This window comes from Zea mays, chromosome 9 (assembly GCF_902167145.1).
Source record: "Zea mays cultivar B73 chromosome 9, Zm-B73-REFERENCE-NAM-5.0, whole genome shotgun sequence".
NCBI classification, from domain to species: domain Eukaryota; kingdom Viridiplantae; phylum Streptophyta; class Magnoliopsida; order Poales; family Poaceae; genus Zea; species Zea mays.
Genome location: NC_050104.1, coordinates 34,541,148 through 34,612,189, shown reverse-complemented (window position 1 = coordinate 34,612,189; position 71,042 = coordinate 34,541,148). Strand labels below are relative to the sequence as shown.

The window sequence follows — 71,042 nt, the reverse complement described above, 5'->3', positions numbered from 1 at the left end:
ATAGGGATCGGGAAAGGGGATACCCCGAAAGGGATCCTTCCCCGTGAAGGAAACGGGCCCCAAGCCCCCCTACTAATCAGAGGTTCGAAGGCTGGCCCCTCGGAAGGGTTCAACGGCCGCCTCAGGCCACTCGGGCTACGTGCCCACTACTGATCAGGGGTTCGTAGGCTGGCCCTCGAAGGGTTCACAGCCGCCTCAGACGCAGAGCGAGGGATGACCCTGGGTACATTCGATACATAACCAAGGCTCGGGCTACGCTCCCGAGGTACCCTAGGACATTTCCGAGATCAGCGGGAACGATCTTGTAACGGAATCCCATCAGAGGGAGGCATCGAGCCCTCGGACCCCGTCAAAAGGGGACCGGGTCCGGCAGATCACCCGCAGGTACTTTTGGAGCGCGCCTCCAGGCCTCTAGCCGACCCCTAACAAATGGGGCACGGGCGTCCACTCGGATTACCCATCAGCAGCTCACTGGAGACACCATGTTCGGCGCCCTCCAAGGGCAACATGGCGCTTTCCCCCCCTCCTCCTTGCGGAAAGGCGACGCAGGGGCATATGTAAAAAAGTCGAGTTTGTCCTTGACTGTCCTCTCGCTCTGTGCGGAGGCTCGGGGGCTGCTCTCGCAAACCCGGCTCCGGCCAAACCGTTGACAGCGTCAACATACCATCCCGAGAACGTGGGACCCGACCGTGCACCTAGGCTACGGCCAGCTCGCATGAGGGAACAACCAGACCAGCCGAAGCATCGCGAAACGCATTAAGACCTTGAAGGAGTCAAACCACTCCTCCGAGGCCTCGGGGGCTACACCCGACGGGTGCGCTCGCGCGCACCCACCGAAACAAAATGCAACCGAGAAAGGTCGGTCCCCTTGCAAAAAAGTGCGACAAAAGCCTCCAAGCGAGTATTAACACTCCCTTTGAGGCTCGGGGGCTACTGTCGGGGACCATAATTAGGGGTACCCTCAAGGCTCCTAATCTCATCTGGTAACCCCCATCAGCACAAAGCTGCAAAGGCCTGATGGGTACAATTAAGTCAGGGCTCGGTCCACTCAAGGAACACGACCTCGCCTCGCCCGAGGCTAGCCTCGGGCAAGGGCAGCCGACCCCGGAGGATTCATGTCTCGCCCGAGGGCCCCCTCAAGCAACGGACACACCTTCGGCTCGCCCGAGGCCCAGTCTTCGCCAAGAAGCAACCTTGGCCTGATCGCCACGCCGACCGACCGTATCGCAGGAGCATTTAATGCAAAGGTGGCCTGACACCTTTATCCTGACGCGTGCCCTTTAGTCAACAGAGCCGAAGTGACCGCAGTCACTTCGCCGCTCCACTGACCGGCCTGACAAAAGGACAGCGCCGCCTGCGCCGCTCCGACTGCTGCGCCACTCGGCAGAGTGAGGCTGACAGCAGCCAAGTTCGGCCTCGAGCGCCATAGGAAACTCCGCCTCGCCTGACCCCAGGGCTCGGACTCGGGCTCAGCCCCGGAAGACGACGAACTCCACCTCGCCCGACCCCAGGGCTCGGACTCAGGCTCAGCCCCGGAAGACGACGAACTCCGCCTCGCCCGACCCCAGGGCTCGGACTCTGGCTCAGCCCCGGAAGACGACGAACTCCGCCTCGCCCGACCCCAGGGCTCAGACTCAGCCCTGGCCTCAGCCGACGGTCTCCGCCTCGCCCGACCCAGGGGCTCAGACTCGACCTCGGCCTCGGAAGACAGATTCGACCTCGACCTCGGAGGAGCCTCCGCCTCGCCTAACCCAGGGCTCGGACCGACCACGTCACAGGAGGGGCCATCATTACCCTACCCCTAGCTAGCTCTGGCTACGGGGAACAAGACCGGCGTCCCATCTGGCTCGCCCCGGTAAACAAGTAATGATGGCGCCCCGCACGCTCCATGACGACGATGGCTCTCAGCCCTCTTACGGAAGCAAGGAGACGTCAGCAAGGACTCAACAGCCCCGACAGCTGTCCTTCCGCTAGGCTCCAGCGCTCCTCCGACGGCCACGACATCACACGAACAGGGTGCCAAAACCTCTCCGGCTGCCACGACGGCATGTACTTAGGGCACTAGCTCCTCTCTGCTAGACACGTTAGCACACTGCTACATCTCCCAGTTGTACACCTGGACCCCCTCCTTACGCCTATAAAAGGAAGGTCCAGGGCCCTCTTACAAGGGGTTGGCCGCGCGGGGAAGGACGGGACGGCGCTCGCATAAGCCTCTCGCTCCCTCCCGCGTGGACGCTTGTAACCCCCTACTGCAAGTGCACCCGACCTGGGCGCGGGACAAACACGAAGGCCGCGGGTTTCCCCTTTTACGCCTGTCTCCCTCCGGCTTCTCTCCCCCCTTCGCGCTCCGTCTCGCGCCGACCCATCTGGGCTGGGGCACGCGGCGACAATTTACTCGTCGGTCCAGGGACCCCCCGGGTTCGAAACGCCGACAGCACCGGACATGTCCGGTGAATTATAGCGGAGCGGGAATCCGAAGCTGGCGAGTTTAGAGTCGCTCTCCTCTGGAGCACCGGACATGTCTGGTGAATTATAGCGAAGCGCCTATGAAGATTCCCGAAGGTGCGAAGTTTGGCGTCGAGTTCCCTGGTGCACCGGACACTGTCCGGTGCGCCAGACCAGGGCTTCCTTCGGTTATCCCTTGCTCTTTTTGTTGAACCCATTTCTTGGTCTTTTTATTGGCCAAATGTGAACCTTTGGCACCTGTATAACTTATACACTAGAGCAAACTAGTTAGTCCAATTATTTGTGTTGGGCAATTCAACCACCAAAATCATTTAGGAAAATAGGTGTAAGCCTAATTCCCTTTCAATCTCCCCCTTTTTGGTGATTGATGCCAACACAAACCAAAGCAAATATAGAGGTGCATAATTGAACTAGTTTACATAATGTAAGTGCAAAGGTTACTTGGAATTGAGCCAATGTAAATACTTATAAGATATGCATGGATTGTTTCTTTATTTTTAACATTTTGGACCACGATTGCACCACATGTTTTGTTTTTGCAAATTCTTTTGTAAATCCTTTTCAAAGTTCTTTTGCAAATAGTCAAAGGTAAATGAATAAGATTTTGCGAAGCATTTTCAAGATTTGAAATTTCCTCCCCCTGTTTCAAATGCTTTTCTTTTGACTAAACAAAACTCCCCTAAATTAAATCCTCCTCTTAGTGTTCAAGAGGGTTTTAAGATATCGATTTTGAAAATACTACTTTCTCCCCCTTTTGAACACAATGAGATACCAAATTGGAAATCATACCATTTGAAAAACTCTTTCTAAAATTAGTACCAATTGAAAAACCAATTTTTTTTAAATTCGGTGGTGGTGCGGTCCTTTTGCTTTGGGCTCATGCTCTCTCCCCCTTTGGCATAAATCGCCAAAAACGAAATCATTAGAGCCCTTTCCTAACTACTTTCTCCCCTTTGGCAAATAAAACATGAGTGAAGATTATACCAAAGCCGGAGATGCTCGGAGCGACGACGAAGGATGAGTTACGGAGTGGAAGCCTTTGTCTTCGCCGAAGACCCCAATTCCCTTTCAATATACCTATGACTTGGTTTGAAATATACTTGAAAACACATTGGTCATAGCATATGAAAGAGACATGATCAAAGGTATATGAATGAGCAATGTGTGCAAATCAACAAAAGAAGTTCCTAGAATCAAGAATATTTAGCTCATGCCTAAGTTTGTTAAAAGTTTGTTCATCAAGAGGCTTGGTAAAGATATCGACTAATTGATCTTTAGTATTAATGTATGAAATCTCGATATCTCCCTTTTGTTGGTGATCCCTTAAAAAGTGATACCGAATGGCTATGTGTTTAGTGCGGCTATGCTCAACGGGATTATCCGCCATGCGGATTGCACTCTCATTATCACATAGAAGAGGAACTTTGGTTAATTTGTAACCGTAGTCCCTAAGGGTTTGCCTCATCCAAAGTAGTTGCGCGCAACAATGGCCTGCGGCAATATACTCGGCTTCGGTGGTAGAAAGAGCTACAGAATTTTGCTTCTTTGAAGCCCAAGACACCAAGGATCTTCCCAAGAACTGGCAAGTCCCCGATGTGCTCTTCCTATTAATTTTACACTCCGCCCAATCGGCATCCGAATAACCAATTAAATCAAATGTGGATCCCCTAGGGTACCAAAGCCCAAACTTAGGAGTATAAACTAAATATCTCAAGATTCGTTTTACGGCCGTAAGGTGAGCTTCCTTAGGGTCGGCTTGTAATCTTGCACACATGCATACGGAAAGCATAATATCCGGTCGAGATGCACATAAATAGAGTAAAGAGCCTATCATCGACCGGTATACCTTTTGATCTACGGACTTACCTTCCGTGTCGAGGTCGAGATGCCTATTGGTTCCCATGGGTGTCTTGATGGGTTTGGCATCCATCATCCCAAACTTGCTTAGAATATCTTGAGTATACTTTGTTTGGCTAATGAAGGTGCCCTCTTGGAGTTGCTGTTGGGGCGAAGGCAAAGACGCCACCCTTCGCTCGAGGCCTTCGCTGCAGTCGTTGGTCCAACAGAGACAAGACAACGGGCAGGGACACCCTTCGCCCCATACGACATCAGACGAAGACCTGCGACGAGGTCATCCCACCGTGCGGCCTCGTCCAGCACGGAGGCCCACGTGTGATCCGGCCCATTGTAACGGGACCTGCGTGGCCGCCTCGTGTTACGGGCCTAATTTATAAAGGCATCCCTGTAATTACAGTCTGTAACCCTGCTTTATGGGAATATTCTGGGGATAACCTAGGTGTCTGAGGGCACATGCGTCCTTAACACAGGACGCTGGGCACTTAGATACCTATAAATACCCCCGCACAGTGCCCGTGAGAGGCTAGATTAACGGAGCTATTGCCATCTTGCGCGAGAACCCTGTTAACGTCATTGTTCACCCTTGTTGGATCCACTTGCAACTGAGAGCAAGTTTCAACATTTGGCGCCCACCGTTCGTGCTACGAGAAAACCACCCGCGATGGCACCCAAGAGAGCTAACTCGAAGGCTGACGAGGCTGCGAAGGCAGCACTGCTTGCCGCAAGAAAGGGCAAGGCCCTCGCCCTCACCCAATCCACCCACCAAGAGGCCACTGAAGACGACGTTCCCCGCACCTGTGAAGACGACACTCTCCGCACCTGCGGCCCTGAAGGACAATCGCAGCCACCCCCAGGCTTCGCCCCACTGGAGGGCGCGGACCTCACCGAGGACGGTGAAGTCCTCGGCGTCTCAGCGGAAGAACAGCTACAGCTGTGCGCCCTGCGCCTCAAGAACCGCAATCTCCAGAGGCAAAAAGAGATACTGGAGGCCAAGCGCCAGCGCGTGTCCGCACTAGCCAAAGTGCGACAAATGATACGCGACGAAGAGTAGAAGGCCCAGGACCTCGAGCGAGAGATCGCGCTGATGCAGCGCGAAGGCCACCTTGGCCTGCAGCACGGGCCACCCCTCCAGCAGCGCGCACAACTGGAAGACACGCGCGAAGGCCACCTCGGCCTGCAGCATGGGCCACCCCTGCAACAGCGTGCACAACCAGAAGACCCGCGTTTCCCCCAGCGAGACCACACCTTCCCCCACGCCGCGCCATTCCAAGGGGTCAACTACCTCGACGAGCGAAGTCCCCTGGCGCCACACCTGCAAGTGACGCCTTGGCCAGCTAACTTCCGGGCAGGGTCCTATCCCAAGTACAACAGCAGCACCGACCCAGCACAATACATAATGAGTTATCAGGTCGCCGTTGCATCTTCCGGAGGGAACGACGCCACAATGGCGAAGTCTTTCATCATCGCCCTAGAGGGCCCAGCTCTCACCTGGTTCACCAGGTTGCCTCCGCTGTCCATTGATTCCTGGAGAAGCCTCCGGGACAAGTTCCTGCTCAACTTCCAAGGGTACCGCCCAGACACCGACGCCTTGGCCGAACTCTCGCTCTGCAAGCAGCTGGAAAAGGAGACTCTGCGGGAGTATTACCGCAAATTTTTAACACTCAAGTCACAGCTGCCCTCAGTCGATGACCAGATCGCTATCCACTACGCTATCAGTGGCCTTCGCGCCGGCGTCCTTTATAGCCACTGCATCAGAGATCTGCCCAAGAACCTCCAGGAATTATATTAGCTGTTTGAAAAATACGCCAAATCCGAAGAGCTCCACCAGCGCAAGGTTGAGTCCCAAAGGAAGCCAAAAGATGCTCCACAGTCCAGTCGCACGTGGACGAGGACTCCGCAGCCAGACTCCGGTCGAGACGGTCGCAATCAATAGCAAGTGCACAACATCGCCAACCAGCACCCCGCTGCTGACGCCCCTCGTCGCCAGGAGTATCCCCCCAGGGCCGCGGAAATGGAACTCGCGGTAGGGGTCGGGGGCGTGCGCAGCCGCCGCGCCGATTCTACTGCCTCTTCCATGGCGAAGACTGCACCCACCAAACCAAAGACTGCCCAGAAACGAAGGCCACCAGAGACAGGATGGCACGGGCGCAACCAGCCGACAACCCTAGAGTTGTCGCACACACTTACCAGCAACCCCCTCCACCATATATCCACGCCCCTGCCCCGCATCCACCGTACCACGCTTACCAACACCATCAGGAAGTACAAATCGTACCTCCCCCACCCCCACCACCACACCAGCAACATCAAAACATCCCCCATGCTCCAAAGCAGGAAGACTTCGCCGACCAGCCATATCGCGGAGTCATTCATATGATAACTGGGGGGTCCAGCACTGACTTCGACACAAAGCGGCAGAAGCGGGACCACTACTGCAGCATCAACCACGTCGCCGTCACCGACCCAGTCATGCAGACAAAGTGGTCCCACATACCGCTAACCTTCGACGCACGAGACGTCGACCTGCGCAGCGCCCCCCACTGCGACGCCATGGTTATCAATTGCAGCGTGGCAGGCTGGGACCTGCACAAAGTCCTAGTTGACAATGGCAGTCAGGCGGACATCATCTTCCTCCACGCCTTCGATCGCATGGGCATAAGCCACAGCCTGCTCAAGCCTTCGGACAACCCGTTGTATGGCTTCGGCGGCAAGGGCTCCTTTCCTGTCGGCAAAATAGAGTTGCCTCTCTCCTTCGGTGTAGCACCCAATGCCCGAAGTGAGCAAGTAACCTTTGATATCGTGGATATGGTATATCCATACAATGCCATCATGGGTCGGGGCTCCATCAATAAGTTCGAAGCAGCCATTCACAGACTGTACCTATGTATGAAGATACCAGGTCCGTTAGGCGTTATTACGGTCTACGGCAATCAACAGACTGCGCGTAGAGCGGGACTTCGTGCCCGGTCAGAGAAACGTGCACTGCCTCACGGCCTAGCGTGAGGTCCCCGCGCCCGCCAGCCCAACCAATAAGCAGCACGACAAGGCACAGCTGCAGAGCAACGACGGGACCAAGACTGTCCCCCTCGACCAGGCCACGCCCAAGCAGACAGTCACTATCAGCGAAGACCTCACTTCACATGAAGAGGAGAAGCTCCTCTGCTGCCTATCCAAGAACAAAGATGTCTTCGCCTGGTCAGCCCTCGATCTGGTCGGGGTCAGCCGTTCCATAATTGAGCACAGCTTGGGAATCGACCCTTCGGTAAGGCCGAAAAAACAGCGGCTTCGCAAGATGTCCGACGAGAAGACAGAGGCCGCCAAGGCAGAAATGCACCGCCTCCTGGAAGCCAAATTCATCGAGCCGGTGGCTTACCCCACGTGGCTCTCCAATGTTGTGATGGTGCAGAAAAAGAGCGGGAAGTGGCGAATGTGCATCGACTTCACCAGTCTCAATAAGGCCTGCCCAAAGGACAATTTCCCATTACCGCGGATCGACAAAATAGTCGATAGCGCGGCCGGATGCGAAGTCATGTCACTCCTCGACTGCTTCTCCGGTTACCACCAGATATACATGAAGGAGGAAGACAAGGCTAGCACCAGCTTTATAACACCCTTCGGCACATATTGCTTCATCAGAATGCCGGAGGGACTCAAGAACGCCGAGTCCACCTTCTCCAGGCTTACCAAGACAGTGCTCAACGGGCAGGTTGGCAGAAATATATTCACATATGTGGACGACATCGTCGTCGCCGGCAAGAGCAAGGCGGACCATCTCGCTGACCTCGCCGAGACATTCGCGAACATGCGAGACGCACGACTCCGCCTAAACCCGGAAAAGTGCGTCTTCGGCGTTCGCCAAGGCAAAATATTGGGCTACCTGGTATCACACCGCGGCATCGAGGCCAACCCAACCAAAATTCAAGCCATCATAAACATGAGGCCTCCGCAGTCCGCCAGAGACGTCCAGCGCTTGACGGGGAGATTGGCCGCCCTCAACAGATTCATCTCTAGATCCGCTGAGCGAAGTCTCCCTTTCCTCAAAACTCTCCGTGGCGCAAGAGACTTCGCTTGGGGACCAGAGCAGGCAGCGGCCTTCGCCTCGTTAAAACAGTACCTGTCGGAGTTGGCAGTCCTTACAAGCCCCGACTCTTCACTACCTCTGTTGCTCTATGTTGCGGCTTCGCCGCATGCGGTCAGCGCGGCACTGGTACAGGAGCATACAGTTGAGGGCGCGATCAGGCAGTGCCCAATTTATTACGTCTCCGAAGTGCTGACACCGTCCAAATGCAACATGACAGAGCTAGAGAAGATTGCCTACGCAGTCGTTATGTCTTCGCGCAAATTGCGCCATTATTTTGAAGCATTCAAGGTCTGGGTCACCTCAGACAGGGGACTCGGCGAATTGTTCAGAAACCCGGAAGCATCGGTGAGGATTGCCAAGTGGGCGGCCGAACTCTCTGGCTACCACATCAATTTTGAGCCCAGGACAGCCATCAAGTCACAAGTCCTGGCAGACTTCGTCGTCGACTGGACTGGGCCAATAACACAGCCGAACCCGTCCGCGGAAAAGGTTTGGACGATCCACTGCGATGGCGCATGGTGCCATGCGGGGGCAGGCGCTGCGGCAGTCATCACCTCGCCAACCGGAGTCAAGCACAGATATGCGGCTCGCCTCAGCTTCGCTCTGGAATCCGACAGATGCACAAATAACATAGCAGAATACGAAGCAGTCATCCTCGGTCTCCGCAAGCTGAGGGCCCTTGGGGTCACCACCTGCATCATCAGAACAGACTCCAAGGTAGTTGCTGGCCAGGTCGAGAAAGACTATGCAGCAAAGGACCCCGCACTCATGCAATACCTCGCGGCCATCCGAAGTCTCGAGAGACAGTTCAAGGGATTCACTTTGCAGCATGTGGACCGGGCCAAGAATGAAGAGGCCGACGCATTGGCCAAGGCTGCCGCCAGAGGCGAGCCCCTGCCCTCCGACGTGTTCTACCACGTCATCGGCACACCAGCCGTCCGGAGCCCCGAAGGGCTCCAAATAACCAATGACAACGAGGGCCACCGAATAGTCAACCTTATCATGACCGAAGACTGGCGGGCACCAATAACTCTGTTCCTACAGGGGTATTATCACCCAACCGACATCAACGAGGCCAAGCGCCTCAAACATCGAAGCTGGGACTTCGCACTGATTGAGGGCCAACTCTACAAGAAGGGGGTCAGTCAGCCAATGCTCAAATGCGTCACCGAAACCGAAGGTGTCCAGATCCTACGCGAAGTCCACAGTGGTACCTACGGCTCTCACGCAGGGCCAAGGGCCCTAGCTGCTAAGGTGATCCGCCAAGGTTTCTACTGGCCCGCAATGATCTGCGCCGCAAATCGGGTCACAAGGTCCTGCGAAGCCTGCCAGAAGTTTTCCCCTCGATCAGGCAGCCCTTCGCAATTTACAAAGCTGATCGCCCACACATGGCCTCTCCAGCGCTGGGGCCTAGACATCGTCGGGCCCCTACCCACGGCTCAGGGGAATCTTAAGTTCGCCTTCGTCGCTGTCGAATACTTCACCAAATGGATCGAGGCAAGGGTTGTCTCCACAATAACATCAAAGACTGCCCAAAAATTCTTTTGGCAAAACATTGTTTGCCGCTTCGGAGTACCGTCCGAACTAACAGTCGACAACGGCAAGCAGTTTGACAGCCAAGACTTCAAGGATTTTTGCTTCTCCATCGGCACCAAGCTTGCCTTCGCCTCAGTCTATCACCCGCAGTCCAACGGAGTTGTGGAACGCGCCAATGGAAAAATCTTCACAGCCGTCAAAAAGATGCTCCTCGACGAAAAAAGGGCAAGTGGGCCGATTTGTTACCCGAGGCGGTCTGGGCACTAAACACAACTGAGTGCAGGGCGACTGGGTTCACTCCTTTCCGCCTTCTATACGGATCGGAGGCTATGACCCCACAAGAAATAAAACATGGGTCCCCGCGAACAGTTCCTTCAGCCGTCCCCGACGTGGACGAGGCCACTTCAAAGGATCTCATCGATGGAGACCGAGTCTTCGCCCTACAAGCACTAAACAAATACCAAGCCCAGACAAAAGCATGGCGCGACCATGCAGTCATCCCAAGGGAATTCAACGAAGGGGACCTCGTACTCGTCCGAACAGCTCGGACAGAGTCCAGGGGCAAGCTGGAGCCCAGGTGGGAGGGCCCCTTCATAGTCAAGACGAAAGCTTCCCCAGCGCTTACAGGCCCACAACGCCAAGCGGCGAAGACCTGGAGCACTCCTGGAACATTGACAACCTCCGCAAATTTTTTGTTTGACTCATCAGGGCTGATTCGCCCTTGTAATTCGCAAAAACAATTTTATTCTGGCCCGCACTCTTTTCCTCCCGGGGGTGAGGTTTTTAACGAGGCGGAGCCATGTAATATACAAGTGAAAAATCCCCCGCAAAAACATGCGTCAAAAAAAGACCGCGACGACGGTCTTCGACATTCGACCAATACGAGGTCACCGCGAGGCTCAGCGCTAGCCACCCTCGTGTGCGACAAATCCGCGCAGAAGTCGCCTAAGGGTGCAGCCGGACTAGCACAACAAGTGCGAAAAATCGAAGTCTACCGCGAAGACTTACCGTGCAGAAGTCGCCTAAGGGTGCAGCCGGATTAGCACAAGAAGTGCGAAAAATCGAAGTCTAACGCGAAGACTTACCGTGCAGAAGTCGCCTAAGGGTGCAGCCGGATTAGCACAACAAGTGCGAAAAATCGAAGTCTACCGCGAAGACTTACCGTGCAGAAGTCGCCTAAGGGTGCAGCCGGATTAGCACAACAAGTGCAAAAAATCGAAGTCTACCGCAACTTACCGTGCAGAACTCGCCTAAGGGTGCAGCCGGATTAGCACAACAAGTGCGAAAAATCGAAGTCTACCGCGAAGACTTACCGTGCAGAAGTCGCCTAAGGGTGCAGCCGGACTAGCTCAGCAAGTGCGAAAAACCGAAGTCCACTGCAGAGACCATCCGTGCCTAAGTTGCCCGAGGGCACAGCCGGACGAAGCGTAACAAAAGCAAAACGACCACACCAAACTATCCGCGCCAAGACCTACTATATACGCACCAGTTCAGCATAACAAATACACCTGACCAAGCACGTAACGCCTTCGCGAGCATAGCCAAATGTGCGAGGGCACACAACTTCATCATACAAGCCTTTACACATGTACAAGCGAGGGCATCACACTCTACATCGGCTCAACCTTCGGAATAATTCCCATCTCCCTATAGTTAAATAACATTATCCTAAGCTCCTCACCCGCAAAAAGACTTCGCAATTCCCCTTCACCTGTACTCGCGGCGGCAGGCAAGGACAACAGTTCCTCCCGGCCAGCCCTACTCACACGAAGCTGACCGCCCTCCGCCCCGCTCACCCTACACTTCGCAACCGCCCTTCGCCGCCTGCGCCCAGTACTTGGACCAGGCACATCTTCTGTGTCCGCAGCGTGCGGTGAAGCCTCCGCCGCTGCCACATCCAAGGCCGCAAAGTAGTCCAAGTCCTCCTCCGACGACTCCTCAGTCCACTCAACCGAGCTCCTAGACTCAGCAAAATCAGAAAACTCAGATGCAGACCCATCATATTTATTACCACCATCCACGGTCGAAGCCGCCAAAAAATTAGTAGTGGCGGTTGCGTGCGCAGGCCCAAAATCTTGAACCTGCGCAGCAACCAAAATTCAGCAACATATCCAAAATTCCCTAACTATCCACACCCACTACGCCACCTGCGAAGACCCAGCCGTCGCGGGAGCCTCCACCGTTGCCTCCGCTGTCGCCTCCGCCGCCACCGTCGCAGGATCTTCAGCCCTCGGCGCAGCGGCTGCGGGGGCATCAGGAGCGCCTTCCGCAGTCTCTGGGGGCGGGTCTCCGTCGGCCGCAGCGGTTGCGGGGGCATCCGGAGCGCCTTCCGCAGTCTCCGGGGGCGGCTCCAGGGCGGCCCTGGACACGGCCTCCGCCGGAATCGGCTCCGGGTTAGGCAGCGCGCTGTTCAACGCCCCGAAGTCATCCACCCTCTCGCCACGCGCCGCCTAAGACACAGCACACAAATTCAGCAAACCCACACATAGCCCACATCCAGCAAACATCAAACAAAAACCAAACGTTACCTGAGCCCTCGCCGTCTCGGCCCGCTCCCTGACCACCTCGCGACCGTGCGGACCCCACATCCGGTCGTAGATGGCTCCGGCGGATTCCTTCACTATGGGGTCCTCAACCTTATAGATATCTCGCTCAAAATCTTCATCAGCTTGGTCGAAGACCTCAAAGTGCTGGCACCCTTCGCGAGAGAGCGCGTTCATCGCCCCCTCGCAGGTGACCAGGGAGGCATACGACATAAACCCCTCCACAATAGTGGGGAGTGCCTGCAACTCCTTCTGCACCCACTCCAGGCAGCGAAGTCCGGGCTCTCGGTCCGGCACTTCGAAGTCACCGGTCCGTGCGCCCAGCTCATGGTATGATTCCATAAGCTGTTTGCGCGTCCGCTCAGCCTCCGCGCGCGCCGCGGCCTCGGTCCTCTCCACACGGCTCTGTAGGGCGTTGAGCCGCTCCTCCAGCTGCGCGGCGTGCTCCCTGGCAAGACTGCCCTCCGCCCGCGCCAAATTGGCCTCCGCCAGCGCAGCCTGCGCCTTGGCGAGGGCCTCATTGGCCTCCCTCCTCTCCTCCACCAATTGGCGCCGGAGGTCAGTCTTTTCCCCCTCCAGCGCGGCCACCTTGTCCGCCAGCTTGTGGCACTTACTGTCGGCGGCCGATTTTTCCCGGACGACGTCAGCATGTTGCGTCCGAAGTCTCTCGACTTCGGCAGACACAACTGCCGTGAGGGCCCCCGACGCCGCGCGGTCTGCGAAGTCAGTCGCCTGCAAAACACACGTAAGACCGCGGCCCCAACAAAGCCGGCAAAAAAAACCAAGTCTAGCTCAACGGACCTGACTTAGCGCCTCCTTCATCTCCTTCAGCCGGCGGGACACAGCGCCCGCCTCGTCCCTGACAGCCGCGAGTGCCGGCATCTCGCCTCCAGCACTAAGAGCACCGCCCTTCGCCTTCGGCACTACGGCAGCCGCCGTGGACGCCGCGGAAGGCGCAACAATAACAAGTTGGCCTTCGTCTGACCCTGCGACGTATCAACGAATTAAAAAAAATTGTACCAATGGCTTACCACCAAGATAGTCGTCCACACTAATATCAGTGGCGAAGTCGGCGACGGTCTTGCCCGGCGACGGCAACCCTCGGGCCGCCTTCGCGGCCTCCGGCACCCTGCTGGACGCCGGCAAAGCCTTCGCGGGCCTGGAACCACCGGCGCCAGCCGCAGCCTCCGGCGCCTTGCTGGATGCAGGAACGGCCGACTTCGCCGCCAGCGGCGGCTTGCCTCCACCGGGGGCAGCAGCCTTCGCAGCCCCTCGCTGCCTCTTCGGCCTGGCTTCGTGAAGCCTGACAACCGCCTGGCGCTTCTGAGCAACTCCCTGGCGATCCTTATCCATCACTGCCGACACAACAGCAGCAATATTCCGCCCGTAAGGAAACACTTTCCACTCACGAACCATGCGAGATGTAAAAAAGTCTTCGCCGGCCACGCGGGGGATAGGAACATTCCTAGGCCACCAACCCCCGGTAACCCTCAGCATCCGCGCCGAAGACTCCCGGAGCTCGGGCGAAGACATCCTTCCCCCCGGGGTCGCGCATGTCCTCATCAACTCTCTAGCGAAACCATCGGAAACCCCAAGTCCTCCCATAGCAGTACCTAGTTTCCTCTTCTTAGAGGATGGGGCGGCTGCCGGGGCAGGGTCGTCTCCAGACTCTACCACCGGCTTCTTCCCGTGGCGGTCCACATCGTCTTGACCGGGATAGCCGTTATACGGCAGTCGATTCAATTCAAAAACCCTGTTCAAACGGTCATTCGACCCGCGGATATCCCAGCTACGCTGGCCCTCTGTCCTTGGCACGTACCGGCCAACGAGCCACACCGCCCCATCCTCCGCCTCACGCACAAAGGCGGCCGGATCGCGGCTTCGCAGATCCAGCGCGAAGGCAGGACTTCGCACCATCTTCCCACCATGGGAAGGCATCTAGCGAGGGCACACTTCGCCCAACACCCAGCCATGCGCCAAGGGCCATACCCCGTACGCCACAAATTCTTCAACCAAGTCGCGCCCACTGCTCAGGCCGGCGGCGCACCGAAGGGCCCCTTCGTCCGCATCCTCCTCCGCCACCTCAAAGGGCGGATATGTCGAGTAAAAATGCGAACACATCTCGGACACGGGGAGCCCCTCATGGTCTTCGACGGTACCCTCCGCAATGTAAAACCAAAACTCATTCCAGTTGCCCCACTTGTTGCGGGCGCAAGGAACCAACTCGACTACCTGCATCGTGGTCTTGCCGGTCTTCGGTGTAAATGTACAGGACCCAAACTGGGCAACTTCATCTCCAATCATCCTCTTCTGCCAGTGCAGGCAATAGTACTTTGCAAAGACTTCGACTGATGGCTGTCCGCCGTACGAAGTCGTCGCCCAGACAAACTTCGACAGAGCCACCACGGCATTCGGAGTCAACTGGTGTATCTGAACGTTAAACCTGCGCAGGACTTCTCCAACAAACCGGTGCGCAGGCAGGCGGAGACCGGCGGCGAAGAACGCCTCGAACACAACCAACTCGCCCTCCAGCTCGGGGACTTCCTCCGTCCCCGGGACACGCGCAACTCCGCCGCCAAAGTAACACAGCCGCTGCATATCTTGCACGTGGACCGATGACATCCGCGACACGCCGAAATCCACCGAATCACCGGCGCGTAACTCCTCCGCCACCAAAGTACTCGGCGTCTCCTCAGACGAGGCGTCGGTCGGCGGTGAGGCGTCGGCCGGCGGCGTAGCGGCAGCAGAAGAAGAGGAGGTCGGCATCGCTACGTACCGTCGGCGGCGGCGGGCGGTCTGCTTCACTCGAGCCAGATCTCCGGTGAACAAGAGCAAGGCGGGCAGACGAGCAACAAGACGGTGGAAAAGGCGGCTAGGGTTTTCACGGAGCGCGGAAAGTGAAGTTCAAAAAGCGCTGACCCCCGCCCCCTTTTATACATAGGGCGCGGCGCTTCGGGAAACCCGCAGTCCAACAGTACGGGGTCAATCAACGGTCATGTCAAAAAACCCCGCGGAACCACTTCGAGCAAGGGCAGCGTCTCCGCCATCTAGCGACGTCTTCGGCACCAGATGACTTAGTCGAACTGGTCCCTCGGAGGGCAAATGTTGGGGCGAAGGCAAAGACGCCACCCTTCGCTCGAGGCCTTCGCTGCAGTCGTTGGTCCAACAGAGACAAGACAACGGGCAGGGACACCCTTCGCCCCATACGACATCAGACGAAGACCTGCGACGAGGTCATCCCACCGTGCGGCCTCGTCCAGCACAGAGGCCCACGTGTGATCCGGCCCATTGTAACAGGCCCTGCGTGGCCGCCGCGTGTTACGGGCCTAATTTGTAAAGGCATCCCTGTAATTACAGTCTGTAACCCTGCTTTATGGGAATATTCTGGGGATAACCTAGGTGTCTGAGGGCACATGCGTCCTTAACACAGGACGCTGGGCACTCAGATACCTATAAATACCCCCGCACAGTGCCCGTGAGAGGCTAGATTAACGGAGCTATTGCCATCTTGCGCGAGAACCCTGTTAATGTCATTGTTCACCCTTGTTGGATCCACTTGCAACTGAGAGCAAGTTCCAACAGTTGCTTTACTTGAAATCCTAAGAAATACTTCAACTCCCCCATCATAGACATCTCGAATTTTTGTGTCATGATCCTACTAAATTCCTCACAAGTAGATTCGTTAGTAGACCCAAATATAATATCATCAACATAAATTTGGCATATGAACAAATCATTGTCAAGAGTTTTAGTAAATAAAGTAGGATCGGCCTTTCCGACTTTGAAGCCATTAGTGATAAGGAAATCTCTAAGGCATTCATACCATGCTCTTGGGGCTTGCTTGAGCCCATAAAGCGCCTTAGAGAGTTTATAAACATGGTTAGGGTACTCACTATCTTCAAAGCCGGGAGGTTGCTCAACATAGGCCTCTTCCTTGATTGGTCCATTGAGGAAGGCACTCTTCACGTCTATTTGATAAAGCTTGAAGCCATGGTAAGTAGCATAGGCCAATAATATACGAATTGACTCAAGCCTAGCTACGGGTGCATAGGTTTCACCGAAATCCAAACCTTCGACTTGGGAGTATCCCTTGGCCACAAGTCGAGCTTTGTTCCTTGTCACCACACCATGCTCATCTTGCTTGTTGCGGAAGACCCACTTGGTTCCTACAACATTTTGATTAGGGCGTGGAACTAAATGCCATACCTCGTTCCTAATGAAGTTGTTGAGCTCCTCTTGCATCGCCACCACCCAATCCGAATCTTGAAGTGCTTCCTCTACCCTGTGTGGCTCAATAGAGGAAACAAAAGAGTAATGCTCACAAAAATGTGCAACACGAGATCTAGTGGCTACCCCCTTATGAATGTCGCCGAGGATGGTGTTGACGGGGTGATCTCGTTGGATTGCTTGGTGGACTCTTGGGTGTGGCGGCCTTGGTTCTTCATCCTCCTTGTCTTGATCATTTACATCTCCCCCTTGATCATTGCCGTCATATTGAGGAGGCTCATTTGCTTGATCAACTTGAGCCTCATCCTCATTTTGAGTTGGTGGAGATACTTGCGTGGAGGAGGATGGTTGATCTTGTTCATTTGGAGGCTCTTCGGATTCCTTAGGACACACATCCCCAATGGACATGTTCCTTAGTGCGATGCATGGAGCCTCTTCAACACCTATCTCATCAAGATCAGCTTGCTCTACTTGAGAGCCGTTAGTCTCATCAAACACAACGTCACAAGAAACTTCAACTTGTCCAGTGGACTTGTTAAAGACTCTATATGCCCTTGTGTTTGAATCATATCCTAGTAAAAAGCCTTCTACAGTCTTAGGAGCAAATTTAGATTTTCTACCTCTTTTAACAAGAATAAAGCATTTGCTACCAAAGACTCTAAAATATGAAATATTTGGCTTTTTACCGGTTAGGAGTTCGTATGATGTCTTCTTGAGGATTCGGTGTAGATATAATCTGTTGATGGCGTAGCAGGCGGTGTTGACCGCCTCGGCCCAAAACCGATCCGAAGTCTTGTACTCATCAAGCATGGTTCTTGCCATGTCCAATAGAGTTCTATTTTTCCTCTCCACTACACCATTTTGTTGTGGCGTGTAGGGAGAAGAGAACTCATGCTTGATGCCCTCCTCCTCAAGGAAACCTTCAATTTGAGAGTTCTTGAACTCCGTCTCGTTATCGCTTCTAATCTTCTTGATCCTTAAGCCGAACTCGTTTTGAGCCCGTCTCAAGAATCCCTTTAAGGTCTCTTGGGTATGAGATTTTTCCTGCAAAAAGAATACCCAAGTGAAGCGAGAATAATCATCCACAATAACTAGACAGTACTTACTCCCGCCGATGCTTATGTAAGCAATCGGGCCGAATAGGTCCATGTGTAGGAGCTCCAGTGGCCTTTCAGTCGTCATGATGTTCTTGTGTGGATGATGGGCACCAACTTGCTTCCCTGCTTGGCATGCGCTGCAAATCCTGTCTTTCTCAAAATGAACATTTGTTAATCCTAAAATGTGTTCTCCCTTTAGAAGCTTATGAAGATTCTTCATCCCAACATGGGCTAGTCGGCGGTGCCAGAGCCAACCCATGTTAGTCTTAGCAATTAAGCATGTGTCGAGTTCTGCTCTATCAAAATCTACCAAGTATAGCTGACCCTCTAACACACCCTTAAATGCTATTGAATCATCACTTCTTCTAAAGACAGTGACACCTACATCAGTAAAAAGACAGTTGTAGCCCATTTGACATAATTGAGATACGGAAAGCAAATTGTAATCTAATGAATCAACAAGAAAAACATTGGAAATGGAATGATCAGGTGATATAGCAATTTTACCCAATCCTTTGACCAAACCTTGGTTTCCATCCCCGAATGTGATAGCTCGTTGGGGATCTTGGTTTTTCTCGTAGGAGGAGAACATCTTCTTCTCCCCTGTCATGTGGTTTGTGCACCCGCTATCGATGATCCAACTTGAGCCCCTGGATGCATAAACCTACAAAACAATTTTAGTTCTTGACTTTAGGTACCCAAATGGTTTTGGGTCCTTTGGCATTAGACACAAGAACTTTGGGTACCCAAACACAAGTCTTTGACCCCTTGTGCTTGCCCCCGACATACTTGGCAACTACCTTGCCGAATTTGTTAGTTAAAACATATGATTCATCAAGAGTTTTAAATGAAATGCTATGGTCATTTGATGCACTAGGAGTTTTCTTCTTAGGCAACTTAGCACGGGTTGGTTGCCTAGAACTAGATGTCTCACCCTTATACATAAAAGCATGATTAGGGCCAGAGTGAGACTTCCTAGAATGAATTCTCCTAATTTTGCTCTCAGGATAACCGGCAGGGTACAAAATGTAACCCTCGTTATCTTGAGGCATGGGAGCTTTGCCCTTAACAAAATTGGACAATTTCTTAGGAGGAGCATTAAGTTTGACATTGTCCCCCTTTTGGAAGCCAATGCCATCCTTGATGCCAGGGCGTCTCCCACTATAAAGCATACTACGAGCAAATTTAAATTTTTCATTTTCAAGTTCATGCTCGGCAATTTTAGCATCTAATTTTGCTATATGATCATTTTGTTGTTTAATTAAAGCCATGTGATCATGAATAGCATTAATATCAACATCTCTACATCTAGTGCAAATAGAAATATGTTCAACGGTAGATGTAGAGGGTTTGCAAGATTTTAACTCTACAACCTTAGCATGCAAGATATTATTTTTACTTCTAAGGTCGGAAATAGTGGCATTGCAAACATCAAAATTTTTAGCCTTAGCAATTAATTTTTCATTTTCATTCCTAAGGCTAGCAAGAGATAAGTTCAATTCTTCAATCTTAGCAAGCAAATCATCATTATTATTTCTAAGATTGGGTATTGAAACATTACAAGTAGTAGAATCAACCTTAGCTAACAAATTAGCATTCTCATTTCTAAGGTTGTCTATAGTCTCATGGCAAGTGCTTAGCTCACTAGATAATTTTTCACATTTTTCAACTTCTAGAGCATAAGCATTTTTAACCTTAACATGCTTTTTGTTTTCCTTGATTAGAAAGTCCTCTTGGGTGTCCAAGAGGTCATCCTTCTCATGGATGACACTAATTAATTCATTTAACTTTTCTTTTTGTTGCATGTTTAGGTTGGCAAAAAGGGTACACAAATTATCTTCCTCATCACTAGCATTATCATCACTAGAGGACTCATATCTAGTGGAGGATTTAGATTTAACCTTCTTCTTTTTGCCGTCCTTTGCCATGAGGCACTTGTGGCCGACGTTGGGGAAGAGAAGGCCCTTGTTGATGGCGATGTTGGCGGCGTCCTCGTCGAAGGAGGAGTCGGAGGAGCTCTCGTCCGAGTCCCACTCGCGGCATACATGGGCGTCGCCACCCTTCTAGCTCATTGATTTTGTTTGAGCCCTTGATCATGTACTCAAAGCTCACAAAATTCCCAATTGAAAGGGAATTAGGCTTACACCTATTTCCTAAATGATTTTGGTGGTTGAATTGCCCAACACAAATAATTGGACTAACTAGTTTGCTCTAGTGTATAAGTTATACAGGTGCCAAAGGTTCACACTTAGCCAATAAAAAGACCAAGAATTGGGTTCAACAAAGAGAGCAAGGGATAACCGAAGTGTGCCCTGGTCTGGCGCACCGGACTGTCCGGTGTGCCACCGGACAATGTCCGGTGCACCAGGGGACTTCACGCTGAACTCTCCACCTTCGGGAAAATCCAGAGGCGCTCCGCTATAATTCACCGGACTGTCCGGTGTACACCGGACAGTGTCTGGTGCTCCAAGGAAGAGCGCCTCAGGAACTCGCCAGCTTCGGGAATTCGCTTCGCTATAATTCACCGGACATGTCCGGTGTGCACCGGACTGTCCGGTGAGCCAGCGGAGCAACGGCTACTTCGCGCCAACGGTCACCTGCATGCGCATTTAATGCGCGCCAGAAGCGCGCAGAAGTTAGGCACGCACGGAACGGTGCACCGGACAATCTACAGTACTTGTCCGGTGTACACCGGATAGCCAGGCGGGCCCAGAAGTCAGAAGCTCCAACGGTCGAATCCCAACGGCCTGGTGACGTGGCTGGCGCACCGGACATGTCCGATGTGCACCAGACTGTCCGGTGCACCATACGACAGTCAGCCTCCACCAAATGGCTAGTTTGGTGGTTGGGGCTATAAATACCCCAACCACCCCACATTGAAGGAATCCAAGTTTTCCCACTTCAACTACTTACAAGAGCTCTAGCATTCAATTCTAGACACACTCAAGTGATCAAATCCTCTCCAAACTCCACACAACACCCTAGTGATTAGAGAGAGAGATTTGCTTGTGTTCTTTCGAGCTCTTGCGCTTGGATTGCTTTCTTCTTTCTTTGATTCTTCATTGCGATCAAACTCACTTGTAATTGAGGCAAGAGACACCAATCTTGTGGTGGTCCTTGTGGGAGCTTTGTGCTCCAAGTGATTGAGAAAAAAAGCTCACTCGGTCCGAGGGACCGATTGAGAGAGGGAAAGGGTTGAAAGAGACCCGGTCTTTGTGACCACCTCAACGGGGAGTAGGTTTACAAGAACCGAACCTCGGTAAAACAATTCCGCGTGTCACACCTCTTATTTGCTTGCGATTTGTTTTGCACCCTCTCTCGCGGACTCAATTATATTTCTAACGCTAACCCGGCTTGTAGTTGTGATTATTTTTGAGAATTTCAGTTTCGCCCTATTCATCCCCCCTCTAGGCGACTTTCAATTGGTATCAGAGCCCGGTGCTTCATTAGAGCCTAACCGCTCGAAGTGATGTCAGGAGAACTCGCCAAGAAGGAGATGGAGACCGGCGACAAGCCCGCTACAAGCCACGGGAAGGCTTCATCGGAAGAGTCCCGCAACAAGGATAAGAAGAAGGAAAAGAAGAAGGAAAAGAAGACTTCTTCTCACAAGTCGCAACGGAGTGGCGACAAAATAAAGAAGATGAGGAAGGTGGTCTACTACGAGACCGACACTTCATCACCTTCTACCTCCGGCTCCGACGCGTCCTCCATAACTTCTAAGCGCCATGAGCGCAAGAAGTTTAGTAAGATCCCCTTACATTATCCTCGTACTTCTAGACATACTCCATTACTTTCCGTTCCATTAGGCAAACCGCCAACCTTTGACGGTGAAGATTATGCTAGGTGGAGTGATTTAATGAAATTTCATCTAACCTCACTCCACAAAAGTATATGGAATGTTGTTGAGTTTGGAGCACATGTACCATCCATAGGGGATGAGGATTATGATGAGGACGAGGTTGCCCAAATCGAGCACTTCAACTCCCAAGCCACAACCATACTCCTTGCCTCTCTAAGTAGGGAGGAGTACAACAAGGTGCAAGGACTAAAAAGCGCCAAAGAAGTTTGGGACGTGCTCAAGATGGCGCACGAGGGTGATGAACTCACCAAGATCACCAAGCAGGAAACGATCGAGGGGGAGCTCGGTCGCTTCCGTCTTCGCCAAGGGGAGGAGCCACAAGATATGTACAACCGGCTCAAGACCTTGGTGAATCAAGTGCGCAACCTCGGGAGCAAAAAGTGGGATGACCACGAGGTGGTTAAGGTTATTCTAAGATCACTCATTTTCCTTAACCCTACTCAAGTACAATTAATTCGTGGTAATCCAAGATATACACTAATGACTCCCGAGGAAGTAATCGGGAATTTTGTGAGCTTTGAGTTTATGATCAAGGGCTCACGAAATATCAACGAGCTTGACGGTCCTTCTACGTCCGAGGCTCAACCGGTCGCATTCAAAGCGATGGAAGAAAAGAAGGAGGAGTCTACACCAAGTAGAACACCCATCGATGCCTCCAAGCTCGACAACGAGGAAATGGCGCTCGTCATCAAAAGCTTTCGCCAAATCCTCAAGCAAAGGAGGGGGAAAGATTACAAGCCCCGCTCCAAGAAGGTTTGCTACAAGTGTGGTAAGCCCGGTCACTTTATTGCAAAATGTCCTATTTCTAGTGACAGTGACATGGGTGACGACAAGAAGGGGAGAAGAAAGGAGAAGAAGAGGTACTACAAGAAGAAGGGCGGCGATGCCCATGTTTGTCGTGAGTGGGACTCCGACGAAAGCTCTAGCGACTCCTCCGACGACGAGGACGCCGCCAACATCGCCGTCACCAAGGGACTTCTCTTCCCCAACGTCGGCCACAAGTGCCTCATGGCAAAGGACGGCAAAAAGAAGAAGGTTAAATCTAAGTCCTCCACTAGATATGAGTCTTCTAGTGATGAAAATGCTAGTGATGAGGAAAATAACTTACACACTCTTTTTGTCAACCTAAACATGCAACAAAAAGAAAAGTTAAATGAATTAATTAGTGCCATCCATGAGAAGGATGATCTCTTGGACACCCAAGAGGACTTCCTAATCAAGGAAAACAAAAAGCATGTTAAGGTTAAAAATGCTTATGCTCTAGAAGTTGAAAAATGTGAAAAATTATCTAGTGAGCTAAGCACTTGCCATGAGACTATAGACAACCTTAGAAATGAGAATTCTAATTTGTTAGCTAAGGTTGATTCTATTGCTTGTAATGTTTCAATTCCCAATCTTAAGAATGATAATGATGATTTGCTTGCTAAGATTGAAGAATTGAACTTATCTCTTGTTAGCCTTAGGAATGAAAATGAAAAATTAATTGCTAAGGCTAAAGATTTTGATGTTTGCAATGCTACTATTTTCGACCTTAGAACTAAGAATGATATATTGCATGCTAAAGTTGTAGAACTAAAATCTTGCAAACCCTCTACATCTACCGTTGAACACACTACTATTTGTACTAGATGTAGAGATGTTGATGTTAATGCTATACATGATCACATGGCTTTAATTAAACAACAAAATGATCATATAGCAAAACTAGATGCTAAAATTGCCGAGCATGACTTAGAGACTGAAAAATTTAAATTTGCTAGAAGCATGCTCTATAGAGGGAGACGCCCTGGTATTAAGGATGGCATTGGCTTCCAAAAGGGAGACAATGTCAAAATTAATGCCCCTCCTAAGAAGTTATCTAACTTTGTTAAGGGCAAGGCTCCCATGCCTCAGGATAACGATGGTTACATTTTATACCCTGCCGGTTATCCCGAGAGCAAAATTAGGAGAATTCATTCTAGGAAGTCTCACTCTGGCCCTAACCATGCTTTGATGTATAAGGGTGAGACATCTAGTTCTAGGCAACAATCCCATGTTAAGTTGCCTAAGAAGAAAACTCCTAGTGCATCAAATGACCATGACATCTCATTTAAAACTTTTGATGCATCTTATGTTTTAACTAACAAATCCGGCAAAGTAGTTGCCAAATATGTTGGGGGCAAGCACAAGGGGTCAAAGACTTGTGTTTGGGTACCCAAGGTTCTTGTATCTAATGCCAAAGGACCCAAAACCATTTGGGTACCTAAAGTCAAGAACTAAACATGTTTTGTAGGTTTATGCATCCGGGGGCTCAAGTTGGATTATCGACAGCGGGTGCACAAACCACATGACAGGGGAGAAGAAAATGTTCTCCTCCTACGAGAAAAACCAAGATCCCCAACGAGCTATCACATTCGGGGATGGAAATCAAGGATTGGTCAAAGGATTGGGTAAAATTGCTATATCCCCTGACCACTCTATTTCCAATGTTTTTCTTGTAGATTCATTAGATTACAATTTGCTTTCTGTATCTCAATTATGCAAAATGGGCTACAACTGTCTCTTTACTGATGTAGGTGTCACTGTCTTTAGAAGAAGTGATGATTCAATAGCATTTAAGGGTGTGTTAGAGGGTCAGCTATACTTAGTAGATTTTGATAGAGCTGAACTCGACACATGCTTAATTGCTAAGACTAACATGGGTTGGCTCTGGCACCGCCGACTAGCCCATGTTGGAATGAAGAATCTTCACAAGCTTCTAAAGGGAGAGCACATTTTAGGATTAACAAATGTTCATTTTGAGAAAGACAGGGTTTGTAGCGCATGCCAAGCGGGAAAGCAAGTTGGTGCCCATCATCCACACAAGAACATTATGACGACCGACAGGCCACTGGAGCTCCTACACATGGATCTATTCGGCCCGATCGCTTACATAAGCATCGGCGGGAGTAAGTACTGTCTAGTTATTGTGGATGATTATTCCCGCTTCACTTGGGTGTTCTTTTTGCAGGAAAAATCTCATACCCAAGAAACATTAAAGGGATTCTTGAGACGGGCTCAAAATGAGTTCGGCTTAAGGATCAAGAAAATTTGAAGAGACAACGGGACGAAGTTCAAGAACTCTCAAATTGAAGGTTTCCTTGAGGAGGAGGGCATCAAGCATGAGTTCTCTTCTCCCTACACGCCTCAACAAAATGGTGTAGTGGAGAGGAAGAATAGAACTCTATTGGACATGGCAAGAACCATGCTTGATGAGTACAAGACTTCGGATCGGTTTTGGGCCGAGGCGGTCAACACCGCCTGCTACGCCATCAACCGGTTGTATCTACACCGAATCCTCAAGAAGACATCATACGAACTCCTAACCGGTAAAAAGCCCAACATTTCATATTTTAGAGTCTTTGGTAGCAAATGCTTTATACTTGTTAAAAGAGGTAGAAAATCTAAGTTTGCTCCTAAGACTGTAGAAGGCTTTTTACTAGGATATGATTCAAACACAAGGGCATATAGAGTCTTTAACAAGTCCACTGGACAAGTTGAAGTTTCTTGTGACGTTGTGTTTGATGAGACTAACGGCTCTCAAGTAGAGCAAGTTGATCTTGATGAGATAGGTATTGAAGAGGCTTCGTGCATCGCGCTAAGGAACATGTCCATTGGGAATATGTGTCCTAAAGAATCCGAAGAGCCTCCAAATGCACAAGATCAACCATCCTCCTCCACGCAAGCATCCCCACCAACTCAAAATGAGGATGAGGCTCAAGTTGATGAAGGAGAAGATCAATCAAATGAGCCACCTCAAGATGACGACAATGATCGAGGGGGAGATGCAAATGATCAAGACAAGGAGGATGAAGAACAAAGATCGCCACACCCAAGAGTTCACCAAGCAATCCAACGAGATCACCCCGTCGACACCATCCTCGGCGACATTCATAAGGGGGTAACCACTAGATCTCGTGTTGCACATTTTTGTGAGCATTACTCTTTTGTTTCCTCTATTGAGCCACACAGGATAGAGGAAGCACTTCAAGATCCGGATTGGGTGGTGGCGATGCAAGAGGAGCTCAACAACTTCACTAGAAATGAGGTATGACATTTAGTTCCACGTCCTAATCAAAATGTTGTAGGAACCAAATGGGTCTTCCGCAACAAGCAAGATGAGCATGGTGTGGTGACAAGGAACAAAGCTCGACTTGTGGCCAAAGGATACTCCCAAGTCGAAGGTTTGGACTTTGGTGAAACCTATGCACCCGTAGCTAGGCTTGAGTCAATTCGTATATTATTGGCCTATGCTACTTACCATGGCTTTAAGCTTTATCAAATGGACGTGAAAAGTGCCTTCCTCAATGGACCAATTAAGGAAGAGGTCTATGTTGAGCAACCTCCCGGCTTTGAAGATAGTGAGTACCCTAACCATGTGTATAAACTCTCTAAGGCGCTTTATGGGCTTAAGCAAGCCCCAAGAGCATGGTATGAATGCCTTAGGGATTTTCTTATCACTAATGGATTCAAAGTCGGAAAGGCCGATCCTACTTTATTCACTAAAACTCTTGAAAATGACTTGTTTGTATGCCAAATTTATGTTGATGATATTATTTTTGGGTCTACTAACGAGTCTACATGTGAAGAATTTAGTAGGATCATGACACAAAAGTTCGAGATGTCTATGATGGGGGAGTTGAAGTATTTCTTAGGATTTCAAGTGAAGCAACTCCAAGAGGGCACCTTCCTTAGCCAAACGAAGTACACTCAAGATATTCTAAGCAAGTTTGGAATAAAGGATGCCAAACCCATCAAGACACCCATGGGAACCAATGGGCATCTCGACCTCGACGAAGGAGGTAAATCCGTCGATCAAAAGGTATACCGGTCGATGATAGGATCTTTGCTATATTTATGTGCATCTCGACCGGATATAATGCTTTCCGTATGCATGTGTGCAAGATTCCAAGCCGACCCTAAGGAAGCTCACCTTACGGCCGTTAAACGAATCTTGAGATATTTAGTTTATACTCCTAAGTTTGGGCTTTGGTATCCTAGGGGATCCACATTTGATTTGATTGGTTATTCGGATGCCGATTGGGTGGGGTGTAAAATCAATAGAAAGAGCACATCGGGGACTTGCCAGTTCTTGGGAAGATCCTTGGTGTCTTGGGCTTCAAAGAAGCAAAATTCCGTAGCTCTTTCTACCGCCGAAGTCGAGTATATTGTCGTAGGCCATTGTTGCGCGCAACTACTTTGGATGAGGCAAACCCTTAGGGACTACAGTTACAAATTAACCAAAGTTCCTCTTCTATGTGATAATGAGAGTACAATCCGCATGGCGGATAATCCCGTTGAGCATGGCCGCACTAAACACATAGCTATTCGGTATCACTTTTTAAGGGATCACCAACAAAAGGGAGATATCGAGATTTCATATATTAACACTAAAGATCAATTAGCCGATATCTTTACCAAGCCTCTTGATGAACAAAGTTTTAACAAACTTAGGCATGAGCTAAATATTCTTGATTCTAGGAACTTCTTTTGTTGATTTGCACACATAGCTCATTTATATACCTTTGAGCATATCTCTTTCATATGCTATGACTAATGTGTTTTCAAGTCTATTTCAAACCAAGTCATAGGTGTATTGAAAGGGCTTTGGAGTCTTCGGCGAAGACAAAGGCTTCCACTCTGTAACTCATCCTTCGCCATCACTCCGAGCAACACTCCGTCTTTGGTATAATCTTCACTCATTTATTTATGGCCAAAGGGGGAGAGAGTAATTAAAGGGCTCTAATGACTCCATTTTTGGCGATTCATGCCAAAGGGGGAGAAAGTATTAGCCCAAAGCAAAAGGATCGCACCACCACCTAATTTTAAATAGAATTTTTTCAATTGGTATGATTTTGGTATGATTCTCAATTGATAAATTTAAAATTGGTATCTTATTGTGTTCAAAAGGGGGAGAAAGTAGTATTTCAAAATTAATATATCAAAACCCTCTTGAACACTAAGAGGAGAATTTCATTTAGGGGGAGTTTTGTTTAGTCAAAGGAAAAGCATTTGAAACAGGGGGAGAAAATTTCAAATTTTGAAAATGCTTCGGAAAAATCTTTTTCATTTACCCTTGACTATTTGCAAAAGAACTATGAAGAGGATCTACAAAAGAATTTGCAAAAACAAAACATGTGGTGCAAGCGTGGTCCAAAATATCAAAAATTGAAGAAACAATCCATGCATATCTTATAAGTATTTATATCGGCTCAATTCCAAGCAACCTTTGCACTTACATTATACAAACTAGTTCAATTATGCACTTCTATATTTGCTTTGGTGTGTGTTGGCATCAATCACCAAAAAGGGGAAGATTGAAAGGGAATTAGGCTTACACCTATTTCCTAAATGATTTTGGTGGTTGAATTGCCCAACACAAATAATTGGACTAACTAGTTTGCTCTAGTGTATAAGTTATACAGGTGCCAAAGGTTCACACTTAGCCAATAAAAAGACCAAGAATTGGGTTCAACAAAGAGAGCAAGGGATAACCGAAGTGTGCCCTGGTCTGGCGCACCGGACTGTCCGGTGTGCCACCGGACAGTGTCCGGTGCACCCTATAATTCACGCTGAACTCTCCACCTTCGGGAAAATCCAGAGGCACTCCTCTATAATTCACCGGACTATCCGGTGTACACCAGACAGTGTCCGGTGCTCCAAGGAAGAGCGCCTCAGGAACTCGCCAGCTTTGGGAATTCGCTTCGCTATAATTCACCGGACATGTCCGGTGTGCACCGGACTGTCCGGTGAGCCAGCGGAGCAACGACTACTTCGCGCCAACGGTCACCTGCATGCGCATTTAATGCGCGCCAGAAGCGCGCAGAAGTCAGGCACGCGCGGAACGATGCACCGGACAATCTACAGTACTTGTCCGGTGTACACCGGACAGCCAGGCGGGCCCAGAAGTCAGAAGCTCCAACGGTCGAATCCCAACGGCCTGGTGACATGGCTGGCGCACCGGACATGTCCGGTGTGCACTGGACTGTCCAGTGCACCATACGACAGTCAGCCTCCACCAAACGGCTAGTTTGGTGGTTGGGGCTATAAATACCCCCAACCACCCCACATTCAAGGAATCCAAGTTTTCCCACTTCAACTACTTACAAGAGCTCTAGCATTCAATTCTAGACACACCCAAGTGATCAAATCCTCTCCAAACTCCACACAACACCCTAGTGATTAGAGAGAGAGATTTGCTTGTGTTCTTTCGAGCTCTTGCGCTTGGATTGCTTTCTTCTTTCTTTGATTCTTTATTGCAATCAAACTCACTTGTAATTGAGGCAAGAGACACCAATCTTGTGGTGGTCCTTGTGGGAGCTTTGTGCTCCAAGTGATTGAGAAGAAAAGCTCACTCGGTCCGAGGGACCGATTGAGAGAGGGAAAGGGTTGAAAGAGACCCGGTCTTTGTGACCACCTCAACGGGGAGTAGGTTTGCAAGAACCGAACCTCGGTAAAACAAATCCGCGTGTCACACCTCTTATTTGCTTGCGATTTGTTTTGCACCCTCTCTCGCGGACTCAATTATATTTCTAATGCTAACCCGGCTTGTAGTTGTGATTATTTTTGAGAATTTCAGTTTCGCCCTATTCACCCCCCCTCTAGGCGACTTTCACCGATAACTTCCTCGGGAGTCATTAGTGTATATCTAGGATTACCATGAATTAATTGAACTTGAGTAGGGTTAAGGAAAATAAGTGATCTAAAAATAACCTTAACCATCTCGTGGTCATCTCACTTTTTGCTCCCGAGGTTGCGCACTTGGTTCACCAAGGTTTTGAGCCGGTTGTACATGTCTTGTGGCTCTTCCCCTTTGCGAAGCCGGAAGCGACCGAGCTCCCCCTCGATCGTTTCCCGCTTGGTGATCTTGGTTAGTTCATCACCCTCGTGCGTGGTCTTGAGCACGTCCCAAACTTTCTTGGCGCTCTTTAATCCTTGCACCTTGTTGTACTCCTCCCTACTTAGAGAGGCGAGGAGTATGGTTGTGGCTTGGGAGTTGAAGTGCTCGATTTGGGCCACCTCGTCCTCATCATAATCCTCATCCCCTATGGATGGTACCTGTGCTCCAAACTCAACAACATTCCATATACTTTTGTGGAGTGAGGTTAGATGAAATTTCATTAAATCACTCCACCTAGCATAATCTTCACCGTCAAAGGTTGGTGGCTTGCCTAATGGAACGGAAAGTAATGGAGTATGTCTAGAAGTGCGAGGGTAGTGTAAGGGGATCTTACTAATCTTCTTACGCTCATGGCGCTTAGAAGTTATGGAGGGCGCGTCGGAGCCGGAGGTGGAAGGTGACGAAGTGTCGGTCTCGTAGTAGACCACCTTCCTCATCTTCTTTTTCTTGTCGCCACTCCGATGCGACTTGTGGGAAGAGGCTTTCTTCTCCTTCCCCTTCCCCTTTTTGCGAGACTCTTCCGATGAAGCCTTCCCGTGGCTTGTAGTGGGCTTTTCGCCGGTCTCCATCTCCTTCTTGGCGTGTTCTCCCGACATCACTTCGAGCGGTTAGTCTCTAATGAAGCATCGGGCTCTGATACCAATTGAAAGTCGCCTAGAGGGGGGGGGTGAATAGGGCGAAACTGAAATTTATAAAGTTAATCACAACTACAAGCCGGGTTAGCGTTAGAAATATAATTGAGTCCGAGAGAGGGCGTAAAAACAAATCGCAAGCGAATAAGGAAGTGAGACACAAGGATTTGTTTTACCGAGGTTCGGTTCTCGTAAACCTACTCCCCGTTGAGGAGGCCACAAAGGCCGGGTCTTTTTCAACCCCTTCCCTCTCTCAAACGGTCCCTCGGACCGAGTGAGCTTTCTCTTCTCAAATCAACCGGGAACAAAACTTCCCCGCAAGGACCACCACACAATTGGTGTCTCTTGCCTCAGTTACAATTGAGTTTTGATCACAAGAAAAGAATGAGAAAGAAAAAGCAATCCAAGCGCAAGAGCTCAAAAGAAAACAAAAAATCACTCTCACTTAACACTAATGCTTTTGTGGAATTGGGAGAGGATTTGATCAATTGGGTGTGTCTTGTATTGAATGCCTAGCTCTTGTAAGTGGTTGGAAGTTGGAAAACTTGGATCACTTGAATGTGGGGTGGTTGGTGGTATTTATAACCCCAACCACCAAACTAGCCGTTTGGTGGAGGCTGCTGTCGCATGGCGCACCGGACAGTCCGGTGCGCCACCGGACACTGTCCGGTGCGCTAGCCACGTCACCAGGCCGTTGGGTTCCGACCATTGGAGCTCTGACGTGTGGACCTGCCTGGCTGTCCGGTGGTGCACCGGACAAGTCCTGTAGACTGTCCGGTGTGCCACCCGCGCGTGCTCTGCTCCTCTGCGCGTGCTGGCGCGCATTTAATGCGTTTGCAGACGACCGTTGGCGCGAAGTAGTCGTTGCTCCGCTGGCTCACCGGACAGTCCGGTGTGCACCAGACATGTCCGGTGAATTATAGCGGAGCGGGAATCCGAAGCTGGCGAGTTCAGAGTCGCTCTCCTCTGGAGCACCGGACATGTCCGGTGAATTATAGCGAAGCGCCTCTGAAGATTCCCGAAGGTGCGAAGTTTGGCGTCGAGTTCCCTGGTGCACCGGACATTGTCCGGTGGCACACCGGACAGTCCGGTGCGCCAGACCAGGGCTGCCTTCGGTTATCCCTTGCTCTTTTTGTTAAACCCATTTCTTGGTCTTTTTATTGGCTAAATGTGAACCTTTGGCACCTGTATAACTTATACACTAGAGCAAACTAGTTAGTCCAATTATTTGTGTTGGACAATTCAACCACCAAAATCATTTAGGAAATAGGTGTAAGCCTAAATCCCTTTCAGAGCCGGCCCGAGGTATGACCCATTTAATAGTGTTTGGGCCAACCCGACACGAGCGTCGTGCGGTGCTTGGGCCGTAGCCTAACCCCGTAGTGCTGGTCCAACACGATTATTTTTTTATTTTACAAAAAAATCATATATACATATATACAATTTATATTTAATATTACAAACATCTAAGCTTGATGTTTTACTGGTTAGACAACTTCGCCTAGTGTCTTTCAGCCTTCTTCTATCTAGGTGTGGGTTCAAACCTCATCCTTGCATTGTTTTTTAACATTTTACGCTGATTTAACTAAATGGTCCGACGGGTGTGGTTTGGGTCGGGACGTGGAGGTTGGCTGCGCAGAGGGGACCAGTAAGTTAATTTTAAATAGATGTGAGGGGTTATTTGTAAACAATGATGCGCGGAACGACCGTTGAAACTGGTGCTTTAATTATAGTATAAATATAAATTCATTAATTATCTAAAATAACTTTTAATTTGACATAGAGGGAATATTAATCATGCTAAATACATAATTTAATGGAAATGACATACCTAATACCACTACGTAATGAATCGGTGTTTATTTATCCTCTAGATTATATCATCCAGCTTAAAATAAGTTAAGAGACAAACAAACAACATAGATTATTGATTAAGATGTATTATATAATCTATATATCTAAATTATAATAATCCAGGTCATGAGATATTTATTTTATTTTATTGTTACTTTTTACTCATTATCTTTGAAACTTGGTCAATATTTACTCACTAAATAAAATTATATAAATTGGATATAAAATAAGCTAGGTTATACAATCCTAAAAGAAAACAAACATACACTAAATGATTATTTAGACGAGTAATGTTACAAGCACATCTACAAAAAATACTTTATCAAAAATCTTTTTTTGCTTAGAACAACTCCGAAAGAGCTCGTAACTCATCCCAAAAAATTGTTTGAGACAAACTCGTGGAAAACATATTCTAACAGGTGACCAAAACTTTCTCCAAATCTTCATTACGGCGAATCCGATCTCCCTCCCGCGTATTTTTTTCGTGGAACTCCGACGCCCCCAATCTCCCCGGGAAAGAGTTGTCGTTCATGCTGTGTGAAAAAAGTGTCAGAAAAAATAAACGTAAGTTGCAATCAGTTTTTATGTGTATGTTCCATACAGTAATACTGAATCTATAAAAATAGTTATACAAGGTTTATTTTAAAATACAGCAAGAAACTATGGGCATCTTTAGCAGGCTTCTCTATACTCGCTTCTGCTATGTCTTCATGTTATTTAGCAGAATCCGTATCAAACAGACGTTTAAGAAATGACTTTTGCTAAAAAACCACTTCTCGCTTTTGTATTGGAATTGTGAAGCCAAAAAAATGGCTTGACTAACTTTGGCTTACGCCATTTTTACGAGAACCACCTCCCACCAAATCAATCGAGATCTGGAATTATTATTCCCTTAATTTTCGTTCGCACGTAGAGTCTCCTCTGTAGGCGGCGATGGGGACAGAGAGACCGGCCAGGCTACCGGTGGCGAGTGGCGACGAAGAGGAGCGAGCGCAGTTACGGGCGTCGACCGTGACCAATTCGTCCCGTCGTTCCATGGATGTGTTTCCGGCGCCGGTCGCGGCTAGTTCGCGCCGCCGATATCTGGCACCTATGGGAGATCAATGAATGTGCCGGCGAGGATGACGTCTGGTGGTCGTGGCTTCGAGGTTGATTAATCGCCGTGGATGAAATGTGCACATGATCAGTAATTGGCGTTATTGGAATTCCCTCAGTGCCTGATGCATACTGACCAGCGTGAGTGCATAGTGATTATATTAAAAAAAGCAAGTTCTAAGGTTAATTTTACAAAACCACATAAAAACTATGTTACCAAATGATTTTTAAAAATGGCTTTCCTCTCCTAGAAAAGCTGCTCGCACTCAGAGTTAGAACCAAAACTACTTTTGCAAAAGTTAAAGCCCTATCAAAGAACCCTATGTTGCCAAATGGGTTTTAATAATAGCTTTAACTCCCTCATAAAAGTTGCTCACATGGAAAAGTCAGAGTCAAAACTATTTTACAAAAACTAAAATCCCGCCAAAGGACCCTAAGCGACTTCCATTTTTGTAGCGCATTGTGCTCTAATTTCTGTACTGAGTTTGTGACACAATTTTTTTTTTTTGCTGTTCGCAATTTTTGCGTGTAGGTGTTTTTTTTCTCTGATGACACAACCGTGTGGTCTGGAATGTCCCCTTGGGACTATCTTAAAGTGTTTTCCTTTTTGACGATATTTTACTCGTAGCCAATCAAAAGATGCACGGGCCCAATCTGAGAACCCTAGCAAAGCCAGCCCGTCAATTTCCATCCCCTTCGCCCGCCCGCCCAACCACCATGTCTCGACGCGGGGCAATGCCATCCACCGCCCCGCGCGCGCGGCTCTCGCCGCCGGCACCCGCCTCCCACCCGCCGCGGAAACGTGGCCGCTCTCCATCGGCTCCTGGAAGCACGGCGTCGTGGCGCGCGTCCGCCGAGAACACCGTGCCCCTCTACCACCGCCGCCGCTGGCACAACCCGGAGCGTGCCCCTGGTCGCGTCTGGCAGCGGTTCCGCGCGCCCCAGCCTGCCTTACTCTCCTCCAGGCTTTGGATTTGCTCGGAGGACGCCTCGACCTCCTCCTCCGGAGGTATTCGTCGCGCTTAGTTATCTGACATCGCTTAAATTTAGGAGAAAATAGTTCCCAGTTGCCATTGCTCACCATATGTTTGTCTATATGCCTTAGTATGCTTGCGGTGTTGTTTTCCCCCTTTTTTTTCATGGTTGGTTGAGTTCTTGTGCTTTGCTTTCATAGATGCCTGCACTATCATGTCATACAACATCTTGGCTGATTACAATGCTCGGAATCATCCCGACCTTTATTTGGATGCCCCCTGGGATGCAATGAGGTGGGATTCAAGGAGGCGACTTATTATTCGTGAAATTAGGCACTGGGATCCTGACGTAGTGTGTCTTCAAGTAAGAATCCAGTCTCATTGATAGTGATGACATTCATGCACTGTACTCTGTAACACTTTGTTATCTGGAAGCTAGGAGGTGGATAGGTTTCAGGACATTGCTGCAGGAATGAAGAGCAGAGGGTACGAAGGTATATTTCAGGTACATCACTTCCTTCACAAAGACATTTCCTTTCAAATATTTTAATGTTTCAGTTCTTAAGTAATAGTTCATGATCATCAGAGGCGTACTGGAGATACTAGAGATGGATGTGCCATATTTTGGAAGTCAAAACAGTATGGATGATGCATTGCCCTTTATTATATTCATTCATCCGAATAAAATGGTATTTTCATTTCATCTTTTGTTTTTCAAATGTAGGTTACATCTGGTTGAGGAAGATAGTATTGACTTTAGTGAATTCAATCTTCGAAATAATGTTGCTCAAATATGTGTTTTTGAGGTACCTGAAGTAGCACTAGTTAGTTCAATGAATAATTCCATATGATTGTACATTTTCTAAACAAAATCATAGAAAAAATCTTGTTCATTGTAAATTACAGAAACTGTCCACTAATTGTTATAAGCTGTAAAATCTGGTATTATTCTGTAGCTCTCTTCATCCATTTACAGCTAAGTAACCAGTGTTTCATTGCTGTTATATTGCACGTAATTTCTGAATGTTTGTTTCCTATTTATTTTTCAGCTTAATGGAACACACAAATTTGTACTCGGGAATATTCATGTTTTGTTTAATCCAAAGCGCGGTGATGTAAAACTGGGCCAGGTATTAACCTTAGCTCATTTATTTGCCATGTGTATTTTTTGTACACATGTCAATTCATATGGACATGGTCATTTGCTGATGGCATGCTGCAAACAGATTTTTTTTTAACGTAAAGCAGGAGCTCTGCCTCTCAATTAAGAAGAATGGAATTGACCAACTTTTTAAGGAAAACCGGGCCTAAAACCTACACAGAGTGCACGTCAGAGAAGCCGGCGGAAGCCCCCCACAAACTCGGCCGGGGAGGGAAAGACCGTCTTCCCGATATTATATTATATTAAGAAGAGATCGAAACATGGTCCCGTCCGAGAAAATCACCGAACCCTGGCCCCCCATCACTAGCGGGCCATCACCGCCCACTCTGCAACTGTGGCGGAACCGCCCGAATTATTCCAGCTTAAGTGCCCAAGTCGCACCCTTGAGGGCAGCAACACACTTAAACATGAATAACCCGTCAGTCCCTCGGATCTAGTCCGATAAAGCCACTTACCAGGATCGAATACCACTAGCTCACACGAAGGTGAGGCACAGAGAAATACAATAAAACATAATACCACAAATTTAATAAGTATCATTAGTGATTACATTATCGGAGTTTCAGAAATAATAACCATAAATTTTAATGCAGCGGAAATAACTAACGGAGAAAACCGAGTAACATGGCGAAGCCTGGCCACGCTACTCCTCCTGGTCCTCTCTTGCGGAAGCAATAACCCACTTGACCGTCTATCCCGGTGGCAGGGATGGAGGCCAAGTCACACCATCAACCAAATCAAGGAGTACCTGCAAAAATTGTGCCACAAGCAAGGCTGAGTATACTAATACTCAGCTAGACTTACCCGGTGTGAGGAGTCTACTCCTCTACCTCTAGACATGCAGCTGTTTGGCTGAGGGGTTTGGTTTGCCAAAAGCACTAGCTGAGTCTAAAATCAAGTTTTAGCTTTTCAAATTTTAGTATGATCCTTTTAAACTAAGTGAGTACCTAGCTACTCATACATGATATCAAACATTTTTAGCAATCAACATCTTTTTCCAGTCACCTCATTTCCACTTATTACTCAATGTAGCAGCATGGATCAAGCAGTCTCATTAGCTGCGAGAAGCAGACGATTCGAATCGAGTTTTTATCCTTGCAAGGTAAACCTAAACACACGACATGGCGAGACACTCCGTCACCACACACATCAACCGTCCCCATCGATTCCCCGTCAGCAGAGAGGGGCTCACCGCCTTGGCGTACAATGCCTCACTGACCCCGACCGCCGTCGTGCAGTGACCACACTTGTACCCACCATAACCGGAATGGGAGACCACGTCTCAGGTCGCGTGAGGAGGGCAATCTGCTGCCAGGTTCAATCAGGTACTAGGCTTACCGATTTACCATATTTCTCGGTATATGTTTAGTACGTTCAAACACTTGACTCACGGTACCACACCATAATCCTTATTCAAATTTTTATCCCGTAGACAACCAATCCCCATGGATTGTTGCCCACAAACCAACCTCGTTATGATATGAAAGTGAGTACAACAAATTCCTGACCTCGCGCGAGTGCTAGAAAAATCACTCGACTTCTACCGAGATCCCTAATTAGTAAAGCAACTACTCGACCTAGCATACTAGTATCCATCACAAAAGGATTCCTGAGATCATGCAACTAGGGTTTCAAACAACTCCTACACTTAAGTGCACATTCAATCCTACAATCATTAAGTGTAGTAAAATAGCATAATAAATAGGTTATGCATAAAACCGGGGTTTGCCTTTTCTTTAACACTTAGATAGTGTTTGCTGGGTGGCACTCGCTTGGCGAGCATCCACTAGTCAAGTCCATTCTTCAGGTCGTCCACCAACTGCATCTTGTGGTTGGCACCACGTCACTTGCACGATCATCATCTCTTGGTCCTAAATGAGATGCAAGATGCATATGTATGAATATAATGAAAGTAGCACAAGTCATATAAATACACAGTAGCGAACTAACACTTAATTGTAAGACACCGTAAACAACCACACGCTAACATTAGTCATTTACACGTTATCGACGTTCAACATTGTCGGGGACCATAATTAGGGGTACCCCCAAGACTCCTAATTCTCAGCTGGTAACCCCCATCAGCATAAAGCTGCTAAGGCCTGATGGGTGCGATTAAGTCAGGGATCGGTCCATTCGAGCGACTCGATCACGCCTCGCCCGAGCCTAGCCTCGGACAACGGCAGCCGACCCCGGAGGATTTCCGTCTCGCCCGAGGCCCACCTCCGACGGCGAACATATTTCCGGCTCGCCCGAGGCCCTGCCTTCGCTAAGAAGCAACCCTGACTAAATCGCCGCACCGACCGACCAAATCGCAGGAGCATTTAACGCAAAGGTGGCCTGACACCTTTATCCTGACGCGCGCCCCCCGGCAGAGCCGAAGTGACCGCCGTCACTTCGCCGCTCCACTGACCGACCTGACAGAAGGACAACGCCGCCTGCTCCACTCCGACTGCAGTGCCACTTGACAGAGTGAGACTGACAAGCAGTCAGGCCCTGCCAAAGGCACCATAGGAAGCTCCGCTCCGCCCGACCCAGGGCTCGGACTCGGGCTAAGTCCCGGAAGACGGCGAACTCCGCTCTGCCCGACCCAGGGCTCGGACTCGGGCTAAGTCCCGGAAGACGGCGAACTCCGCTCCGCCCGACCCAGGGCTCGGACTCGGGCTAAGTCCCGGAAGACGGCGAACTCCGCTCCGCCCGACCCAGGGCTCGGACTCGGGCTAAGTCCCGGAAGACGGCGAACTCCGCTCCGCCCGACCCAGGGCTCGGACTCGGGCTCAGCCCCAGAAGACGACGAACCCCGCTTCGCCCGACCCCAGGGCTCGGACTTCGCCCTGGCCTCAGCCGACGACCTCCGCCTCGCCCGACCCAGGGGCTCGGACTCGGCCTCGGCCACGGAAGACAGACTCGACCTCGGCTTCGGAGGAGCCTCCACATCGCCCAACCTAGGGCGCAGGCCAGCCACGTCAACAGGAGGCGCCATCATCACCCTACCCCGAGCTGACTCGGGCCGCAGGGAACCAGACCAGCGTCCCATCTGGCTAGCTCCGCCAGATAGGCAATGATGGCGCCCCGCATGCTCTGTGACGACGGTGGCTCTCAGCCCCCTTACGGAAGCAAGAGGACGTCAGCAAGGACCCAACCGCTCCGACAGCTGTCCCTCCGCCAGGCTCCATCGCTCCTCCGACGGCCACGACATCACACCAGCTGGGTGCCAAAATCTCTCCGGCTGCCACGACGGCATGTACTTAGGGCGCTAGCTCTCCCCCGCTAGACACGTAGCACTCTGCTACATCCCATTGTACACCTGGATCCTCTCCTTACGCCTATAAAAGGAAGGACCAGGGCCCTCTTAGAGAGGGTTGGCCGCGCGGGGACGAGGACGAGACAGGCGCTCGCTTGGAAGCCGCTCGCTCCCTCACCCGCGTGGACGCTTGTAACACCCTACTGCAAGCGCACCCGACCTGGGCGCGGGACGAACACGAAGGCCGCAGGATTCCCACCTCTCTCACGCCGGTCTCCGGCCGCCTCGCTTCTCCCCCCTTCGCGCTCGACCCATCTGGGCTGGGGCACGCGGCGACACTCACTCGTCGGCCCAAGGGACCCCCCGGTCTCGAAACGCCGACAAACATAACACCATTAAAAAGACGACAACATTTTATATATTTACGCAACGCGACTACGACATTACAAGAACACGCATTTACTACGCTCACCTTAATCGTTCATTTGTTCTCCTATTGACCACACAAGAGCAACCAAGACAACGTAAGTTAAATAGGACCTAGGCATCAATGTCTATGAAACTCCTATATCACAATCAACTAGAAAGAAACATATAAACATGACACATATGTTATCTCAAGCTTAGCCATGGCAAGTCTACATTACCTAAGTGTTAACCAAACATTTTTAGCAAACAGGGTGAACTAAACAATCAAATGCGCACATGCAGATTTTTAGGACAGCAGCACAACAGTTACTTGTTTTAATCATAACTCTTCAAATATTAATCCAAAAATATCAAACTAGGACTTTCTGGAAAGCTTAAAAAGTGCTCTACAACTTTAGTATTTTTACCTTAACATGATTCATCACTTAGCAAGGTCAAAAAGTGCAATTACAGCAGCGCTGTCCAGATCTGGACAGATTCAGACCCTTTGTTTCAAAAATTCGTAAACAGAGACTCATGCATCCAAAACAAGTGATTTTAGACTTTCTGGAAAGGTAATGAAATTGTCTACATATCATTTATAAACATCTCAAGGTGATTTAATATTTAACTAAGGATAAAAGACTCTAGAAGGCTTTGCTGTCCAGAACTAGACAGATTTAGTCTTCAGACTTAAAACATCCATAAGTTAATCTTCAGATGACCAAAAAGAGTGATCCAAGACTTTTTGGAAAGCTTGAAAAAACCACTACACAACTTTTATAATCACCAAGAATTGATTCTATGTTGAACTGAATCAAACAATTCAGTTTTCGAAATCTGTTCTGTCAGTGGACAGAACACAGCAACCAGTTTTTAAAATTCATAACTCTTAAACTGTCAGATCTATGGTTGTGAAATTTTAACACAAGCAAGATCAGAAAAGCATCTACAACTTTCTTATAACGACTATGATCAGATTGCAACATTATCTTAAGCAAACAATTCAATCTCTGAAATCTGTACAGAAATTGGACAGATTCAGTTACTGAATTTGTAAAAGGCATAACTCCTAAACTGTTAGACCTATGACTGTCAAATTTTAACACCAGCAAGATAATAAAGTTGTCCACAACTTTCTTGTGACCACCAATCACTGATCTCAACATTAACTTAAGCAACCATTGCAATCTCTGAAATCTGGCCGAAATCCGATAGATTCAGGTGATGGCCTTGTGAAGAGCACAACTTCTAAACCATTAATCCTAAGATCATGAAATTTTAAGACAAGCTAGATGTATAAGTTAGCTGCAACTTGTATATGGAACATACTTATAGAAAACATATTTTGCTTTACTAGATTAATTGCACAACCAAAACTATACATGCAAGAATTTTTCAGCTTGCAAGCACAGGAACACTTAACTCAATCATCAAGCACAATCAGGGACAGTTACTACAAATTCTCATTTCCAAATTGTAATGATTTGGTTATCGAACACAACTATCACATGCTTATGTTATGTAAGTTGGTTACCATGAAAGAGACACTTTAATAATGTAAATTAGCATGTGACGATAGGTTAATTCTAAACTCTTTACTTCTCGCAACACATGATCATTTTAATGTCATCAAGGTACCACAACATCATACGAGGACATATGCATAATAGTTTCCAGTTTTACATCTACAACTTCTTTACTAGTTATTTTCAACCACTTAATCGGCATTGATCGAATTAAACCTCTAACTCAACAATTTGGGCACCATAAATTTCAGAATTCTACCTAGACATCTAGCGTCACATAGAGAGTCTACTAATTAACTTGCAACCACTTGAAGTACTGGAAACATCTACATATAACAATTACTTAACGCAATTGAATTCCTCTATTTAACAAGAGTTGGCTAACACAACATAAAAAAATAGTAATTCATACACAAGTTCATATTTTTCTCAATCACAACACCATGAGACCAACAAAACTGGTTTCACCATTTTAGACATCTTAACTTAAAATATAGCTAAAAGTAATTCGATTAGTTTTCTTAACTACTTTTCTATATCAGGTCACTTAGCTCCTAATTAATCAACACACCATATTTCCTTTGACGCAATAGGTAGAGCACGACTACTTGTTTCTAACAATCCTTGGGTATCAACAATTAATTGCCTATGGTATTTATCCGACTCGAAAACATAGAGAAGGCGACGACTACTACGACATGTCGTCACCTCATCTTAATCGCATAATCAACTTTAGCTTTACTGATCGAGTCTGCCGACTAACCGTTTAAAATAGTAAAACCTATCCTTCGCACTACAATTCAATCACGACCATACAACACATATATGTTCTACTTTTTAATTACATGACGCATGAGTTGCACTTCAATCGTTGCTTGACTGTACATCACATATTCTTCCTACCAAGATATAAAAACATCCGAGTTCTTGTTCTACTTCATTTTCTTCTATATACGCGTTCATTCATACCATTATAATTTCACGCACATTTTCACACACGCACATCACCGACCAAATACGTAAATAAAACAAATCGCGAATCATTCAAGGCGAACAACCTGGCCGAAATCCGATCGGAGTTGCACATGCATGCCATCAGACTGGGCACTTTGCCGACGAGCGACGCGCGAGGCGTGACGATGACACGGCTGCGAGCATGGCACAGTTTATTACACGATTTGTTGGTGCGGCCATTCAATCGAACACGAAAAGCGCAGGACAACTAGTAGCTCACCGAGGTTGTTGCTCGCTGCGCAGATTGACGACTAGCGAAGCTCGGCGCCGACGTGCATGGAAATGATGGCTGCTGGGGCCGTGCAGATCGATGGGGCTCGCTGCATCCCTGCCGAGGTCGAGCGTGGGGGAGACATCGTGCGGTGAAGGGAGTGGCCGGTGCCGGAGATGGAGAAACTTGCCGACCCAGGGAGCGGGTTTGGAGACGGGACCTCGCTGGATTTTTGGAGCAGGGAGCAGGGTTCAGCGCCCTGACTGCCAGCAGCCAAGAGAGCAGAGAGAACACAGGGGAAAAAATGGAGCAAGGCAGCGCCAGAGATGGTGTCCGTGCCAGCACTCCACCATGGAGGAGCAGAGGTAGGGGGACCCGGCGTAGGGAGCTCGGCGTCCGAGCAGAGGGGAGCTGGAGAGTTGTGGCCGTGGGGAGCGCAGAGCCATGTGCCGCGGCCGCGCGCAGGGAAGTTGTAGGTCCGGCAGAGCTCGAGCAGAGCGCGCTTGAGGAGCACGGCTGCCGGAAGGAGGGATCCCGACGCCATGGGGAAGAAGGACTTGGGGAGGGAGGAGGGCAGGGCGTCGTCAAGGGGCTGCAACAGTTGAGTGCTCGGCCTTGGTCGAGCTCCAAGCGAGGGAGCCTAGGGAGCTCCATGCGTGCTCTCCCTGCTGGGTTCCGAGGGGAGCAAAGAACCGACCATGGTGCAGAGGGGGAGGAGGGGATGTCGACCCCCATGGCTAGTGGCGAGAGGAATGGAAGCTAGGGTGGCTGGCTTGAGGAAAGGGGAGGAGACGCCATGGGAGGCCCTCCACTGGTGTGCGTGAGGAGCAGGAAGGAGGATGGCGTGGGGAGAAGAAGTGGAGATGGCTGGGAGAAAAGAAAATGGCGGCTAGGGGGGGTAGATGGAAATTTTCCAATTTGCAAGGGAGAGGGCTCCTATTTATAGACATGGGCTAGGGTTAGGGTTCTTTAGTGGGCCAAATTGGCTAGAATGGGTTTGGCCCAAAACACTAAACCGGGTCACGCTAATTATTTTCCATTTTATTTTGTGGCATTTTGATCAAACATGGATTATCGGAATGCTAATTCTTTCCCAGAATAAAAATGCTCCTGCGGAATTCGTCTCTACGGAGAACAGAGCGAAATAGTTTTCGGAAGATCGGGCGATTAACTCGGCCGAGAGTTTGATTTGATTTCGCTCGGCAATAATTTCCTACGCATGATTCGAAAATAAATTGTCTCGGGATACGACCAGCTTTCGGATTTTTGATTGAAAGAGACAAATCGCGACATTTAAAATCATCGCCGATGTTGATTTTTAAATCGGGATCGAACACAAAGGTATGAAGTCGAGTCGGATAAGAATTAATTAGAGGGCGACATACTGAGTATCCCGTTGGAGAATACGGACCCAGATAAAATAGTCGAACATAGATCGAAGTTTCGAGGAATTAGATTCGGGCTTAGATCAGATAACAGTCGTTGAGAGTTTGATTTAAAGAGCTTCAGATGAGATTTATAATTCGAGAATGATCTTCGAGTCTGCATTAGTTCCGAGAATTAAAAGTTTTAACACGCTCCAAAATTGGCTGTTTCTCGCGATCGATTAACTCTGAATTCGGTGAACTTCCAAGAGAAAGCCTGATAAACAGAGATAGGCACGATCGAGAAATAGAAATTTTTACTGAGCATCCGAGATTAGGATTAATCTCCCGACATAACGCGAAATAGACACCTGGGGTGTCACAGCAACGGCCCAACCGGAGGGTGGCGCGCAGGACGTAACCCGGGAACGAGCGGGGCACAACGAGGTTTTTTTTAACCAAGCCCGAAATTCGCTCTCGAGGGGGATCGAACCCAGAACCTGGAGGTGCTACTCGGAAGCCTTAACCATTACGCTAGAGGTCCTTTCGCGAAGGCCCCCACAAACAACCTAGACAACGACAGCCCCCCCCCCCACACAAACCCCATTTAGAGTCATCATTGCTGAGCTCAACACAAGGGACGAGCAACTCCGACTTCCCAAGACGGCCTGCACACGGCCAAAGGAACTCGACGATGCCTACACTCAGCAATGACACACAAGGAGGAAGACTGCGGCGCGCCATCATTGCCAAGACTCGACACGCTCCACGCGAGGCAGCTCCGATTCTTCACCACGAGCAAGGGTCCATATCGCCGAACACCGGGAGCAAGCAGACGCCAAGAGCAACAAAGGCCCAAGCACCACCGAGCTAAGTGGAGCGACGAAAAGCCTCCATACCACTGACAACCATGCAAACTGAAGGTCTTCTGGGCAGCACCTTCAAGAAGGAGAAATGACGTCGAAACGCCGTTGCCACCCGCCTAGAACCAACTAAGAAAAGTTTTCTTCGAAGACCCAGTAGAGCAATGGAGATCACCAGAACCAAGGAGAAACCTGCAGGAACAACCACACCGATGTCACCCTGCCAAGCCGCCGCTTGTTGCCACCTTTTGCCATCCACCGACGCACCAACCCAGTAGGCCCCAACCTTCAGAGTCTCGACGTCGACCGAGCAGCCAGCGAGAAACCCCAAAAAGTCCGAGGCAAGGACTCCCAAATGAAGCACGAGGGGTCCAAGGACGGCACCCTCAATAGGGTAGGAGTGGCGCCCGTAGGCGTCACCGCCGTCCTCTCGCAAGCGGGCATGGCTTTCGCCGGAGGACCTCTCACCCCACGACCTAGTGCATAGAACCAGCTGGCCTTGTCCACACCACCGACCAAAAGGGAGGTGGAGAGATGGATCTGGCCGAGGAGCCTCAAGATCTGGCCTACAGTCGACCGAGGAGCGTGGACCGAAGCCGTGACGCCGTGAATTGCCAAGGCCGCTGACCCACGACCCACCACCAGCAGTCGCGCCACCTTGAACTCGTCATTGGCATCCGCAGGACCGCCGCCAGACCAAGGCCCACACGGCCATGAGCACGGGCAAGCTGTGCACCCGCCGCCGCAAGCCAGCAGCGCGCGCAGGCGCCGATGCGGGCCAGCAGCACGAGCGAGCAGGTGCCGCCGCCGTAGGCTAGCCACGCGAGCGCGCACTGCCGCCGTGGGCTAGCTGGCATGGTCGCACCGCCATGCCACCCACCCATGCCGGTGCGGGAGGAGCGGGGATGGGGAGGTGCGGAGCGAGGGGTAGCATTTCCCTGCCGCCGCCGTCCTTGGGGCATGCGAGAAGCGACGCGGCCCTGCTTTGGCAGCGGCGAGGCCAAGGCAAGGTGGAGGGGCGGAGGAGGCGGCGGCGAGGCCAAGGCAAGGTGGAGGGGCGGAGGAGGCGGCGGCTATGGTTTGCCGCATGAGCCACCCGAGCAGGGGCGACACGAGCGTTGCAGCTGCAAACAGAATTTATAGTTTTGACATTTCTGGTTAAAATTAGCTAATTTCGGTTTCACCACCCTTGAACTTTATCCAATTTGTTTTTCTCCATTTTGATTCTCCCTGCAGATTCGCATGCTACTTGAGAATGCAAATGCTCTTGCTGAAAAATGGGATAAAATTCCCATCGTGCTTGCCGGTGATTTCAACAGCACACCTGATGTATAGCTTTGTTACTTCTTGACACATGATTTTTTATATTACAAGAAAACTATGTGTAGCAAGTTTTTTGTTACACAACTGCAATACAAACACAGCAATATTCAGAAATGATATACTATAAATTAGTTGTATGTCCATGGTAGTGTGGTGCGAATAGGCCATCTTGAGTTTCTTATGATATCTAATTTGAAGAAAGTGGATGCCTTTTGATATGTTACTCACATTTTTTATTTCTTCTGTTATTTTGTTTTCTTATTTTATGAGAGCAGAGTGCTATCTACAAGTTCTTGTCGACAATGAAGGTAGAGTGATGCCTTAGAACTTCTTGAGGAAATTATAGTTATCCCTAGTTATTACAAATTTAACCGACAGTGAAATTGCATTGGTTTTTGTGTAACCAGCTGAACATTTCTTTGCACGATAGAAGGCATTTATCTGGACTTGATAGCACTGAATTTGGGTATGAGCTTTGTAGGTCAGTAGTCTTTTTTGTCATATCACTAACTAACCTAGTACATGTCTTCTTTTACTTTAGTGAAGACTTATCCTGATATTTCTCATAGCCTGCTCAAGTATCAATGGACTGATGAAGAAGTGAGAAATGCCACAGGGTATTCAAATGTCATGGTGGCTGAACATCCACTGAAGCTCAGTAGTTCATATGCCATGTTAAAGGTACTAGTTTGTAACTTTAATTGGGAGCACAATGACTTTTGACATTTAGATTAAGGCTTCATTTGAAACTATGTTGCCCGTTATTCTAGGGAAATTCAAACAATAGGGGTCTTCATGGTGAACCCTTGGCAACTTCCTACCACAGGAAGTTTCTTGGAACTGTTGATTACCTGTGGTATGCCTCTAAATGTTTGCCTGCTTGTTGTATGTATACACAACGTGACTGACATTCTTTGTCCAAGGCACACTCATGGAATTGAATGCTCCAGAGTTTTGGACACGTTACCTATTAGTGTTTTGAAGAGAACGAGGGGTCTTCCAACCAGGGTAATACTGCATCTGTCTTTCTCCATAGTATTTAAATGAATCCTTTCGTACAACAGCTTGTTTACATAAGGATAGTATGGCCATTTTGCATCTCCTTCATCCATCTCTGTTAACCAGTCCTAGTGAATGATTAATCTTCACCAACATGTTTATGTATCTACTGGTGTTCTTGGACTTCATCACTTAAGGTCTTGGGTAATTCTTTTCATTAAATCTTTGTTAGATATTTGTCTTCATATGTAGTCTTCGTGGATGAAGCTTCGCACATGTAGTCTTTGTAGATGAGGCTCCGTGTGTCCTTTTGCTGTAGGAACTTCGGGCGAATTCTTCATGTTTGGAAAGTTCTCATTTCTGATTGCTTTAACTGACACAATGTCAATTCTGCAAGCTCATGTTGATAAAAAAAATGTGTGTTAGTTAATTATAGATTATCGAGGGACGTGTTTATTTGTGGTGAAATCGAAATCCTCAACAGTGAAACAACAGCTTAATCTTAATCTTTGCTGATCCTGAATGTACTAACTCTGTAACTGCTATTGTGCCATAATTTTTTTTCAGGAAATTGGCAGTGATCATTTGCCCATTGTTGCTGAATTTGCTTTCACGGAATCAGTTGAAGATGATTCCGATGAAGATGATGAATCTGAGCAAGATGACGAATCTGAGTAAGAAATGAGCGAAGCGCAATACTTATTTTTCTCCTCAGACAGTGAGTCCCGTTGAAGTGACTGGAGTGATTCAGTATTTCAGTTGGTTAAAAAGGTTCGAGGTAAGTTATTCAAGAACAGGGAGTATGGTGCACCAGAGACTACATTGCATCTTTCATGGTCCATAAACAGAATATCTCCGGCTTCATTGCACAATGAATTTCTCGGTATCTTTGCCCGTGTACTGTATGGGATCCTGCTGTTCACAGAATCAAGTATCACATTGAGCAGAATCAAGTACCACATTGAGCAGAATCAAGTACGTGCTGCTGTGTGAAAGGCAAGATTGCAACGAAGTGCTCTCTGCAAGTTTGTACGAACTAATTAGTACTTACGAAGAACCGTCAATTTAGTGGACATATTTATTCCGTATCAGATGGTTAACTACAATTTTTAAAGAACTGGCAAACGGCCCTGTCCCATTTTCCATTAAAAAATATAGAAAACACCACGACAAACTCATAAAGGGTTACAACCTAAGATCTATGACTATATTATGTTAACTGGTCTTATTTTATTCATTCCATCGGTACATGTAATTATGATATGTCTGCTAGAACCAAACGCTCTTTTTGTGTAGACCTTCACGAGTAATCATTGCTTTTTATGTTTTTCCGCTTATCGTAACAGCACTTTCCGCACCGGATGTCCACTGAAGCACGGGCCTTTGCGCTCGTCGCTGAACATTATGCTATGGATCTGGATGTTAAGCTTAGTATCTTGGTTCGTGATCAGAAAAACCACTGCTGATGGATGACGTGCTCTGCCTGCTGGATGCCTCTGTTCATGTATTGTGTTTTATTATTATATATGTGTAGGTGTAATGAAAATAATTTGAGTGTGGTTGAAGAGGCAATAGTGATTTACCAAAAGTTTTATAGCGACACATCACACATATTCTGTGTGGTGACAGCATGATAATAAGACCCTGCGAAATAGAAGTTGATTTGTTGTGTTACATGATGCATACAAGCATTGGGTTTGGTGGTGGTTTGTTAGATTGTGATTTTGCTCCTGCTTTTGAATTTGACTGTTTTGTAATAGTGGTTTTGCCTCATATTTCACATTGTCAAGTACGAACATGTCCAAACTTGTTCTTGTAAGGAAAATGGACTCCAGGCCATTTGGCTCAATAGGGTTTGGTGTTTGATGATAAACATAACCTGTGGACTAATGTGCTTGTTAGTATTGTGTTTGTAGTTTACTGGATGCTAAAGTTACTTGGACTAAGGCAATGAGGAAAGCAACACCTCAAAAGAAGTGTCAGACATATATGGACAGTGCAGCCGTATATAGACTAGTATAGACTGATTATAGTCTTCCTTGTATAAGCATATAGCTTTCCCTGTTTAGGAGATTGTATACTTGTACTCCAAGTTACCTTGGCTATATACAGTGTTCGGCTAGGCGGCGGCTAGGCGCGCCTAGGCGCTAATTGGTGGGCTGCCGTGTAGCCTAGGGCGCTGTGCGGCGTTTAGGCGGGCGCAGCGCCTAGGCGGCGCTCAGCCGCGCCTCCGCGGCGATTTTGCGGCGCGCAGGCGCCGTAGGCGGGCGGCGGGAGCGCACGTCGATTTTTAGCGCGCGACCGAGTTTTTAGCGCGCGACGTCCTGCTCCCGCACGGGAAAATCTAGAGTCCAGATACTATCCCGCTCGGCCTCCCTCCTCCCCGCGCGGCAAAATCCAGACGCTATCCCGCGCCGGTGGAAGTGCACCCGCCGACCTCCCTCGTCCCCGTCGGCCCTGCTTCCTGCCGGTGCCGGTGCCGGAGGAAGTTCAGCCGCCGCACCCCTCCCCGCCAGCTGCTCCCAAGGTGAGTTCTCCTCCCCCGCCGGCTTCTCCCCTCCCTGCTCATCCCCCTCCGCCAGCCGCTCCCCTGCTAACTTGGCCTCCCCTGCTTTCCTCCCCTGCTTTTAGCCTCTAGATCCCGCAGTCAAGAGAAAGGATAGCCTGTGGTGTACAAGTGAAAGGATTAAGGATGTCATCAGAAACTGCAGCTGCACCTTCTGAAACTGAAGCAGCTAGAGCGAATCTCCTAAAAAGAAATTCAGATGATGTTGGATGGGAATATGGTGTTCTTGTTGATGCTAACAACAAAGACAAGGTGAAGTGTAAGTTCTGTGACAAGGAGATGAGGGGAGGGATTTATAGGTTGAAGGAGCATCTTGCCCATGTTGGAAAGAATGTGAAGAAATGCACGTCTGCAACACCGCAGGCTCTAGAGGCTAAAGAGAAGTGCAAGAAAGCAATAGAGGCTGCAAAAAGTAAGAGGGAGGAGAAGACTGTTCGTGAGCTAGAACTTAGAGAGGAAGTGAATGTATCTAGGGTTGGAGAGGAGTCAGAAGAAGTCACTTGTGTTGGAAGCTCACAGCCTCACAAATTAGGGCCAATTGACAAATGGACGCGTGCTATTGATCCTACCAAGGCTGATTCATTCAAACAACAGCAGCTGAACAAGGAACTATGGAAAGAAAGAGAACATGAGGTGCACAAGTTTATTGCAAGATGGGCCTATAATCATGGTAAATTGCTAGTATACGATGCTGTTTTCACATTTTAAAATTCATGAACTGAACACTAATTAGACTTCATTTTTAATCATTGACAGGAATACCTTTCAATGCATGTGACAATGATGAGTTCAAGCAAATGTGTGAAGCAATTGGACAATTTGGACCAGGACTTACACCTCCAACTCAAGATGCCTTTCGAGGTAGTTTGCTGGAAGAAGAATATGAAAGAACCAAGTGTTTGCTGCAGGAACGTGAAGCCGAGAAGATGAAAAATGGATGCTCTATTATGACCGATGCTTGGTCAGATAGGAAGAGGAGAAGCATAATGAATACATGCACTAATTGTGCTGATGGAACCTCCTTCATCAGCTCAAAAGAGATGTCAGATGTGTCACACACAAGTGAAGTCATTTTTGAATTAGTGGACAAAGCAATTGAAGACATTGGTGAAGAAAATGTGGTGCAAGTAGTCACTGACAATGCCTCTAACAACATGGGAGCAAAGAAGCTATTGCTTGAGAAGAGACCACAAATATTTTGGACCTCTTGTGCAGCTCACACAATCAACTTGATGCTCCAAGGAATTGGCAACTTGCCTCAGTTCAGGAAAGTGATTGACCAAGCAAAGTCATTTACCATATTTGTGTATGGCCACACAAGAACATTGGAGTGCTTGAGATACTTCACAGAGGGGAAAGAGCTAGTGAGGCCAGGAGTGACTAGGTTTGCTTCATACTTTCTCACTTTGAACAGTATGCAAGAGAAGAAGGACCAGTTAAGGAAGATGGTGGTTCATAGCAGGTGGGACTCATTAAAGGATGTGAAATCAAAGAAAGGAAAAGAGGCCACAACTACTATATTGAGTCCAGCCTTTTGGAAGGATGTGAAGCTAATGTTGGCTGTTTTTGAGCCATTGGTCAAAGTCCTCCGTTTGGTTGATGGGGATGTGAAGCCATCCATGGGTTTCCTTTATGTAGAGCTACTAAAGGCAAAGAGAGAGGTCAAAGAGGCCTTTGGCAATGTTGAGTCTCGATTCAAAGATGTTATGGCTGTAATTGAGAAGAAGATGAATGGAAGACTTGATTCTCCATTGCATTTGACAGCTTTTTTGCTGAATCCACACTATAGCTATGCTAACCCATCAATCTTTGATGAGCCCAAAATGAATGAAGCCTTCATATCTTGTGCCGAGCAATTTTATTATCATGATGAGGACCAACAAGAACAGGCTGCCAACTTTGAATTGAAAAAATTTCAGAATAGAGAAGGACCATTTAGCAAGAAGCTTGCAAGAACTTTTCAAAACTATGATTACAATCCAGGTAGAGGTACTTATTATATGGTTGTTTGCTGTTTTCTAACATGGCTGTTTGCTGTTTTTTAAACTAATAGAGGTGTTTCTAATTTATTTCAGCATCATGGTGGCGGTTATATGGAACTGAAACACCAGCTTTACAGAAGATGGCTACAAGGATATTATCTTTGACATCAAGCTCTTCTGGTTGTGAAAGAAATTGGAGTGGGTTTGAAGGGGTTAGTACCTATCTATTAATCATTTCAGCAGTACTATGATTAAATTTCAGAACTGAAAATGCTTTTGTTTCTAATTTATAGATACACACTAAGAAGAGAAATAGGCTGACTACAACCCGCCTCAACAAGTTGGTCTATATTCAGTTCAATAACAGGCTCATGAATAAGAGAGAAAAGATTAAGTCAAAGAAAATCATTGATGTTCTCTTGTCTAGTGATACAATTGAAGCTCAAGGTTTTCTCCAAGAGGGTGGAGATGATTGTGCACAAGTTGTCTTTAGAGATGGGGAGGAAGATGAGATGGAAGGTACAGGGATACCTTGGTCTGTTATTGGAGAGGCAGTGGGAGCAGAAGAATAGCTTGAGACTCGTAGAAGTGCAAGAGTGAGAGAGCTCTATGAAGGAGAAGAGTTTGAGTCTGAAGAAGAAGAGTATGAAGATGAAGATTTGTGCTACAGTGAAGATGAAATATGATCTGGACCATCTCCATCTAGTAGTGAAGCCTTTTGTGATGCCCTGGTCTTATGAACTGCAGCTATGTCACTTTGTGTCTGTGTGTCTTCTTTTGTGTGAGACCTGAACTAAGAACTATGTGCTTGTGCTATCCTTTATTTATAAATTGTGTTCTGCACTTGTATTACTGTCCTATCCACTTGTGTTGTAATTACCAGCTGCTGATATGTGTGCTCAACTGCTCATGAATGGGAGGCTACTGAAATCATCCAGATAAGTCACAATTTAGTGTTTTCTATTTTTTTTGATGAACAGCTAGCTGTCTATTGACTAATTTACTAACTACTAGCTGTCAAAATGTGTTGCAGCCTTGCAGGAGCTAGGAACATGCAAGAGTAAGCTCAGCTAGGAATCAGATATGTCTACTGGCCTTCTTTTTATACTTACTGTGACTCATATATAGTAGTTATATACGTATATATAGTTATATACATAATATATATAATTTATGGCTATATTGCCAAAACGCCTAGAAAAGCGCCTAGAAGCGCCTAAGACCGAGTACTCCCGACTAGGCGCTAGGCAATGGGTCACCGCCTAGATTCCGCCTAGTGCCTAGCTGAACTTTGGCTATATATATGAGAGATCACCCCCTCAATTCTATCTCTCTACATGGTATCACGAGTCCAGGGTCTCCCTGATTTTGTGCCCTCCCTCCCGCTGCCTCTACACCCACCACACACCGCCACCTGACCTAGGGCGCGACACCTACCTGCGCCGCCTCTCCCTCTGCTACGTAGAAGTCTTGGATGTCCACGATCACCGACGTGGACTCCTCCGTCGGTGACAGCGACTCCGACTGCTTCGTCTGATTTTCTCTCCTGTTCGGCGACGACGTTCTTGCTGCCCAGATCGATCTCCCCATGGCGCTTCCCTACACCACGATCTCTGTGCTGTCCTACGTCCCCATGAAGCTCGACCTCTGCGCGGACAACTTCTCCAAGTGGAAGGCCTGCTTCGAAGCCCTGTGTGGCACCTTCGAGCTGCTGTCCCACATCGATGGGACGACGCCTCCCAATCCCCTCACGCCGGTTTGGCTCTAGGAGGACTGCTGCGTCCGTGCCTGGCTCTACGGCACCGTCTCCGACGCCGTCCACGACCTCATCATGACGCCCGAACCGACGGCACACAAGCATTGGGCTATCATCACCGCTCGCTTCGAGGCGAACAAGGCGCCGCATGCCATCTTCCTGAGCCAAGCCTTCATGACCTTGACTCAGGGAGACTTATCTGTCGAGGCCTATGGCCAGGAGATGAAGAGAGCGGCTGATCGCCTCCGCGATGTCGGCAAGCCCGTCGACGACTCCACCATGGTGCTCAACCTCCTCCGCGGCGCCAATCCCCGCTTCAGCACCACCTGCACATCATCGCTGGTGACGCCACCATGGACTTCGCCGGCGCCCTCGACATGCTCGCCCTCAAGGAACTGCGGCTGGCTGAGGAGGGCAAGATGGTGAAGTCCACTGCCCTCCACGTCTCCTCCACATCCTCCTCGTCATCCTCCGGCTGCACAGGCTCCTACCGGTCCTGTACGTCGTCTCCCCAGCAGTTTTGGGTGCAGCACCAGCAGCCGGGGAAGCAGCAGCGCGGCGGCGAGCAGCCAAAGTGCAAGAAGACCTACTTTCGCAAGGGCGGCGGCGGCACCCAACAGCAACAGCAGCACCGTGCGCCCAACCCCACTGGACCATGGATTTGCATCAATCCGTGGGGCCAGCAGCAGGGACAAGCCGGCGACAGCAGTGGTTCTGGAGGTGGCAGGCAGACATGGCGCGCTGCGAACAGTGGCCAGCAGCACGGTGGCCTCGGCCTTCTCGGGTCCTCCCCGCAGGCCCACACCGCGATCAACGACCAGTAGTCTGCCGGCCCCCAGTACTTCGACACGGCGGGCCTCATGGCAGCGCTGCAGCAAATGTCGCTGCAAGGTGACGCCTGAGTGATGGACACTGGTGCCTCTACACATATGCACTCCTCTGAAGGTATCCTTCATTCTCATCTCCCAGCTATTGCTTCTTCGATCATGGTAGGCAATGGTGCAAGTATTCCTGTCACGACCCGCGGCTCATCGATCCTTGACATCAACTCCACTAAATTTGTCCTGAACAACATCCTTGTCGCTCCTTCCATAGTCCATAATTTATTATCTGTTCGTCAATTTACCCGCGATAATGGCGGTTCTATCGAATTTGACACTTTTGGTTTCTCTGTCAAGGAACCCAGGACGGGGCGAGTGATTCTTCGCTGCAATAGCTCGGGCGATCTCTACACACTTTCACCAGCCGCCCAGTCCACTGCCAGCGCCCTCCTCATAGCCTCCTCCTCAGTGTGGCATCGTCGCCTAGGTCACCCCGGTCCAGCAGTCTTATCTAGTCTCAAGAGGAAAAATTTAATTTCATGTAATAAAGTAGACCACACTCTTTGTCATGCCTGTTAGCTAGGCAAACATGCCCGTCTACCTTTTAGTACATCTACTTCCCACACTGTTTCCCCTTTTGAGATAGTTCATTGTGATGTCTGGACATCCCCGGTTCCTAGTATATCTGGTGCTCATATTACTTGGTTTTACTAGATGACTTCACACATTTTTGCTGGACATTTCCCCTTAAGCACAAGTCTGAGGTCCGTCAGCACATTGCTGATTTTATTCCTTATGTTCGCACACAGTTTAGCTACACTATTAAATGCTTCCAAGCTGATAATGGGACAGAATTTGTTAACCATGCCATGGATGAACTCCTTGCTGCCCATGACATCGTTTTCACCTTTTTTGTCCCCACACTTCACCACAGAATGGCAAGGCTGAACGTATTCTCTGTACCCTCAACAACTCTGTGCGTACCCTGCTCCTTCATGCGTCCATGCCACCCAATTATTGGGTTGAGGCCCTCGCAGCTGCCACATACTTGCTTAACCGCAGACCTTCCTCCTCCATACACCATGAGGTTCCATACACCCGTTTGTACAATACCCCTCCTTCCTATGAGCACTTGCACGTCTTCGGTTGTCTCTGTTATCCTAACTTACAGGCCACGTCTCCGCATAAACTTGCGCCCCGCTCTGCCGCATGTGTCTTCTTAGGGTACCCTTCTGCTCACAAGGGGTATCGCTGTCTGAATCTCTCCACGCGTCGCATTATTATTTCCCGTCATGTTGTATTTGATGAGCTCAGTTTTCCATTCGCCCATGACCCTCCTACTCCCGCTAGCTCCTTCGATTTTCTTCTTGGTCGCGACTTGGATACTGCGCCTTGTGTTACTAATCATGCAGATAGTGACTCCTCACCTGGTGGGCGTGGCCCTATGCCCCTACCTGGCATCTTCTCTTCTGGTGGGCGTGGTTTCATACCCCCATCCGGCGCTTAGGATGCTCCTACTCCGAGCGGGTGTGGTCTCGTGCCCCCGTCAGGATCTCTCGACGACACTGGGGTCGTTGCTCCCAGTGGCTCTGGATCAGGGGCTTCGCCGTCGACGCCAGCACCCAGTGCAGCCGGCACCCCCTGCTCCTCCTAGCCACCTCCGGTCCCCGCCCGCGACCACTACATTGTCTACAGCAGGCGACAACCGCCTCCAACGCCTCAGGCTCCAGCCGGGCCCCCACCTGCACCTGCACTGTCCTGTCCTGTGACGCGCACACAGACCGGGACGATCCAGCGTGTGTCGTACACAAACATGTCTGCTATGACTCCTTCGCCGATCTCGGCAAATTACCGCAGTGGGCTGGCGGACCCCAACTGGCGTGCAGCTATGGCCGACAAATACAAGGCGCTGATCGACAATGACACTTGGTGCCTTTTCCCGCGGCCACCAGGCGCCAACGTGGTCTTCGGGAAGTGGATCTTCAAGCATAAGTACCACTCTGACGGTACTCTTGCTCGCCATAAGGCACGCTGGGTGGTCCGGGGCTTCTCCCAATAGCACGTCATCGACTACGATGAGACCTTCAGCCCAGTGGTCAAAACGTCGACTATTCGGGCTGTTCTGAGCATCGCCGCTTCCCGTTCCTGGCCGATTCGCTAGCTGGACGTGAAGAACGCCTTCCTTCACTGTCACCTTGAGGAGACAGTCTACTGTCAGCAGCCGCCTGGCTTTGTCAATCCAGCGGCTCCTGACCATGTTTGTCTCCTTCAGCGCTCCCTCTACGGCCTGAAGCAGGCACCGCGAGCTTGGTACAAGCAGTTCGCCTCGTACATTCATCAACTCAGGTTCACTGCTTCCGTCTCTGACGTCTCACTCTTTGTCTATGAAAGGGAAATAGGCTTACACCTTTTCCTAAATTGATTTTGGTGGTTGAAGTGCCCAACACAAATAATTGGACTAACTAGTTTGCTCTAGTCTATAAGTTTTACAGGTGCCAAAGGATCACAACAAGCCAATAAAAAGACCAAAGATGGGTTCAAATAAAGAGAGCTAAAGACATCCCAAAGGCACCCTGGTCTGGCGCACCGGACAATGTCCGGTGCACCAGGGAACTTGACGCTGAACTCGCTACCTTCGGGAAAATGGGAGGCCGCTCCGCTATAATTCACCGGATTGTCCGGTGTCACACCGGACTGTCCGGTGTGCCAGCGAAGCAACGGCTACTTCGCGCCAACGGTCGACTGCAACCACATTAAATGCGCTACAGTGCGCGCCAGAGTCAGAGCACGCGCAGAAGGGGCACCGGACAGTCTACAGGACCTGTCCGGTGCACCACCGGACAGCCCAGAGGCCCCACCAGTCAGAGCTCCAACGGTTAGAACCCAATGGCCGGCTGACGTGGCTGGCGCACCGGACAGTCCGGTGCGCCACCGGATTGTCCGGTGCGCCATGCGACAGACAGCCTCCCAACGGCCACTTTTGGTGGTTGGGGCTATAAACACCCCAACCACCCCACATTCAATTGCATCCAAGTTTTCCAACTTCCTACACCTTACAAGAGCTATAGCATTCAATACAAGACACACCAAAGAGATCAAATCCTCTCCCAAGTCCATAGTTCATTCCAAATCAAATAGTGACTAGTGAGAGAGTGACTTGTGTTCATTTGAGCTCTTGCACTTGGATTGCTTCTTTCTCTCATTCTTTCTTGTGTCAACTCAATTGTAACCGAGGCAAGAGACACCAATTGTGTGGTGGTCCTTGCGGGGACTTTGTGTCCCGTTTGATTGAGAAGAGAAGCTCACTCGGTCTAAGTGACCGTTTGAGAGAGGGAAAGGGTTGAAAGAGACCCGGTCTTTGTGACCACCTCAACGGGGAGTAGGTTTGCAAGAACCGAATCTCGGTAAAACAAATCATCGTGTCTCTCTCTTTATTTTCCCGTGATCTGTTTTCACCCTCTCTCTCTCGGACTTGTTCATATTTCTAACGCTAACCCAGTTTGTAGTTGTGCTTAAGTTTATAAATTTCAGATTTGCCCTATTCACCCCCTTTAGGCGACTTTCAATTGGTATCAGAGCCCGGTGCTTCATTAGAGCCTAACCGCTCGAAGTGATGTCGGGAGCATCCGCCAAGAGGGAGATCGGGACCGACGAGAAGCCCGCCACAAGCCATGGGAAGGCTCCATCCGGGGAGTCCGCCAACAAGGTGAAGGGATCCCCTTCACACGACAAGTCGCGTCATAGCGGTGACAAGAAGAAGAAGATGAAGAAGGTGGTCTACTACGAGACCAACTCTTCGTCGCCATCCACCTCCGGCTCCGACACGCCGTCCGTAACTTCTAAGCGCCATGAGCGTAAGAAGTTTAGTAAGATCCCCCTACGCTACCCTCGCATTTCCAAACGTACTCCATTACTTTCCGTCCCATTAGGCAAACCACCTATGTTTGATGGTGAAGATTATAATATGTGGAGTGATAAAATGAGGCATCATCTAACCTCACTCCACACTAGCATTTGGGATGTTGTTGAGATTGGAGTACAGGTACCATCACCGGGGGATGAAGACTATGATTCGGATGAGGTCGCCCAAATCCGACACTTCAACTCTCAAGCCACCACTATACTCCTCACCTCTCTAAGTCGAGAGGAGTATAACAAGGTGCAAGGACTAAAGAGCGCCAAGGAGATTTGGGACGTGCTCAAGACCGTGCACGAAGGAGATGAGGTGACTAAAATCACCAAGCGGGAGACGATCGAGGGGGAGCTCGGTCGGTTCCGACTCAACCAAGGCGAGGACCCACAAGCCATGTACAACCGCTTGAAGACCTTGGTGAATCAAGTGCGCAACCTCGGGAGCACCAAATGGGATGACCATGAGATGGTCAAGGTTATTCTAAGATCCCTCGTTTTCCTTAACCCTACGCAAGTTCAATTAATTCGAGGCGATCCTAGATACACGCTAATGTCTCCCGAGGAGGTCATAGGTAAATTTGTGAGCTTTGAGCTAATGATCAAAGGCTCTAAAAAGGTCATCGAGCAAGGCGACTCCTCCACACCCGAAGCACAACCCGTTGCATTCAAAGCAACAGAGGAGAAGAAAGGAGATTCTACTCCAAGTAGAATCCCCATCGACGCCTCCAAGCTCGACAATGAGGAGATGACGCTCATCATCAAGAGCTTCCGTCAAATCCTCAAACAAAGGAAGGGGAAAGATTAAAAGCCCCGTTCCAAGAAGGTGTGCTACAAGTGTGGTAAGCCCGGTCATTTCATTGCTAAATGTCCATTATCTAGTGATAGTGACAGGGGCGACGACAAGAAGGGAAAGAGGAGAGAGAAGAAGAGATACTACAAGAAGAAGGGCGGCGATGTCCATGTGTGCCGCGAGTGGAACTCCGACGAGAGCTCCTCCGACTCCTCCTCCGACGAGGACGCCGCCAACATCGCCGTCACCAAGGGCCTCCTCTTCCCCAACGTCGGCCACAAGTGCCTCATGGCAAAGGACGACAAAAGGAAGAAGGTAAAATCAAAATCCTCCACTAAATATGCATCCTCTAGCGATGAAAATAATTCTAGTGATGAGGAGGATAATTTACGCACCCTTTTTGCCAACCTAAACATGCAACAAAAAGAAAAATTGAATGAATTAATTAGTGCTATTCATGAGAAGGATGAACTCTTGGACTCCCAAGAGGACTTCCTAATTAAAGAAAATAAGAAGCATGTTAAGGTTAAAAATTCTTACGCTCTAGAAGTAGAAAAATGTGAAAAACTATCTAGTGAGCTAAGCACTTGCCATGATATTATTGCCAACCTTAGAAATGAGAATGCTAAAATAATTGCTAAGGTTGATTCAAATGCTTGTGATGTTTCAATTCCCAATCTTAGAGATGATAATGTTAGTTTACTTGCTAAGATTGAAGAATTGAATGTCTCTCTTGCTAACCTTAAAAATAAGAATAAAAAATTAATTGCTAAGGCTAAAGACTTAGATGTATGCAATATTACCATTTCCAATCTTAGAAGTGAAAATGACATTTTACATGCTAAGATTGTTGAACTAAAATCTTGCAAAGCCTCTACATCTACCGTTGAGCATGTTTCCATTTGCACTAGATGTAGAGACATTAATGTTGATGCTATTCATGATCACCTAGCTTTAATTAAGAAACAAAATGATCACATAGCTCAACTTAATGCCAAAATTAATGAGCATGACTTAGAAAATGAAAAATTTAAATTTGCTAGAAGCATGCTCTATAGCGGGAGACACCCTGGCATCAAGGATGACATTGGCTTCCAAAAGGGGGACAATGTCAAACTTAATGCCTCTTCTAAGAGATTGTCAAACTTTGTTAAGGGCAAAGCTCCCATGCCTCAGGATAACTAGGGTTACATTTTGTACCCTGCCGGTTATCCCGAGCACAAGATTAGGAGAATTTACTCTAGTAAGTCTCACTCTGGCCCTAATCATGCTTTTATGTATAAGGGTGAGACATCTAGCTCTAGGCTATCAACACATGCTAAATCTGTACTAACCATTAAGGGCGGTGTGTAGACTGCCCCCGCCCCCGAACACGACGCGCCCGCTCCACCGAAACCCGCAAACCGCCCGCCAACCCCGGCAGCTCGACCTCCGTATTCATCGCCGCCGCAAACCGCCCCCAACCCGACCTCCGTATTCATCGCCGCCGCGCTGCGAACCGCCCACCAACCCCGCTCGCTCGACCTCCGGAATCGTATCCACGGCGCGATTCGCAGAAGGATTTGGATGGGAGCGACGCAATCCGTTCGCCGTGGCTACCAACAATCCCGAGCCCCCCGCCGCAACCTCCGCCATGCCTCGCAGTCCACGCGCCCCTCCCCTCCCTTGGCGACAGCATACCGTGGTGGATCCGCGCGTGCCAACAATTTGTCGCTTGCGATCCGCGCGCCGCAACCTCCGCCATGCCTCACAGTCCACACGCCATCTGCGCGGGCTCCCCAGCTTTCCGGCGCCTCCAATGCCGCCTGCGCCATCACCGCCGTCGGTGCCTAAACCAACGCCCACGCCGCCATCGCCTCCAGTGACGCCTGCGCCACCACTGACGCCATTACCGCCGCCATCCCCTGCGGTGCCAGCACCATTGACGCCGTCCCCTCCTCCCGTGGCTCCGGTACCACCAACACCCACTCCTCCAGCACCACCCTTGCCATCGTCGCCTTCTCCCATGACGCCAGTGCCACCAGTGCCGTCTCCGCCGTCTCCAGTGATGCCATCTCCATCAATACCGGTGCCACCATTGCCTTCGCCGCCAAGGCCGTCTCCACCTTTGCCAGTGACTCCATCCCCCCCAGGTGTCCCGGCACCAATCATACCACCACCCCTGCGAAGGGCGGCGGAGCCACTACCCGCGACGCCATCTCCACTCCGGCCAGACCCTCCAGCGGTGCCCAGCAGACGGCCGCCCTCACCGACTCATGTTCCGCGATCTCCGGATGCCCCTCCTGCTCCTCCTGGCGTAATTCCGTCTCACCGACTCCTGTTCAAGCTGTGAAGATTACAAATGCCAAGGGAGAGGTGAAATATCCAATCAAGGTAAGTCAAAAATACATATGTTTCTAGCACAGCTCCACTAAATCTATTCAATGATTTCAATCTAAGTATTTGCTTGTGTGCATAAGCCATCTCTGTGAACTCCTTTTTTAGCCATTCACTCCCTGATGCCTACTACTTTGTGCTGGTCCTTGCTGTGCATATTACTGTTTGGACACTATAGAAATATATAATGTTCTTCTTGCTTATTATCTGGCTCGATTAGCGGCTAAAGGGAAATGAGGTGGTATGATGTCGCTCCTAAAGGATGTTGTTTGCATACAAACAATCTAGAAATTGGTTGATTTAGTTCTACAAAGAAGTGTTTTAATTCCACGAGATATCTGTAGGTGGTCTTTCTATTCCTTGCCTTGATACTTGGTATTCCTTTCCCAATATTTGTTTTGCTGGCATAACCTCTGCTTGGCCGAATTCCTCAACCTCTACTCATCTGTTTTTGACGCAAAACACAAACTGATTCCCTTATTATTACCCTTTAATTGACTTGTATCACTTGCTTGGTTGTTTGTCCTTGAGATGTTAATTAAGTCAGAAGTATCTATCTTAGTGTGGTGATATCTACAGATGATAGTAATTGAATTCCTTATGGTGACAATTACTCACCACCATTTCATGTGTTGCGTCGGGTTGAGTTGTTGATTTGGTGCGTTTGGGGAGGTAAACCTTGGATCTCAGCGCCCTTGGCGTAAGATTTCGCGGTGTCGGTGGGAATGTACAGATGCTTCTCCGAGAACATGTGATTTGCTTGCTCGCCCATGAGCTTCAGATTCAAGAAGGTGTGAGCGATCTTATTTATTTGATGTGCTGATTTGAACTGAAATACATAGAGTTGACTATTTGGGTTTATGATTCAGTTTCTAGGTGAGTAGATTTGTGGATCTTAGGCGTATAATGTCCTTGCATTGGTCGAAATGTAGTTTTTAAAATCATCAGTGTGGTTAGGATTGAGGGGCTGGATTTACTCCTATTAGCTTCAGTGTTAGCTTTGGAACAGTTTTCTTATTGTAGTTTTCAGCTGAGTCTTGCAAGACTGTAGCAGAAACCATACTACGATACCTGAAAAATACTATCAGTCCTTCCCTATATACCGATCAGCGATCATATGTTTCACCTATGAACTGGGTACCTGTTCATCTGGGCTTTAAAATCTTAGGTCTCTGCTGATTGTTTGGGCATGAATGATGGATATTTAAGCTATAGGGATATAACTAAGCCCTTGACGTGCCTGGTTAACTGATCAATTGTAGTAGGTTAAAGCGCTCCACTTCTGCACCTGGCCAGCTGATTGGTCTGGGATAAACGTGCTCCACTTCCCTATGTAACAATCATAAGGAGTCATGCTGAAACCACTCGTGCACATCCCATGAAACTTGATATGAATTGGTGTCTGTTACATTTATCTTGTCACAGGAATTCTGCACAGTATAAGTTTTCTCCAACGAGCTTTCATCTGATTTCCCAATATTCCATGACTTATTCCTTGTAAGGTCCTGTTTCATTCTCTCATGCACCATCGTCTCTGTCCCCTTGTGATGCATGTATCATTCTGTCCCTAGAATTAATTGCCATTGCACACCTGTTGAGTTGATCACCACGTTTTGCAGGGCTTGTCATGCTATATTTTTCCTGGACCGCTAGATACAAAATGCTACGTGCTTACTCTGCCTTTTTTATAAAAAAGTGTCATCGGATTATTATGATATGTGATTACTAACTACATATTAAAAGCTTATATTTCCAATGCTTTTGATGTTTTATTTTTTATTTATATCAAAAATGTTATTTGATCTTACTGCGTGGTAGATTTGTTTTACTATTATGTGACCATGATACAAAGTCATAAGCACTCCCTGTTGCTATTAATATTTTTTTGTTTAACTGGATGGCCTGTGCTAACCCACTATAATGGCTCATTAGTTTTTTGTAGTATGTACAGTGACACAAGATTAAAATAGTGATACATGTCCCCCTCGCACTCCCTGTTGCTATTAATATTTTTTTGTTCATCATTAAGGGGTACAAGTACAACTTCCAATGCAGAAAAGTTGCATCAATGATGGAAAGAGTGTATTGCAGCCATTAAATCAAGTATAGGATCTGTTGTGCTTCATCTTAGAAAGTTGCCTATCGGTCTCTGCATGCACCGCTCATTGCTATTTAAATTATGTTTTTTGTTTTAAGTTGTTTTCTCAATTTTCATCTTATGGAAGTATGTTAATATAATGATAACTACATCCAAAATTTTAGTAAAGAATTATATCTGAGCGTTGTCACGTGTATGCTTGTCACTGTAATATAGGTGACTTCGAAAAAAAATCAGAAACAATACTAAGTGTGACCTAATGAGCCCTACAGGTTAGTTCACCGTAAGCATGTCATATATTGCTACACACTACGTAAGAGTCTTATAGATAAAAAGTTTAGGGCCTGTCAGATTAGCACACTTATCTTTGTTGTAGGAGTTCAGTTCTTGTTGTGCCTTGACTAACTCTGTTATAATTTGTACTGAGAAAAAGTGGTTTGCAGTTGGCACATGTCTTACTCAGAAATCAGCTATGCCATCCTGCTATTGTGCCACATATTTTGGATTCAACACAGATGAATTGGGATATTATTGCCTTTCTATATATATTTCATGGGATACACACTTTAATTTTGAATTAATATTTTGCTAGCTTAATTTCATTTCTGTGATGCCTTCTTTCTCTTCTCGTAGGGCATGTAAATAAGATTGCCTTACTTTTCCAGCTACTTCATTCTATTGTTGTGTAAAATTGCTTATATCACTATTTCTCTCTCTCTCTCTCTCTAATTTTTTCACCAAGCAGTAAATTAAAAAAAAACAGGTAGCACATTGCATAGGAGCTGAGGGCTTCTAGATACCCAACTGTTTTTGGTTCCTAGGGGTTCTTTTCGCTACAGCTACAGTAATGGAGGTAGGACCTCAACACAGTTAACAGATTTTAGATGCCTTTAGATATTTTTTTGTAAAAGGAATGAGGAATTACTATATTGAGCTTTGATAACCTCCTTAGCATTTGCCCCTGGTCAGTATTAATTGTTCTGGTTCAACCTCTTATTTTCATAGGTTGTATCTACTAACCTAGAAGTTTAGACAGTGACATTAGATTTGATCTTTCATTTCCTATCATCTGATGTAAATACTTGCACCCTACTTCAAACTTTGATCGATGAAAATGTTGCTGATCACATATTTGAGGTTCTCGGGTCATCAGGTAAGAACTTCACCTTTTTGTAGTCGTGAACTTTTATGAAGTATTATGATCAAGAAGGCTTACAAAGTTGCACTCCTGTTATACATCTTCAGGAAATAATGATCTGCTTGTCATTTCCTCTGTTCGAGTACTATTACTTTTTTGCGAGATCAGAGGAAAAATCAAAGAAAAGCTTTCTATTGGATTTCCCACTCCTTCACTATGTTGCAAAGGTACCATTTTATCCAGTCGAGTCCATGTTTTATGACTTTCTTGGATTTGCATGATCATTGAGAAGCTAGGGAAGGTGGATCCCAACAAACTCATGCAGATCACCTCTGTGGATCGCTACATCAAGTATCATGTCCAGGAGTTTGAGAGAGCCTTCAGGGAGAGGTTCCCTGCCTGCACATTGGCTGCCAAGAGGCACATTGACTCCACCACTACCTTCTTGGACGTCCAGGGTGCGGTATGTGAACGGTTCAGTTTGTGCTGTGCTTACAGAATACATATATGTTTGTAGTTTATTCAGTTTGATTGTTATTGATTTCTTCAGGGGTTTAAGAATTTCTCCAAGACTGCAAGAGAACTTGTGCACCGGATGCAGAAGATTGATAGCGACTATTATCCCGAGGTAATTATTCTTTTCAATGGGTAATATGTTCTCTTGGCATTTTCCCTGTTGACCCAGTTAAGTAATATGTGATGAATGCAGACACTCCACCAAATGTTTGTTGTGAACGCTGGCAGTGGATTTAAGTGGATCTGGAACAGCGTGAAGGGCTTCCTTGACCCAAAAACTTCATCCAAGATTCATGTAAGGCCCATAAATTGTATACCATCCTTTAGTGGACACTTGTTTGGTAGCACAATCATTAGTTTTTGTTTCTTCCGTGTAGGTGCTTGGTTCGAACTACCAGAGCATGCTTCTTGAAGTAATAGATTCGAGGTACTCATAGCTGTGTTCACCTGAACTTGTTCCCTTTAGCTGTTTCCTAGCTTCAGCATACCAACATTTAATATTGCTTGTTTTTTCTCAGTGAGCTGCCAGAATTCCTTGGCGGTTCATGCACATGTAGTGACAAGGGTGGTCCGCTAGGAAGTTGCTGATGCGGTGGACGGTGCTGTCATCAGATTTGTTGGTGTTCTTCCCAGCTGCTTTGTGGTTTGTGTGGGCGTACATTAAACTTGGAGTCGGTATTAGTGGAGAGGAGAGACGGGAGGGGTGGATGTGGCTGCTAGCCATGGTCCTGAGCAGTCCTTGCTTGGTATTGATCGATCATGGCCATTTTCAGGTGAGTTCTACTGCACTAATAATGTGTGTGATTTAGGTGGGGCAAGTGCGTGGACCAGCAGAGTGCTTTGTGTTGCATTTTGTTTGTAGGCTGACAACTAGGTGTTGTATTGCAGTGTAATTGCATTAGCCTTGGACTTACTCTTGGAGCAATTGCTGGTGTTCTGTCGAGGAATAAGCTCGTCGCTGCAGCTCTCTTCACTCTTGCAATCAATCACAAACAGGTTTGCCTCATGTTTAGAAAATTGTGTTCATCCTGTCATTCATAAGCTTTGTTACCATACATGTACAATCAATCATCCTGGAGAATGCTATGTTTCTCTAAGCCCATGCGTTTCCAATTACACAATGTGAAATAGAAGTTCTTATGGTGGATACTTCCTTATTTAGATTAGGATGTTGTCACTGTGAATACAAAGCAGACCCTATGATCCAACTGAAAATCATGTCAACGACCAACCAAATTGTTAATTTTATTATTTACCTTTATGGTACATCAGGAGCGTCGTTGTGCCGCTCCTCTACCTACTCGACTCGCTCCCCTCGCAGTACCACGAGCTTCGATTTGGGGTTTTCCTCTGGGAGGTCGTCTGATTGATCGGTGTTGTTGTTTTGCTTTGTGGATGCAGTGACCGCTCACGTTGAGCGTGGATCTGTTGAGCGTGGATCTGGTTCAGGGGCAGACTGAAGAGTGAAATGTGGCAGTGATAGTGCAAGGTGGGATGCCATTAGTGCTTTGTCTGGGGTTCAGTCTATTCCTCGGTTGTAGATCTGGAAGGTACTTATCTACCATGTGCTATTATTTTTTCTTTCTTGCCTTCTTCTTTTTTTGTCGAGTTGCAACTTTCCATCTTCTTCTTGCTGCTACTAATCTTTATGGCTAATTTGTATGCACAGAGGAACTTCTTGATCTTAATCGTGATTATCAGTCCGAAGTTCTGAACACAGCTGCACCACAATTTCTCATCTCTACTAGATTGTTTAGAGCCATCTAAGACAAATGTCACTACTCTTCCAAATGTCGTCAGGATTGCCTAGGAGACATCATTGGTACTCGGTACTACCATCTAAGACAAATGTCACCACTCTTCCAAATGGCGTCAAGATTGTCTAGGACTAGGAGACATCATTGGTACTTGGTATTGTCCTGCTCTCCTGTTTTTTGTTTTGTTTTTCCTTTCTTTGCCATGACATCAATGTTTTCTTGCGGACTTAGTTCAAAGCCCAACAGCATCTATGGGTCTATACATTGACAATGATTTCATTTACGAAATACCGACTTCATCTAGAGTATCACATCTATTAGATAGAATGGTCTTCAAGAGCACAGTGAATCGGACCCAATAAGGTGGTGGGAAATATCTTTGCCTTGTTGAAGGGATGATAAGCCTTGCAACATCTCGAGTGTTAACAAAAAATTTAGCCTACAATTATCTGATCAACTCCAAAATATACTTTTATTTTGTGAGGTAGAAGCCATTGGAGTAAATGTCCAACTTTGTGAATTTGCTTAGGAAATCAAAACAGTGTCCTTAGTATTCCTATTCCGCTAGCTGGTTATGCTCTACTACGATACAATCAGCTGGTGCAGACCCATTCATTAGTATGTTACTATTCCTGAATTTTAGCTCTTAATAATTTTGATAGTATATTATTGTTCCTGAGTTTTAGCTCTTAATTTTGCCCATAAAGTTTATTGTTCTTCTTTAACTAGTTGCTAAATTAGCAATTAATATGAAGGTCTTCTACTATTGTTGGTCATTACCCTTGATGGAAATCAGGCTGATGCTGATCCGAACACTACAGGGGAGGAAGTTGCTTCAAGACTGTTGAACAGATAGCAAAGGTACCTACCTCTGTTTTCTCATGTGTCTGCCTACTTTAGAAATTAGCACATGAAAATTATTTTGCATTTTTGCTATGTGCAACAAAAAAATAATATAGCTACTACTGATTCATTTGATGTGTCGTTTGTTTGACCTGTATGACCTGTTTTTAGCATATATCTTCCTCCTGGGTTTTGGTAAGCACTGTTTCATCCATGAATCCTGCAATCGAATAAACAATCTGTAACAAGTTAGCTATGAATTTTTGTTTCTTATGGCTTCATGAACTGCATAGATTGTACTGCCTACCTTTGAGCAGTTCTGTTGTGAAATCTAAGCAATTTTTTTGGCGAGCTGTGATTTCATTCAAACATTATGGTTATTGTACCAATGACATGATTTTTTAGACCCATTACGTACGAACTCTCACAAGCGACCTCCTTTGAGCTCGCAGTTCATATGGGCACAACAGCGGTTGGTGAAGTGGCGCCCATGTGAGTGGTGGCTGTCGGGGCCGCCGGTGCAAGGTCACGCCTCACTATTTTGGGGTGGGATCTGGATTCTAGACCTGGAAGTACTGATGATTAATGCCTGCCCTCCATGTGCAGCTCCATCCAGGAGGAACAGGTACATCCGAATAGACTACACGACGTTTAGATATGATTATTGATTAGCATAATTAAAAATAGCATGTTAAATGCATCTTCAGGGTCAAAGGAAAATACAAATTACGGCCTGCAATATTAGAAACCAACATCATCTTTTGTGTTGTGAGTTTAAATTCCTACTTTGATGGTTTCATTTTCTGAACACTAAATCCAAGTCGGCGCTTTCTGTTCTTATCAAGGTAACACAGCCTGCTGAATTTGAAAAATGTATGGTTCCTCTTTCCCACCAGATCACTCACTGCTTGAACAGCTCTCACTTCCAGGTAACCCTTTTCATCTTGTCCTTGATGAATGTTCCCTCTCAACTTTATTTGTTATCTGTTTCTCTTTTGCTTTACTTGTTGACTTGTTGGCCTACTCTTCCCTTGTCAACATTGGATTAGTTGTACCTCTGGAATTATTATCATATTTTGCTTGGCTAAATGTTATTCCATGCTGGTTTGTTATAATAATATCATCTCCTTTCATCACTAATTTCAAAATCATTTCACTTGTTTATTTTATTGATTCCAGTTTACTTTGTGAGAAGTCTTTGCCAAATGTGTTTCCTTGCATTCACATATAATCAGTTGAATCTCTCTCTTTGTTTAGTATCTGTTTTCTAGAGCCTTAATTGTAAAGTTGAATGGAAGAAATATAATTTCTATTTTGATTTACTGTGATTGTCATTTTGAAATGCTGATGATAGAAAAGGCAGGCCTCATTTAGCTTCTGACCATCACTATTTCATGTTCTCTTTCCATGCAACCTCACCATAACTATTTTAATACTCAATAAAATAGCATATGTTCATGCCATTAAATGCATTCTTTTTCAGTGAACTCAAATTAATTTGCGAAGTGTTAAAATTTTATAGGTAACACATGGAATTCCTCTGTACCGGCTGCATTTGTAAATCAAAGCTAGGACAAAAGCGAAAAAGCTGGCTGGGCACTAATCAAACAAGCCTTTTTTATTTTAGGCATCACCATTGGATTTGTGTTGTTCTGATTGTAGAAATAACATGGCTTTAGAATTGGAATATTTACCCTGTATTATCATTTATGAAACATAGTCTTATGATTGTTGCTATTTTTGGTTCATCGAACACACTTTACCACACCTGACCTGAGTTGGTCAAGTCTGGCTTTCCACTTTAGTATTCCTTTGTTGACACACTTGTGGAGCAATATGGTCTTAATGCAAATTAGCACTTTGAAATGCAAATAGGCATGTTGTTCATATTATTACGCAAATTGATTACTGCTCTTTTCACTGAGGTCAGAATAGTCAGACACCCATCATAATCAATGAAAAATCCTATGCATGCAATCATGTGCATGCAAAGAACTTCGATTCACCTGGACACTATAACTGCCATTAGAGTTTACTGGAAGCTCTACTGAAAAATTGATTACTGCTCTTCTCATACAAGTGCGGGACAATGTGCTGATGGGGCACAAGGGTAACACATGATCAGGTCCTAACATGTTTGGCTTCCGAGCAAACTTTCTCCAGATCCCTAAGGAAATATAAGATCCGATCAGATATGTGTCGATGCTCATCCCAGCATACTCCCGTTGCAACGCACGGGCACACACCTAGTGTTGGGGACTTGTTCTCAAATGCTATGAGTTAAGAACAAGGCAACACAGAAAATGTTAATTTATAAAGTCCTTCATCCTTCGAAGCATTATTTCCCTTAGGATATAATGATTTTTGGACGAAGGTTATGAAGGACGTACCTTCATAAACATAGCAAACGATGACGAAGAATGGATTATAAGGAATATAAATGATAACATAGATAATTATATATTATTATTGTGAAAAAACAGAAATGACATTGAATTACAAATGTACCTTCAGCTTGGAAGTATATGAAAGTATAGGTGTGGCGCAAAAGCAAATGCCAGATCAGCGTGAACAGTACGGGGGTACTGTTCACCTATTTATAGGTACAGGACACAGCCCATACAAAATTACATTTATGCCCTTTACATTTGCTAATAATTCTATAGTAATCTATCGAGGTCTGAATAGCCTTTTCATCTTTAAGTCGGTTTCATTTTTTGCTACCACGCCGAAGCTTTTCTGCTCACACCTTCGGCGCTATATCAACCTTCGTATTATTCTGGTCTGCTGTGATACCGACTTGAGTCCGAAGATACCTGTCCACACATTATACTCCAGAAAATACTGTTAAATACTGTTTTTGAGGACCTTCGTAAGCCGAAGGCCCCCAACAGTAGCCCCTCGCAATATTAATTTGTTTAAAATAATAAATTCAGATTGCGACATGGACGAAGGCTTTACGCCGAAGGTCCGAAAAAACACCTTCCCTTTGCTAGAATAGCAACATTCACTGACAAGCGGGGTCTTTCAATTTTCATCGCACCGGGCGTATAAATACGGTCATACCGCAAACTCATTTGGTACGCTCTCTTGCCATCTGCTCCCGCTCACTCAATTTTTAGCTCTTGTGCATTAAGATTTGCTGAGCTTTTAGTTTTGAAGCTTCGGCCTTGAAAACAGTTTTTTAGTGTTTCCGAAGATGTCTGAAGATAAGAAGGCTGCTGCTGAGATGAAGCTGAGTCTCGACGAAGAGAAGAACTTGGGGTTTCTTATAGCGATGTCGAAGACCAATACAGAAAAAATCACCAAGGAGATTCTGGAAGGTTTGTCTGAAGATACTGGTGACAGCGACAGTTATGATGTGGACAGTGGTGGTGAAGACTCCGAAGATCGCCCTTGGCGACCAAGCCACGCGGTTTTCGGCAAATCAACTATCAAAGAAAATCATCTTGTCAACATGAGAGGAAGGTATTTCCGGGATTTGTCCATTGTGAGGGCCGACGAAGGGGAAAAGACTTGTCCACACCCTGAAGAGAATGAAGTCGTAGTGTACCGATGCTTTTTGAAAGCTGGACTACGATTTCCCCTGAGCGAGTTTGTCGTAGAGGTGCTGAAAACATTCGAAGTCTATCTTCACCAACTTACCCCCGAGGCAATCATAAGGCTGAATATCTTCGTGTGGGCCGTGAGAAGCCAAGGTCTGAAGCCTGATGCAAAAAGTTTCTGCAATATACACGAATTATCATACGAAACAAAACCTTGGGGTAAGGAACAGTATCACAATAATTTTGGCTGCTACAGTTTCGTTTCTCGGTCCGGGTCAAGCTGTCCCGTGCCAACCTTTCGGAAGAGATGGCCCGACGACTGGATGACAGAATGGTTTTATATGAAGAATGACCTGACGGTACGAGAAGATATCAAAGGTATAATTATGCGCCCTATTTGGCAAAGCTTCGGCCTTCGGAGGCCGAAGATTGTAATGAATGAAACTGCCGAAGAATGCCAGAGAGCCTTCGGTGTTATCTGTTCTTTTATTGGAACGAGAGATTTGGTACAAGAACATATTGCCTTCAGGGTATGGCCGCTCGCGGAGAAATGGGAAATGCCGCAAGAAACCGTAAAGGAGGCCGACGAAGGTGGACTTATCAGGCTAAAGTATACTTTTAAATTTGGAGATAAGTTCGTTGAGCCAGATGATGACTGGTTAAAAAGCATTGAAAATTTAAGTGAT

At 47.7% G+C, this 71,042-nt stretch overlaps 3 protein-coding genes, 1 long non-coding RNA gene and 1 other non-coding gene across 8 annotated transcripts; all 5 read left to right on the top strand.

The window, feature by feature from the left end:
• The first annotated feature begins 33,794 nt into the window (after positions 1–33,794).
• Positions 33,795–47,593, top strand: LOC100273611 (uncharacterized). Of its 3 annotated transcripts, NM_001148027.1 has the most exon segments (13): positions 33,875–34,174; positions 34,340–34,503; positions 34,579–34,644; positions 34,726–34,778; positions 34,864–34,945; positions 35,189–35,269; positions 45,171–45,263; positions 45,533–45,565; positions 45,665–45,738; positions 45,827–45,938; positions 46,028–46,113; positions 46,181–46,265; positions 46,824–47,371. In NM_001148027.1, coding segments are annotated over 13 exon segments (1,332 nt in total). In that variant the 5' UTR covers positions 33,875–33,882; the 3' UTR covers positions 46,935–47,371.
• A 1,329-nt stretch (positions 47,594–48,922) lies between these two features.
• LOC103638232 (uncharacterized) lies at positions 48,923–51,633 on the top strand. 2 transcript variants are annotated; one of them, XM_020544338.3, is made up of 4 exons: positions 48,923–49,492; positions 49,579–50,805; positions 50,898–51,016; positions 51,098–51,633. In XM_020544338.3, the coding sequence occupies exons 1-4, from the start codon at positions 48,949–48,951 to the stop codon at positions 51,374–51,376; spliced, it is 2,169 nt and encodes a 722-aa protein (XP_020399927.1). In that variant the 5' UTR covers positions 48,923–48,948; the 3' UTR covers positions 51,377–51,633. The 2 variants fall into 2 exon arrangements, with proteins under 2 accessions (XP_020399927.1, XP_020399926.1); XM_020544337.3 differs by having other exon boundaries at positions 49,579–50,811.
• Positions 51,634–61,670: 10,037 nt separating this feature from the next.
• LOC103639876 (phosphatidylinositol/phosphatidylcholine transfer protein SFH6) lies at positions 61,671–65,207 on the top strand. The gene is made up of 6 exons (XM_020544560.2): positions 61,671–64,158; positions 64,246–64,323; positions 64,405–64,506; positions 64,589–64,638; positions 64,730–64,984; positions 65,100–65,207. Exons 1-5 carry the CDS (start codon positions 63,973–63,975, stop codon positions 64,797–64,799), a joined length of 486 nt encoding a protein of 161 aa, XP_020400149.1. The 5' UTR covers positions 61,671–63,972; the 3' UTR covers positions 64,800–64,984; positions 65,100–65,207.
• Positions 65,208–66,353: 1,146 nt separating this feature from the next.
• On the top strand, positions 66,354–66,427 carry LOC111590202 (small nucleolar RNA Z155). The gene has a single exon (XR_004852913.1). It is a non-coding gene; the product is annotated as a small nucleolar RNA Z155 (small nucleolar RNA).
• Positions 66,428–67,263: 836 nt separating this feature from the next.
• LOC103638231 (uncharacterized) lies at positions 67,264–68,610 on the top strand. Its single transcript, XR_558634.3, has 3 exons — positions 67,264–67,436; positions 67,657–67,740; positions 68,334–68,610. It is a non-coding gene; the product is annotated as an uncharacterized lncRNA (long non-coding RNA).
• Positions 68,611–71,042: the final 2,432 nt, after the last annotated feature.

Bases quoted from the DNA above. Each gene is read 5' to 3' on its own strand.
- LOC100273611 (XM_008660047.3), top strand. From the start codon at position 33,805: ATGCACGGGCCCAATCTGAGAACCCTAGCAAAGCCAGCCCGTCAATTT. The intron at 35,270-45,532 runs GTATTAACCTTA...TTATGAGAGCAG, and splicing joins GTGATGTAAAACTGGGCCAG to AGTGCTATCTACAAGTTCTT. The intron at 45,939-46,027 runs GTACTAGTTTGT...CCGTTATTCTAG, and splicing joins GTTCATATGCCATGTTAAAG to GGAAATTCAAACAATAGGGG.
- LOC103638232 (XM_020544337.3), top strand. From the start codon at position 48,949: ATGTCATCAGAAACTGCAGCTGCACCTTCTGAAACTGAAGCAGCTAGA. The intron at 50,812-50,897 runs GTACTTATTATA...AATTTATTTCAG, and splicing joins TGATTACAATCCAGGTAGAG to CATCATGGTGGCGGTTATAT. The intron at 51,017-51,097 runs GTTAGTACCTAT...TCTAATTTATAG, and splicing joins ATTGGAGTGGGTTTGAAGGG to ATACACACTAAGAAGAGAAA.
- LOC103639876 (XM_020544560.2), top strand. From the start codon at position 63,973: ATGATCATTGAGAAGCTAGGGAAGGTGGATCCCAACAAACTCATGCAG. The intron at 64,159-64,245 runs GTATGTGAACGG...TGATTTCTTCAG, and splicing joins TCTTGGACGTCCAGGGTGCG to GGGTTTAAGAATTTCTCCAA. The intron at 64,324-64,404 runs GTAATTATTCTT...TGATGAATGCAG, and splicing joins ATAGCGACTATTATCCCGAG to ACACTCCACCAAATGTTTGT.